The sequence below is a fragment of the Rhinopithecus roxellana genome, chromosome 3, assembly GCF_007565055.1.
Source record: "Rhinopithecus roxellana isolate Shanxi Qingling chromosome 3, ASM756505v1, whole genome shotgun sequence".
Lineage (NCBI taxonomy): Eukaryota > Metazoa > Chordata > Mammalia > Primates > Cercopithecidae > Rhinopithecus > Rhinopithecus roxellana.
The window spans coordinates 168077643-168149731 of record NC_044551.1 but is presented as its reverse complement, the minus strand read 5'-3'; the positions used below and the strand labels follow the sequence as shown (position 1 = coordinate 168149731).

At 46.8% G+C, this 72089-nt stretch overlaps 2 long non-coding RNA genes across 2 annotated transcripts; one reads left to right on the top strand and one right to left on the bottom strand.

The window, feature by feature from the left end:
- Positions 1-16106: 16106 nt before the first annotated feature.
- Positions 16107-32457, bottom strand: LOC115896390. Its single transcript, XR_004056247.1, has 3 exons — positions 32363-32457; positions 20230-20386; positions 16107-16363 (listed from the first exon to the last, which is right to left on the bottom strand). It is a non-coding gene; the product is annotated as an uncharacterized LOC115896390 (long non-coding RNA).
- Positions 31774-48889, top strand: LOC115896389. Its single transcript, XR_004056246.1, has 3 exons — positions 31774-31852; positions 45535-45606; positions 48295-48889. It is a non-coding gene; the product is annotated as an uncharacterized LOC115896389 (long non-coding RNA).
- The last annotated feature ends 23200 nt before the right edge of the window (positions 48890-72089 follow it).

Here is a 72089-nt window from a genome sequence, read left to right as displayed (position 1 = left end):
CTCTGTACGGCACCCTGAGGTAGGTGCTGTCCAGAGCCTAGTCCTACAGAAAGCAGAGGCTCAGAGAGGGTAAATGACATACCCACAGGCACACAGCTCCCAAGTCACAACCAGGTTCTGACCCAGGCAGGTTAGCTCCAGAACCTGGGCTGTCAGTGCCATGGTCTACCTCACCAGTGTATGAGAACAGGGAAATTCACTACCCTCATCTGGACTCAGTTGCTCATCTGCAAAATTCAGTTCAACGTTGTATTCTTTCCTGTTTCATCCAGCCGAAGGGTGTGTGATTTCACGCTTCACAGGAGTGAAGGACTTTTGATGCTCGCCAAAGCATTTCCAAATAGCTTACCCAATGTCATGCCCACAACCCAGGCTTTCCCAAAGCGTCCTTTTGGTAAGGAAACTTCCTGAGCCTCAGGAAGGTGAATACCTGGCCCGAGGTCCCATCCCCCGCTGGGGGGGGCAGTGGGGGCACACTTGAGCAACTGAGTGGCCTCAAGGCCCCGGGATGCGAGAATGACATAGACTTCTTCCAGCCCCCTCTGTCAAGGGACAAGTTAGGCTTGCTCCCCCAGAGAATTACCAACGCTTGCTACCTTCTCTTCTCTCTCCTCTCTTTCATTCAACTTATTAATAATATCAGTGAATATCAATATCACCTACTAGATGCACATCACTGGCCACTGGGGCTGTAGCTCATCTCTGTTTCCATAAACTTGCATTCCAGGGGAGGTGCAAACAGCCTGATGCGGTGGGTGGGCTGGTGGCAGAAATTCAGGGAACTGCAGGGGTGCGTGGGTATGGCCCCTAAGGGTCCAGGAAGGCTTCCTCCCTCAAGGAGGAGGTGATGCCTGAACTGAGACTAGCAGATTCGTAGGAATAAACTAAGCGACAGTCGGGGAGGGTGTCCCTGTGCCGAGGCCCCGAGGTCAGCAAGCCAGGCCATTGGGAGAACTCACCCCACCCACCTATCCGCTCTGGGACTCAACCCTGCACAGCCAGGGCCTCTGGAAGCCCCCGACTCATGTCAGAAGGGAGCTCCTTCCAGCACCTTCGAAGGGCTGGCTGCTGCTGGAACTTCTCTGGGCCCTTCCAGCTTCCCTGCTGCCTGGCCTACCTCTTCCATCTCCAGGGAAGCAGGATTCATTCTAGGCCTGATTTATTAGCCTCATCCTGGAGTCATCCCAGATGCTGTCACTGGTCTCATTTACTGACCTGCCTGAGGGTGGAGGAAGGAAATTCATTAGGCCTGCAGAGCCCATGGCCAGGCCCATCTGTCTGGGCATCTGCCTCCCCTCCCCTCCCGCTCTGTTCTGCTCTCCTCTTCCTTTCTCTCCCCTCCCCTCTTACTCTCCCCCACCACCGGGTCCCCGGCCCACAAAGGAAGGAAGCTCTGTGCCTGAGTCTTTGCTCAGGATTACCAAGGCAGTGACACTACAGAGCCAGGTCCTCAGGGGAGGATCCTGACCAAGGAGGAAGGGAGGCACAGATCTGGAGAAACTCCTCTGCAGCCTCCAGCACTGCACCCTGAGGCTCCCCCAGCCTCCTGCCAGATCCAGGAAACACACATTCTCCATCCAGGGATTTGGAAACCTTTCTCCCAGGTGCACCAGACCTGCCTGTTTTTATGCAAAAGGCGTCTTCCTGGGCAAGTTGTATGGAAATAAGATCTCCTGAAATAGATTGCCACCTTTAAAGCAGAAGGCAAGAGGCAGCCTCCGAGGCATTTTCATTCCCGACACCAGGCCAGCAAGGCGATGTGAGGGCACAGAGGGCTCAATGCTTTTTATTTTCATATGTTTTAAGGATATAAATATATATATATAAACTTATAATTAGCGTATCTGACCCTTGATTACATAAGGTAAACTTGCTTTGAATAAAACTAAGATAGGTACTTATATTTTTAAAAGCAGATCAATTTAAAGAAAAGTGTCAGTATAGTTACAGAAGATATACAGTGGTTGACAAAGACGCTAGACTTTAGGACACATCCCTCTGAAAGAGTAAGTCAGTGAACACATTGCCAAGGTTTAACTTCTTGTGAGATGAAGCAAGCCTTGATTTCAGCAGCGCGTCTCACAGAGGGAAGCTGCAACCCCAGGTACCTTGCCAAGCTGGCACCTGCTCCCCTCAGCCTGCAGAACAGAAGCCATCCAAAACAGATCGCATGTGTGCAGTGACCCCGGAGGTTTAAGCAAACATGGCCTCAGGCCTCGGTAAATGTTTAGCCTTAGTGACTGGCTGGCAGGGGGGTGAGGCCTGAGGCCCTCTGTCCCTGACAGCTGGCACTGTGGGGGCAGGCTGGGGCAGTGAGGGCGGGGAGGGAGGGCCTGGGTCAAGCTCCTCACCCTGTGCTCATCTTTTCTGACCTAAGGAGAGGCTGACACTGTTGAAGGCTGAAAGAACACACAAAGAGCAGTGTTGTTGCAGCTTCTGTGTTGGTAAGAGCCTGGAGTCTGTCTCTCGCTCTATCACACACACACATACACACACGCACGCACACAGAGCAATCACGGCACCCAGCCACCTCTATATACATGCACACGAAGTCACACAGTTCACATAGTCACAGGTATACATTTAAGTACAGACACACTATTCACACACAAATATATATATAGACACACATGTACAGTCCGTCCAAAATATATGTACATAAAAGCACACCATTACACCTTCTTATGTGCACACACACACACCCAGACTCACTTCATACACACATAGATACAACAGCCACAGCTCACCATCACCTACACACACACACACACACACCCAACTCTAATATAATCAGATAGAGATGTGCATGCAGACATATTTGCCTGTATAGTCAAACACATAGGCAAATAGAGAATGAGACGCCACATGAACAAAGGCAAACCTATACACAAAGACACAGAGCACACTTGTGCATATATCTATAGACCCACCGTGGCACCTATGGGTAAGTGCACACAGGCAAACTCACACACACGAGCATGCATAGGCAGAGAATACAAATGTACCCTCCCAGGTGTCATAAAGAACAGCCCAGCTTGGCTTGGGAACGTCACATCAGACATAATAGGATCGGCTGCACCGCACGTTTCCTTGGCTGCCAGCTTCCCAACCACAGAGGATGCCTCACCCACTATGTCAGCTCCCCCCTGCCCCACCTCACGAGAAGCTCAGAAGCTGAGGAGTCACAGGGGGACCTCCCTGCTGTGTCAGAGGTAGATAGGCATGACCAAGATCGCATCCAGGCCGTTCCCACCCACCAAGTCTTTGTCATGAGGTTTGTATCAGACACCCTGTCTGCTGCTACAGCACAGAGCCAGCTGGCCTACAAAGACCATTCGGTGTGGTGAAGTCAAGCAGACCTGAGTCCAAGTGTGGCCTCTGCCCTCCACAGCTGTGGATCGTGAGCAAGTCACTTCACCTCTCTGAGTCTCAGTGTCCTCATCTGTAAAGTGGGTGTAATGATAAAACCTAGCTCAAAGAAGAGTGTGAAGATTAAATTAGTCATGCATGTACGGACCACTTAGCACAGCTCCCGTCATGCCATAAACACTCTATAAATCAGGCACTTGTGAGAAACACAGCACTATTGACATTTTGAGCTGGATAATTTTTCATTGTGGGAAATTAACAGCTTCCCTGGGCCCTACCTGCTAGATGCCATTAGTACCCCCTTCCAAGTTGTGACAACCAAAAGTGTCTCCACACATTGCCAAGTGTTCCTTGCGGGGGGCGCAAAAGCTGCCCCGCTGAGAGCCACTGCTACGCATGTTGACTTTTATTATTGTTGTTGGCGTCATCATTGGTAACACACTGGCTACGAGATGCTCAGAACAAAAAGGGAACCTGAAGCTGGAATGAGGATACACTCCAGGTGGCTCCTGTAGTCATTTCCTGCCTCTCTCCTCCTCCCTCCTCGCTTTCTCCACCTTTGCTCCTGAAGCCACCTCAGGCCACCTCAGGCCAGGCCTGGCCTTGTGAGCCGCTGGAGGGAAGACAGTTGAGGCACCCGCGCATGTTACTGTGGGAGTGGAACTGAAATGGCTTCTCATGGATGGGTATTCTGGCCAGACACAATTCTGCACCTGGAAACTGGGCCTCCTGGGAAGTTAGGATGGACCCCACTTCTGGCAACCTTGGGTGGGGCTGCATGGGGAGGGTGCTGGGGAAATCAGGAGCAAAGAAAGCTCAGGACAGCAAAAGGGCAGAATAAGTGACTTGTTGAAATAACCTGGTCTCATCTATTAAAATACAAAATGCATGTATCTTTTGACAAAGGGATCCCTTACATGGGAATCTGTCCTATAGAATAGCAATCGTTTATAAGATTTGTAAGTACATGGTGTTATTGCTGCACTGTTCATAGTGGCAAAAATCTAAAAGCACCTTTGCATGTCCGTCAGCTGGGGAATAGTTGAATAAATTGCGGGTCGCCCACACAATGGAATATTTTGCACCTGTTAAACAAAGTTTGCTACATATCCAGTTCTCTGGATTAATGTCCAACACATTATTGTTAAATGAGAAAAACAAGATCAGAATACTGTAGGATCTCACTTTTTTTGGTAAAAAATCAACTAAGAAGCCCTATTTTTTATATGTGTCTGAGTATGAGGATGGCTAATATTAGTTGCTGGGAAGACAGGTAGAATGAGATGAATACGGAAAGATTATTTTTCATGTATGTGTGTGTATAAGTGCATAGACCTATGTAATTATCATATGTTTTATGCATTGTTATGAGTGCAAGCTATTTCACTAATTTCTGCAGGGGAATTTAATAAGGAGTTTTTTTTTTTTTCTTTGAAAAAGAGTCTTGCTGTCACCCAGGCTGGAGTGCAGTGGTACAATCTCGGCTCACTGCAACCTCTACCTCCCGGGTTCAAGAGATTCTCGTGCCTCAGCCCGCTGAGTAGCTGGGATTACAGGCACACGCCACCACACCTGGCTAAGTTTTTGTATTTTTCATAGAGACAGGGTTTCACTATGTTGGCCAGGCTGGTCTCGAACTCCTGATCTCAGGTGATCCTCCAGCCTCAGCCTCCCATAGTGCTAGGATTACAGGTGTGAGCAACCGTGCCTGGCCAAGGAGTGTTTTTAAATGAAAAGGAAAGAACTCATTCCTGAACCGATCTCCCACGCTGAGGTTTTAAAGCATGGTGGGTGACTCCTTCATGCGTAAATTTGTTCAGCAATTCTATCTTGAGAATCTGCTATGTGGTGGGCACAGCTCTGGGCACGATTAACACAACAGGTAAAAAGATGCATCCCTACCCCAAAGCACTCATCTTCTGGTGGAAACGCAGAGAACAGAGGAGCACATCCATGTATGAGGCATTGGGAGGTCATGTTTGCAAGAAAAACAGAGCAGGGTGAGGTCCAGCCATGAGTGGTGGCCTGTCTTTTGGACAGGGTGGTCAGAGAAGGTCTTGGGCACAGACCTGAATAGACTGAGGGACAGAGGAGCCTGGGGAAGGAAGATCCAGGGAAGGGTGACCCTGCAGAGGACCTCTGAGGGCGAATGTGCAGAGGCAGAATGTGCCTGAAACGCTGAGCGACCAGGAGGTCAGTGCAGGAGCTGGTGTTATTTCAGTGCAGGAGCTGGTGTTATTTCAGTGCAGGAGCTGGTGTTATTTCAGTGCAGGAGCTGGTGTTATTTTGGCACAGGAAGGACTTTGAATGTCATTCCAGGGGATTTGTCTTAGAAAAGCTGGTTTCATCATTCCTGGACTTGTTCAAGACTATGGTCAGCCCAGGCTGTATCCTGGAGGGTCTGAACAGAGGTTCAGCAGAGGTCCTGGAGGGCTCCAGACAGGAACTGAAGGTGCTGAGCAAGACCCTGATCATTCGTGCGAATGAAAGCCGTAGTGGGGTACCCCAGAGGTTTAAGCAAACATGGTTTAAACCTCTGCAGAAATTAACGAGGTCATGTACACTCATAACAATGCATAAAATATATGATTACATAGACCTATGCACTTATCCACACACATATATGAAAAGTAATCTTTCCGTATTCGTCTCATTCTACCTTTCTTCCCAGTTGGATGTGGCAGAACAGTCACCGCTGGTGGGAGAATCCCTGTGGAGCAAGTCCTTTGGGAACAGTGGGCGTTTCCTAGTTAAGCTGAACACACACACACACTGGGATCTACCACTGCTCTGCTAGGTGTGTCCCCTCCAGGAACTGTAACATTCCAGTGCCAGGAGACACACACAGCCTGCGCACAGCAAGACCATTCACGATAGCAAAAGCGGGAACAGCCCAAATGTCTACAGAGAGTGGAATGTGTGAGAAAACAGGGCTACCTTCCTCCAGGGCAGGACGATGCAGCAGTGACAACGAATAAATGGCTGCTGCAGGCATGGGCGTGGGTGAATCCCAGATCCTCATGTGAATACAGGAAGCAAGTCACAGAGCACAGAGAGTATGATTCCATTTGCACAAAGTCCAAAACCAGGCAAAATAGCTAGACCTTGTTTAGAAATCCATAAATAGGTCATAAAAGTATACAGAGAAACAAGAGAGTAATGAACACAAAATATTTTTAAAAGGTGTTGTAGACGGTAATTTTTTAGGTGAAAATAGTTGATATTTGACTGTATAACTCATTTAAACAGAAGCCAAAAGGTATCAATGTCTTTGACTTACTTTGTTGTTGTTAAGTAGATGATGATGGTGAAATTATCAGTGGATGACATTAATCCTTCTCTCTCCGCCATCTTCCATAGGATTGTAGGTTTAAAGCAAGGGAGTGTTCCATGGGATTTTCCGTGGGATTGTAAGTTTAAAGCAAAAAAGTCAATGCTGATGATGCCTTGAAATAAGCTATACAATTATACCCATTTCAGAGATGAGTAGAATGGGGCTTAAAGAGGTGATGGCACTTACTCAAGATTACCCGGGATTCAAACCCACGCTGGTAGGACTGCAAAGCCAGAAAGAACTTGGCGTATTTGAGGAACTGAAAAGAGGGCAGGGTGGCAGAAGCACAGTGTGTGAGGGATAGCAGAAGGATTTGTAGGTCATGGAGGGAAGCCTGCACATTACTAATGGTGCCCTAGGGAGTCACTGCAGGGTTTTTAAGCACAGGAGGGACAGGGCCAGAGCTGCACTGTATAAAAACTTCTCTAGCTGCTATGTCACAAATAGATTGGAAAGAGGCAAGGGGAAGGAGGAAAGCAGCTGAGCAGTCATGGCCGGGACAGTACAGAGGAGGGAAGATGACACAGCCGTCAGACATTTTGGGGCGAGTCACAGAATTTGGCAATGGACTGAATTTGAGACTTGAGGTAAAAGAAGAGATCAAGAATAACACCAGGTTTTTGACTTCAGCAGTTGAGTAGAAAGAGGCGACATTTGAAATAACTGATGGAACAGCAGTCAGAGGGGACACAGGCCTGGGTGCTCTCAGGGTGGCACATTTTAATGCAAATGGCCTTCTGGTTTCTGTTCCAGTCCCCGCACTTGAGGAAGGAACAGCCACTGAGCTGTATGAACAGCCACCCCTGCCCTCCAACAGAGGCCGTGTTCTTGGCAGGCATCATGCACCTCACTTTTCTCTTGGGGTGAGTTCTTTCCTCTGCTCTTCTGCCAACTGATGCCTAGTGGGACAGTCCAGGCCTGTATGAAGCCTTGGGTGAGACTCCTGCTGCATCTGATGTTGTTAATTCCTCTGGCTTTTTGCTAGGTCCTCTATGCCTCTAGCTTTTACAAGGTCAAAGAGAACCCTAAAAAATCTATACTGGCCCATGAGCTACAAAAAGTAACTGTTTGGATCTCTTAGAAGTTGGGTGGTAGCATGAAGAGCAATGGAACACACTCCCCTTTCCTGGAGCATTACCTGAATTATTTAATAAGCTGCTTTCACTGGAGACAAAACAGTGCCTAAGCCAAAGGACTTTGAAGTCAGACGGGTGTGGGTTGGAATCCAGCCTTTGCCACATCAATAGCTGTGTAATCTTGAGCAAGGGTAACACAGGGTCTGGCAGGTAGGAGGGCCTCAATCAACAGAAGGTGGTAGTGATTTGGGAAAATTGCAAAAGAAGAGAATTTTGGCTGGAAAAGCCAAGATCTTCCCGCCATTGTATAGGTGGAGGAACGGAGGCCTGGAAACATTGCAGGGTTTGCACATTAGAGGTGGAACTCTACCAGGAGTAAATGCCACAACTGACTCCCAGCCCTGTTCTCCCTCCAGACCCCTTGGGGAAAAGCCGCAGACATGAGTGAAGGCAGCAGGACCTGTGTGACGTGTGTTTTCAGTTGATTGCAAGGTTGCTGGGGAGCAGAGGGACCCACTGCAGTGCCACAGGTTGGATGGTTTTGTTTTTTTCACACAGGGTGAAATCTGAACTAGCTGCTACTATTTATGTATCAGGAGGTTTCCTGAAAGAACCAAAATTTCTGAATTTTTTTGAAAACTCAGAAAACATGGTCACCCAGCCCTGTATTCCTACAGGGTGGCAGCAGTGGGAGCTGACCTGCTGCTGTGCCCTTGTGGATCTGTGCTCTCCAGTTTGCCACAGTCCCTCCTTATTGTCTCCTGGATGCTATAGCCTGGTGTCACCTGCAGCTGGCCATGATGCTTGAGCTATTGTGTTTTGAATATGTGGCCCACTTCCCTCATTTGCGTGACCTGCTCTGTCCACAGAGACACGCACTTGTGATTCTGGTGCTACAGTGTCTCCTTAAAAAAAAGTTTTAGAACATAAAGATATGTACATGCTCTAATCCATTGCTATCCTATTAGCTATTGTTGTGGAACCCTGAGTCATTTCTCTCAAAATTCTCCTGGCAAATATGTTCCCTCTGAACTCTTCCTCCCCACATCCATTTGGAAATAGAAACTCCTGCCCACGGCTGTAGTGGTCCCTTTCTCTGCATCCCCCACTATTCCTCTTCTTTTGGATCTTGCCAAGGGTTATGGTCTGCAGTTTTCCATACCTTTTCCTTTCCCCACCCTAACCCCCTCGCCTGCTCACGGCGCCTCTCCCTCCCTCCACATCGTGAAAACCTGGCCCTGTGCTCTGCCTCCCTGCAGCTCTGCATGGCTGGCCCTCCTTTCTGCATCTGGTGGGCAAGAGAAACCCAAAACAGACATTTACAGGGAGCGGGGGATGGGGACAGGTCTGGTTTCTTGAGTTTCTTGGAGCAGGAATGTCAGTCGCTAACCCTGTACCCTTACGATTCGCTCTGGACAGTGGCATAATAAATCTGTACTTGCCTCCTTTTCACTTTCAGAGATGAATAAACAAGAATGTCTTGTCTAAGATGTTTGTGGCCTTGCCTCTTTGACTTCCTATTCTACTGCCCCTATTTAGACCTGCACCACTTGCTAACTTGCCATGGCCTCCCATCCAGCCTTCCTGCTTCCAACTCACCCCCTCCTGTCCCTCTTCCACCCTGCCTCAAGCCTGATCAGACCTCCCCTCTGCGTGAATCCCATCAAGAGCTCCCTATCACTTCAGAGGGAAGCCCAGGCCCTTGCCCAACCAGGCAGGGCTCACCTAACTTCCCAGCCCCATTGCTCATTTCCCCCCGCCAGCACTGGCACTCAGGCCCAGAAGCCAGGAAGCTCTCATCCGGCTTTCCTCCTTGCCCGCATTTTTTTTTTTTTTTTCTCTATCAGAAAAACTTCTCTCATCAGGATGGAGTTGGGGAGGGGGCCACTCCCACCGATCCTTCAGGAATCAGTTTAAACACCACCTCCTCCCCACCCTTTGTCTGACTGCCTGTCTCCACCAAAGCGTTTACATTGTTTTGTTTCTCCTCTGCTCACACCTCTGCTGTGGCCTGCCTGGTTGCACAATTTACAGATCTGTCTCTCCCAGACTCTGAGTCCTCAGACAGAAACCCTCTGGCTCATCTCTGTGTCCTCAGAACATGGCCCAGGATCTGGCATGAGGACAGCCTAATACAAGCTTGAGGAATTGAGTGACGCAGTAGTAAATTTCAGCAAAGACATAGAAAGGTTGTTCATAAAAAACTGTCCTTGGGTTTTTTGAAAATATGTTTCCTGCTTCATAGAAGCAAAGACCATTCTTCAAGAAGATGACCATGGGCCTCTCTCTGCCCTTGTCAGCCACAAGGTCCTCTCTGTTCCTTTCACAGGAATAGGTCCTTCTGTCAAGGGGCACAGCATCCTTACCGCAAGATGTGAGTTACCACTGACCATTTTCTGGGTCTTGATCTTGTGACTCCAAATGGATGGTAAGCTCCTTAAAGGAAAGCCTATGATATTCATTCAACCATCCATCCATCCCTTCATCCACCCAACCATTCATGCATCTGACCATCATCCATCCATCCATCTATCCATCTTCCATCTATCTGTCCACCCATCCTTTCAACCATTTATCCATTCAACCACCCATCTATTCATCCAACCACTTGTCTATTCATCCCTCTGACCATCCAACCATCCATCGATTTTTCCAACTATTTTATCAAGTATCTAAGCTACACCACACACCCTAATGGGTGTTGGAGAGAAAATGGAGAGTAAAATCAGATGGGACCTCTGACCTCAGTGCAGCTAGCTATCAGTCCGGTGGAGGAGACACGTAAACTGACAATTACAAATAAATATAATGTGTCAACTGTGACAAGTGCTGTGAGGGAGAAATCAACAGTTCTGCGAAAGCCTGTGTGGTCCTGGTGTGAGAAGCAGGATGGGCCCAGCATGGCAACAGCAGCAAGACCACAGGGGAGTGTGGTGCAGATGGGCAGGTGTGCAGAGCATGCAGGCCATGTCCGCCAGCCCTCTCTTTGTGCATTAGCAACAGTCAAACGGGGCTTGTGTTTGGGCAGAGTATACCACTGGTCTTGCATCCCAAATGTCTCTTTGTTTACTCATTTATACAAACATGCTCAATAATATGTATGCATTTTTACTGTGATATCATTTTCTTATATAACACGAAGTATCTATTTATATATCATATATGTATATATATTATAATACACAGATGCAAACACACAAGCACACATGCACAGAACTTCTTGACAGTCGGTCCCGCATAAGGTCGTCCACTGAAGTGCAGTCATCATCACCATCATCAGACCTCATGATTATATAACTAGAGCACATTGTATTTTTATATTTTATTATGTATTTAATAATCACATAACTCTGTAGTGAATGCCAATTAATGAAGAGAATTCCATGCCTTCTCTCTGCTCCTCACAACATCCTCCCTAGATAGGTTTTGTTTCCCCATTTCAAAGATGTAGAGACTGAGTCAGGCGCGGTGGCTCATGCCTGTAATCCCAGCACTTTGGCAGGACGAGGCAGGCAGATCACTTGAGGTCAGGGGTTTGAGACCAGCCTGGCCAACATGACAAAACCCTGTCTCCACTAAAAATACCAGAATTAGCTGGGCCTGGTGCACACGCTTGTAATCCCAGCTACTTGGGAGGCTGAGGCAGGAGAATTGCTTGAATCTGGGAGGTGGAGGTTGTAGTGAGCCAAGATCATGCCACTGCACTCTAGCCTTGGTGACAGAGCAAGACTCTGTCACACACACACAAAAAAAGATGTGGACACTGAGGCTCTGAGATATGAAGTCACTTGCCCAGGTCACACAACCAGAAGCTGGGGAAGGCAGCGCTGGAGCTAGGTCTGTGTGATACCTTCTCCACCCATCCTGCCCCCTCTCCAGCATTTTAGGATCCGAAGGGAACTGAGAGAGTGCTCAGACAGCTGGCTGTGTTAGGAGCTACCTGTGGCTGCTGAAGAAGAGTTTGCCTCTATTTAAAGAAAGAGCCATTCAAGGAATGAGGACCATGACCTTGGCTGCACTGACCAGCTGGGCTCTGGGGACTCAGTGAGGCTGCCCAGACACCAACAGGCCCTGCACAATAGATCCACTGACCCAGCGGTCAGAGGTGACCCGAGGGGTCACTGACCCTTGACTAAGGAGGAGGAGCGCAGACCTGCAACCCCCTTTTCCCATGGACCACCCAGGGAGGCTGAGAGGGGACTCTGAGCTCAGATGGACAACCTCAGAGCCACTGGGAATTTGCCTGAGGCCGCTGGGGTCAGGGTTAAATCCATATGCAACCAGCGCGGGCTGCTGTGTATCTGCCATTTTCTAGGCTCTGTCGCATGCATCTTTCTGCCAAATCTCATGGTGATCCTTCAAGAATAGTACTATTAATATCCCCATTGACAGAGGGAGAAAGGGAGACTCAGAGAGGTTAAGTGTCTCATCGAAGCTCACACAGCTTCTAAGCAATAGAACTTTACTCAGTACTCAGTACAGGTTAACATCCATCCATTCACTTATTCCTTCACTCGATAACCATTTGCAGCACAGCTACCATATGTCAGGCTGTGTTCCAGGCACTTAAAATACGCAGATGAGCAAAACAGGCAAAACCCTTCCCTCAGGGCATTACCATTTGAGTGTTACCATGCCAGGGTTGATACAGTTGCTATTGAAACAAACAAAATAAGACCCAGTTCTTGCCTTTGGGGAGTAGGTAGTCTAGTGGAGGAGGCACATATACAGAAAATTTCCAAGTACTGTGGAAATTTTAGGGTACTTTGATAGGGGTTAGCAGAGGGGATGTGAGAATAAAGGGTGGACATCAGGGAAGGCTTCCTGGAAGAGGTTTTGCCTGAAATGAGCCCGGAAGGATCACTTAGGGACGGAAAAGTCATTCCATGTAGAATTCATGGTGGGTGATAGAGCCTCAACCCAGTCTCTTTTACATGCTGAGCACTGAGACCCAGACACAGGTGCTCAGGCCTGACTTATTCTCCCAGGTATAGCTTGAGCAAAGACACCGAAGCAGAAAGCAGATTTTTGGTTCCATGAACTCTACATCTGGCTACATACAAGGGGTGAAGAGAAACAGGGAGAGACATGGTTGAAAAGAACAGGCTTGGACTTTAGGATGCAGGAAAATGAGCGAATGCCATTTATAGTTACAAAGATAACTCTGCCGGGGCGCCAAACAGAGACTGAAATGGAGTGGGTGAGGACAGAGGCTGGGAGAAGATGGCTGCAGAGGTCCCAGCAATGACAGTGGTTGTGGGAAGGGGCAACCCCAAATCTGTTGCTCCCAACTGCAAATCCAGTGCTTTTTTAAAAAAAAAAAATTTTTTTTAAATAATTTATTTTTGAGATGGAGTCTCGCTCTTTCACCCAGGCCGGAGTGCAGTGGCACAATCTTGGCTCATGCCACCTCTGCCTCCCGGGTTCAAGTGATTCTCCTGCCTCAGCATCCCAAGTAGCTGGGATTACAGATGCACGCCACCATGCCTGGCTAATTTTTTATATTTTTGGTAGAGATGGGGTTTCACCATGTTGGCCAGGCTGGTCTCAAACTCCTGACCTCAAGTGATCCGGCCACCTCGGCCTCCCAAAGTGCTGGGATGACAGGTGTGAGCCACCGTGCCCAGCCTTATTTTTTTTTTTTTTCATTTATATTTGCAGAGGCAAAATGATCCTTGGTCATTAAAAAAAAAGGAAATAGAAAGTCAAAACAAAAATGCCTGTATCTGATGGGAAAGATAAGCCCAATGTTCTTTTTTAAAAAACCTTTATTATGAAATATTTCAACTGAACATATGCAGTTTATATTGTTATAAAGCATAACAAGCAATCAAACATCTTTGAACCTACAACTCCATGTCAGAACTAGAACCTGCCAAAGCTGTCGGAGCTGAGGTGAGATGCGCTCTGGTGCCCTTCCCCGACTCCACGCCACCCCCAAGCCCTGACCACCTGACTACCCTGGAATTTCATTTTTGTCTCGCTCCCTTGCTTTGCTTTATGTCTTTACCAAATGTGAATGTGTCCCTAAACAATACAATGCTTGATTTGCTTGTGTTTCAAAGCTTTATTAAAAATATAACTTTGATCCTTCTGCTACTTGCAATTCGAAATTTGATATTATGAGTCTCAGCCTCATCGGTGTTGACGCATGTGGCTGACACTGATTCACTCTCACCAGTACTGTGCTCTGTGGCATGCATGTACCCCTGCTGGTGTATCCATTCTCCTGTTGGTGGGCCTTTGGGTGGTATTAGTTGCTGGTCGTCTCCATGGTGTTGTTCTCTTGCAGGCCTCCAGGACACATGTGCATGAGTTCCTCTAGGAAACCATGGTGTACAACTGCTGGATCGCAGGCCCAGGGTTCTTTCCACTTCTCTATCCTCCCAAGTAGGGTCCAACTGGCCCCAAAACAGCCTTAGTGCTACCATGCTTGGAGCTCTGGGAGGGGCATCCCAGGACAGACAGACTCAGGCCAGCCACCCTGCCCCAGGCATTTCCCAGGACTCATCAGGCACCCAGCGGCCCCTCATCAGTGAGCAATACCAGAAATCTGCCAGCTGGCTACTAACTAGATCACAAGAGAGTATTGCTCTCTCCCTCGGTTCGTTCCATTTCCTCAGCGCTTGGGCCCAGTAAGGCTCTGTTCATAGGCCACAAGACCCAAGGGAGATGAAAATCAGCTCCAGATGCTGAGCTGACTGCACACCAGGCACCGTGCAAAGCACCTTACACATATAACTCACTTAATCCTCATCCCTGACTGCACGAGGTAGGCACTATTATTAACCCCACTTTACAGATAAGAAACGGAGGCACAGGAAGCTGAGAATTTTGCCCAGAACAACACGCACAACTTCAAATCTGGACATCCTGGCTGCTCTGCTCCTACTACTCTGCTACCCCATCTCTCAAGAGGGGAAAACGACTAGCTCCTTGCCCAATCCTGAAGTTGTCAGCATTCTTTTACTTGCAAGGAAAACAAATATAATTTGAATGAATATATGTAGAAAGACAGACTTATTAGCAGACAAAAATAAATAGAGAAAAGACAGATTAGAAGCAGACCTCAGGGCCCACTGGGTCCAGGGAGGCGAAAGCACCTCTCCTTCTCCGTCTTCCTCCTCCGTGTCTCTCTTGGTGCTATCTTCATTCTTTCCTATTGCAAAAGGGCCTCCTCCCCTGGGCAGGTAGGTGGTTGCCTGCAACTCTCACCTCACCTTCTCACAGATATGCCTATTTCTATTTTATAAAAACAAACAAACAAACCAAAAGCCAGAGAAGGATCCTGACAGGCCCAGGAAAGGGAGCTGATTAGCTTAGTCTGGGCCACCTGCGCATTTTTTATGGACTAAATGTTCGTGTGTCTCCAAATTGGTATGTGGAAGCCCTAACCCCCAATGTGACAATATTAAGAAGTGGGGCCTCTGAAAGGTCATTAGGTTTCAGTGAGGTCATGAGGGTGGGGGCATCCATGATGGAATTAGTGCCCTTATGAGAAAAGGAAGAGACACCAGAGTTTTCTCTCCACCATGTGAGGTTACAGCAAGAAGGCAGCTGTCTGCAAGCCTGAAGAGAGCCCTCACCAGGAGCCAAACCGCCAGCACCCTGATCTTGGACTTCCAGAACTGTGAGAAATAAATTCCTGTTCCTGAAGCCACTCAGTCCGTGGGATTCTATTAGCAGTCGGGGCTGACTCGGACACTGTTCCTGGAGCAACACTAGTGGCCTGGGGAAACTGAGTCCTAGGACTGGTGCAGGGAGGCCCATGGGTCCCAGGCTATAGCAGCTGAAGCTGCATTTGTCCCCAGGAAGAGGACATCACAGACACAACACCAGAGGCAGTGGGAGGGGCATGAGAGATTGTGAGCAAGGCAACAGTCTAACAGGGTCCATCTGTGCCCAGGAGTGGAAGAAGCTAAAGGAGCCCTGGCCATGAAGAGAGCCCTTACCAGAAGCCAAACCTGCCAGGACCTTGATCTTGGACGTCCTAGCCTCCTCCCTGGAAACGCATGGCTCTCCCTTCTTGAGGAAGACCTGAGTCTTCACCCAGGATCCAACTAGACCGAAAGGAACTGTCTCTTTAATAGCAGTCCTTCAGCATTCAGAGAAAAGAGATTTCTACCTGGTGTTTTTAACCAACACAGCCTCCTTCTACACCCTAACCCATAGAGGGCCCTGGGACCAGCATAAGGAGTGTGGGTGTTAAGCTGGGACTGCTAGAAGGAGCAGCAGCGCCATGGGAGCAGGGCGGGAGAGTCCCCTTTTGACCTGCTGATTGCAAACACTGCAACCAGGGAGACACTCACTCAGGCCATGCTGGGGAAGCCCAGGGAGGCGCATGTCCTCATTTTGCTAGGGTAATAGGGCTCAGGCACAGGACAGGTGATTTGACATCAGAAAATCCTGCAGGGACTGGCCTGGCCCCTGGATGCACGTCCTCCCCGTCAGACCCACCCCACACTCACCCAGCCCTGGGCTCTGGACACCCCATGGACCCCGTGGCAAAGGCCTGATGTGTCCTCAGTGAATCCAGGTCAGAGAGCGGTCGAGCAGCAACCTGGGGAGCCAAGTGGATGAAAATCTGGACAAGAGAACAAAGCCAACCTGTTGGCCAAGGAAACTCAATCCGATTATGCCCCAGAGCCCCCCGTGGCTGGGAGCAGCCGTGTGACAGAGAAGAAAGGGCGCTTTCATGGACCCGGCCCTGCCTGCTGGCAAATGGGCCCCATGAGTGCCCTGCTCCCTCTCCAGCGGCCCCACGGGATTGTCTGGGTGTGGGGAAGGAACCCCTCCATTGAGTCTCAGAGGAGACAGGATGGGGGAGACAGGCATCAGGATAAGCCTTGTCCAATGACTGCCTTCAAGGTTAAGGCTCTGGAGATTAAAAAAAAAAAAATACTTGTGCGCATTTGTCCTGGAAATTGGCTCATGGACAGATTAAATTTAGGAGTAACTGGGGCAGATACGCAGGGAAGCATGTTTCCTTAATGAGCCTGTCTTTATTTAACTGCTTAATCATTTGCTGGGCCAAAAAATCTGGAGGTGACTCCGAAAGTCACGATGGTTAAGACAGTGACGGACTGAGCCCTTGTCAGGCCATTTCAGGGCCTAGCTCTGGTGACAGCATTCCCTGCTCCTGTCCTTGTCACCCCTGATGGGGCAAGGAGGGACCACACCCACTGCTGGGATAACCCCAGCGTGAGTTATCAGCCACTTGGTTCCAGAACAGTTTTGCTTTGCCATTTCATTGTCCTCAAAGGGAGGCTCCTGGGACGGGCAATGTTGATTTGGAGACAGCTTCCTCTTCTTGCCCTGACATCTCCTTCCTCCAGCCTCCTTCATTCCCTCTACTTCACTTCTCATTCACTCTTTTACTCATTCATTTGTTCAACTAAGTGTTTACACTAACATCCCATGTACTGTGATAAAGCCCAGGAAATACAGTGTGGTGAAGCCCAATGTAGCAGTTGCCCTTGTGAAGCCGCTTACAGTCCCGTGGGGAAGGCCGATTTTAATCAAGTCATTCTGAATTCGATCTTTACAATTGCAGTAAATGCACTGAAGAAAAAGCGAAGAAAACTGGGCCCAGGGTAGAAGGAGGGGGATGATGCGTAGCCGGATCACGGGGCAATTTTAGGGCAGTAAAACTATTCTGCATGGTACCATAATGATGGGTATGGAGACAACGCATTTGCCAAAACCCATAGAACTGTCTAACACAGAGAAGGAACCGTAAAGTAAGCTATGAACTGGAGCTAATAATAGTGTATCAATATGGGTTCACCCATTGTAACCAATGTGCCACACCAATGCAAGAGGTTAGCAATGGGGCAGACAACTGGGAGAGTGGGTGGAGGGGATATACTGAAAGTTTCTGTATTTTCTGCAAACCTAAAACTTCTCTAAAAAATAAAGTCTATTTTTTTAAAACAGTGAAGAGAGCTATGAGACAATATTAAGAAACTTATCTACACTTGGGGGTCTGCAGAGGTGCTACTTGAAAGTGGACTCTGGTTGACCTTCATCTGGCCATGGCTGCAGGGTCTGCCTGCAGGTCTCCTTTCTTCTGCAGGGTGCAGGGACCCACTGTTTAGCGAGTGCCTGTCACCTGCAGCTCATCCCTGGGCACTGCCCACCTGTTCCATTTGTGATGGGGGGGTGATCTTCCGGGGGTGTACTAGAACTAAGATAAGGAAGGCGAGGGGAAGGAAAAGGGTATAGCTCGGAGCAACAGAGCCAACATCATAACATAATTTTACATTTTTGGAAGACAAAAAAACCCTTTCATTTCATAATACAAATTGTGGGAAAGCTGGACGACGTGTTCTTGGCTGGTGGATGTGCATGAAATACTTATCAGTGGGGCGGTATAGAGGTGGAGTCTTCCACAAGGAAGGCAGAGATTTTTGTGTTTAGCAAAAGGGACACAGGCTAGAAAAGTCTGGAAACATTGTACCATCTCATGTGAACTCACTGCCACACGGTGAGCAAGATAATAGAGTCCTTGCTTTCCGGAAGGGTCAACCCAGACTCAAAAAGTTTATGTCACATGCTCATGTCACACAGCTAATAAATTGCAGGGGCAGAATTGGAACTCCAGTTAGACACACAAATGCAATAGCCATCACTGCTAACAGGGTCATGCAGAGGGCTCTAGTGGACATTAGGGGCATTCTTTGGGGGACTTAAATTCATGGACAGAATGTCAACTGGGGATTGGGCTCTGGGCTCGTCACCCTCTGCCTTGATAGCATGTGTGGGACAATGGCAGGGAGTCTCCGTGGCAGATAGTCCTTCAGGAGAGAGAGGAACCTGTGATCTTGATGCGGTTTAGAAGCTAGAGGCACCAGCCTAGGAAGTAGAGTAAAAGCCTCATTCGTCTGGACATCACTAATGCTGTGGGACACTGTTACCCTGATCTGGCCTGAGCTGAGGTCCAGGCTGCTCCTAGGTGCTAAGAAAGGGTTATAGAGCAAGTAATAGAATAAAATGGGTGAGAGAACACCTAACCAATTTCAGCTGACTCTGCAAGTGTTTTGGATATTTGTTTCTAAAAGAAAACTAGGTGTGATCAGACATGGTGGCTCACACCTGTAATCCTAGCACTTTGGGAGGCTGAGGTTGGAGGATGGCTTGAGGTCAGGATTTCAGTGAGCATGATCACACCACTGCACTCTAGCCTTAGTGACAGAGCAAGCCCCTGTCTCAACAGTCAATCAATCCATCAGTGTAGGAGCTAATAAAATCATGTAGTGGATGATTTCAAATGCATGTTCCCCTCCTTCTCTAAAAAGCAGATCCAAGAGGACTTCCAATACACTATGTGTCATTAGCAGTGTTAGGACATGAAAACAATAAGCATGGCAAAACCTACTTGGTGCAGTCCCATTGGGCTCTTTGCCATGGTGGACATGTCCCCATCTGCACTATCCAACACAGTAGCCACTCTCCACATGTGGCTATCGAACACCTGTGATGTGGCTACTATGCAAAAGGAACTGTGCTTAATTTAACTTAATTATCTGTTGAAAGTAAATAGTCACATGTCTCAACTGGCTACTGCTTCAGACAACACAGACTTAGATGGTTCCTGGAAGTGGTGCGACTTCTCTCCCTATTTAGTTCAAGTTCTTACACTGAAGGCTGCAGTCTAGCAGCAGCTGGCCTCCATGGGATAGCCCACTGTCCCAGAGGCTTGCATGCTTCCTGAATTGGCACAAAAGCCTGGGAGGGAGGCCCATGAGAATTCTGTGGCCCAGAAAGGAAAGGGACTCACTCAAGGTCTCGCAGCTCTGAGGGGACAGAATGGGACTCAGATCTGAGGACCCTGAGGCCCGTGTTTTCACCTATGTCCTTGTGCTCCAAGCTATGTGGCAGAAGAGGCGTTTATTTCTCCAGGTCAGCAGGCAAGACTGGCTGGCTAAGGATGGCCCTTCTGGCTACTGTGAGCTATAAGAAATAAACATTTGCTACCAACAAACAAATATAAATACATACGTATGTACCTGCACACATGTGTGTGTGCGTGTGTGTGTGTATCAAGCACCAGGCCCTGGGGCCACCACACTGCAGAGAATAGTCAGGCTCCCTCCTGCCCCCTCTGGAGCTTCCAGCCCAGTGAGAACATCACAGACACCCAGCTGCCTCAGCTGTGAGGATGGGGCTTTGGAGACAAGGGGACAAGCCAGGAGTCCTTGAGCTCCTAGTATCTGATTCTCAAAAGACACTCTGCACTTAAAAAAAAATGAAAAACAGAAGAAAAGAAAAGAGTTTCAACTGACAAATAGGCTTGGGAATCACTGAAAACAATATTTCTCCTCCAGGAGTCTGACAAATGCTCCTTAGCATCTTAAAGAAAGGGACAGGGAGGAGAGAGGCAGTCAGAGGAGTGAACAGAGGCCTGGATTTAGCCTGTGTCACTCCAAGTCCTTGCTCTGTCCCACTTACCAGTTGGGTGACTTTTGGCAGGAGCCTCTCCAAGATTAAGTCTGTGGATCTGTGAAACAGGAATGAAGGGAGTACTACGTCTTTTATACGCCAGGGCATGGGTCTGCACCCCGTCTTGGGTGATGTTCAGTGAATTACCGAGTTTCTTTTCTTTCACCTGGTTGGGAAGTGAAGGGCAAGGAGGGGAGGGGAATAAAGGGAAGCTGAACAATGGTTATCTGTCTGGCCAGCTGGGGCAGGCCTTGACCATTAGGCAATGGTCTACTCTAATTAGCAGTCACCTGCCTCCCTGCGGAGCATGCAGCATCCTGGACAGTGGAACTGAGCAAAGCCCGTGCACTCGGCCCCGAGCCTCCCAGTTCTTCACTTGCCCAGGGTTCTATTCCAGCCTGGTTTCCTTGCCTGCAAGCACAGGAAGACCTGGCCTGCTGGCTTCACAGCGAGACCTGGCCTGCCCTGCACGTCCACACAACAGGAGCCCACCATGACCAAAGCCATGCTGGCCACACCAAGTCCTGCAGGAGAATGTGAGCAACCTCCCGGGGCCATGAGGCAACCCGTTAGGAACGAGTGTTGACACACCCTCCAATTTTTAGGAGCAAGTGTTGACACACCCTCCAATTTTCTGGCGGAGGCAAAACTAAAATGTAATACCACCTCCCTGAGGCCACATCTTTGGATGGTAAATCAGGAAACCTGGGCTGAATTCTGGTTTTGCGAACTTTCTGCTGTGGACACAGTCACCTTCTTTCACATCCTATGTCCTAGCTAAAAGACACTAGGAAAGCGACTTCACCTCTCCAAGCTTCCTTTTCCTCATTAGAAAACTGAAAGTGAAAATACCTACCTCTCCTATTTGGGCAGTATTGGGTTTACAGTAAGGATCGGCTAGGCTGGTGGTCTTCGAAGCAGCACCAGCATCACTTGGGAACTTGTTAGAAATGCAAATTCCTGGGTCCCACCTCAGACCTGCTGAATCAGTAACTCTGGGGGTGGGACCCAGCAATTTATGCTTTAATGAGACCACCAGGGATTTCTGACACTTGCTCAAGCTTGCCAAGCACTGCATTAAGTGGCAGCTATCTGGGGGTTGTTGATACTCTCAAAAAACCCTGCAAGCTGAGTCTGACTATAGCAAGGCTTGTGGTCAGACAAGGGAGAAGTGCTGTTATTTCCACTTTTCACCAGTGGTCTCAGGCAAGCTGGTCAGACAAGGGAGAAGTGCTGTTATTTCCACTTTTCACCAGTGGCCTCAGGCAAGCTGGTTGGTCTCTCTGAGTCTCAGCTTTCTCATCTTTCAAATGGGAATAATACTTGACTGGCAGATTGCCCTAAAGCACCTCAGCTTACGTAAAGCCCTGATCTGGGGCTGGAACATTTGAATTGCTTGCTAAGTAGAAGTTACTATTATTGCTGTTGTGGTTATTGTTTTCTTCTTAAACCATCAGATGCCAGAGATTTTTGTTTCTAAAAATGGTCGAGTTTCTCTGGCATAAATCTCTGCTCATACTGCCATCGTACCCCAAAGAAAGTCCCTAAAAGGACTGGTAAGGCAATGGCCAAAAGGCCCTCTGCTGCCCATCAGATGGTAGGCTTTCCAAGTTTGAATAAGGCAGAGGATTTCAATTACCCAGGATTACAAAGGAGGGCCTCGGATGCACCATATGGTCCGGGCCTGGCTGCCCATCGTCCTGCATGATCGGAGACTCTCGTGTGAGATATTAACATAATATCCCTTCCAAAAGCGATTACAGAGTCGCAGGCAGCAGAACGTCATTTGGTGGCCGTGGCCCGCTCTCATCAGCAGCGATGACTAAACAAGCTAATCAAATCAGCACAAATTTGCACACGAGCCCAGCAGCTGGTCCTGGATATCGTTTTGGTGAAGGCATAATGGGCTCCCGGTGGGCAGCCAGGCCAGCCTGCAGGGTGAGGGCGGCAGTGCCCACAGGCAGCCACAGCCAGGGGCCCAGAAGGTATGGAGGCTGTGGGAGCAAACAGCAAACAGGGAGAGGAGAGGCAGGGAAGACACCTGTCCATTCGTCACTCCAGTCCCAGTATGTGTATATGTGTGCGCATGTGTGTGTGTGCGTGTGTGTGTGTGTGTGCGTGCGTGTGTGTGTGTGTGTGAGGCCGCCCCATGCACCTCACATAACTTCCTGAGAACGCTGGCTCCAGAGCTGCTTTGGTTCAAGCCTCAGTTCTGTATTTTACTGTGTGTCCTTGAGTAAGATACTGAACATCTCTGAGCTCAGTGTCCTCATTCATAAAAATGGGGATCGTGTTTGATCTTAATTATTGAGGCTGCTCTGAGGATTCAATAAAATAATATAAATAAAGTCCATCGCACAGTGTCTGATACAAGGAGTATTCAGTGAATGGCAATTGTTACAACTATTATTATTATTCAACAGTCTTCACCATGGACCTTCCATGGGCCAGGCCCCAGGTCCTGGGAATGTCAAATAAGCAAGGCCCTGTATTTGCCTCAAGGAGTGCATAATAAAATGGAGCAATGGACCCGTAACCAGATAGTCACGCCATCCTGTGGGAAGTGCTGTGGGAGCCTCAGGGGGCTGAGAGCAAAGTGGGGGTGCCTCCACCCTGGGGCCCCAGGAAATGGTGCTAGAGGAAGTGAGGCTACAGGTGAGTTCTGGACACTGAGTTAACTTTCCATAGCAGCCTGGCCAGGAAGTGGGAGTCCCCTGAGAGGGCAGACAGGTGCCTGCTGTGAGGGATGGAAACTGGGGGCGTTTACCTTCCTGCTCACACGCCAGCAGCCATCTGCCCAAAGACTGAGGGCTTCTCAAGTTTGAGGCAAGATCAGAACTTCCAGCAATGTCAGAGGAGGCTAGGATAAAGAGGACACATTTCCAGGTGTGTAAATGACAGAGGGTGCAGAGGGAGGCATTGCAGGTCCTCAGGAACAAAAAGGTAGTAGGCAAGGTGCCCACTGGCAGCCTGGAGGACTGGCTTCCTGCACGTGTCTGGACAACCCCGCCCTGTCTCTACACTCCATTTGCAGAGTGGCGGGCCGGCAGGCTCAACGCCTCCCACCTGCACTGACTGTCCTTCTATTCCACAGCACTGCCACAGCCTAGGAAGCCTGCAGCATTCATGACTTAATACTTATCTCCCAAACAGCAACCTCTTAAAACTTAGATCACTCACCTAAAGGAGGTCTTTATAATGTTGCTGTCATTAACGAGCAGGGACCATTTGCCACTGATAGAAGGTAACAGTAGAAATAAAATGAAAACTGAATGAGCAAGGCTGCATCCTTTAGTTATATGCTGTTCCTGCCTGAACACTTGGAGGCGCAGGTGGGAGGTGACCGGCGAGTGTTAGGGGAAGTGTTAAAGAAACTCCAGCACCCAGGTGAGACCCTTCTCCCTGTGTGATCACAGGCTTGAAGGAGAACTGAAGAGAGACTGCAATCCTCACTGGTCAACATGTTATTTAGAACCAGGTGCACCACCTCCCTGTCCTTGCAGACCCCAAGTAATCACCCCCATCTACTGCCCCCTACACGCACACTTTGGGAAATGCTGGCCCCAATAATCTGGATAAGCTATACGCCCTTCAATGCTATGCATTCATCAACTCTTTGGAATAGGTACGAGTGACTGGATGTGAACCACCAGGTCACTGCACCTGTCCTCCTCTCTGAGCCCCTCCCTAGTCCCACCCAATGAATGCAGACCTGGTGCCACTCCTGGGAGGTGCTGAGCCCAGCCATGGGACCCTGGTATGGTTCCATAGATGGCAGTGCTCAGTGAGGTCTCCTCAGATTCTTGGCTGAAGGCATCTCAGGAAGGCCATCCCATGACCCTCTCATGGTCCCACATCAGGGATACCTGTTTTCATGGCCTCCCTTCACCCACCAGCCCAGCTCCAACCCTACCTGCATCTCCAGCCCTGTGACTTTACCCCTCACCCCCAGAAAGGAGGCAAAACTCACAGAAGGCCAAGGCTGCCGTGACCACCCGGCTCCACCTGGGTGCCTCTTCCAACTCCCCAGCTGCTTCCCTTTTCTCCAAAGACCTGGCTTCAAACTCTACCTCTGCCACTTGCCTGCTGGGATCTTGGACCACTCACTTTACCTCTCTGAAGCTCAGTCTCCTCATCTGCATCCTCGTCTCATCAGCTACAATGTAACTGATCTCAGGAGTTTTTATTTTTTGAGAATCAAGTGAAATGATGTAGGCAAACTCACTGAAACGCTGTTCAAGGGACTGAACAAATGAATGAGTGAATAATTGAGTGAATGAATGAATGAACTTAGGAGGCTTCTAGTAGATGAAGAACTGGATGCAAAGTCTAGAGACCAGGGTTCAAGTCCCCGTCCAGAACTTTTCCTCCCTGAGTTTTAGTTTCCCTAACTGCCAGCAAAAAGATTAAATTTATATGACCACAGAGATGGTTTCCAACTTTAAATGCTAAACTACGATTCAGGGTATGAGACCAGCAAGCGTACTTCTGCAAGCCCTTGCACAAAACCCAAAGTACAGGCTACACCTATAATTTCTCCAAAGCTGGGAGGCATAGGCAGGAAGGAGGTCGGCTGAAGAGGCAAGGCCAGATGAAAAAGCAGTCTCTCTTTTGCAGCAGAGTTGGCAAATGTTTAACAGCACAGGTCAAAATCACAGCCCTGCCATTTCCTAGCTGTGCAATTATCTTAGGAAAGTAATATGAATTGTGGGCCTCAGTTTTCCTCATCAGGATAATGGGCATAATTTTACCATCCTCTCTGGCACGTTATGAGGATGGAAAGAGTGTTGACTCTTACTACTTGCTCATTCTTGCTACATACATATAGCAAACTCTCAACAAATGGTAATATGCTTACTTTTTACATTTTAAATGACTATTATCCTGTTATAAGCAACAACCTTCACATTGAACACAAGGGTCTAAAACTAAAGGCAGGAAGGGCCCTTTAGTGATAACAAAGGAGTTTTGAGGTGCTCTGTTCTTCCACATCCTCCCCCCACACACACCTGGCCACCTGACTCAGCCAAACCTGCATGGGCCCAGAGGGATGGCAGAGGCGACCCTGCTGAGAGAGGAGCCCGGTCTTAAGGATGGACGGTGGCTCTGTCCGGCTCCTGCCCCTTCTCAGTCTAGCTGAGCACACTCTGCCCTGGGCCCCTGGAGGCTGGTGTGGAGACCCCCAGCCCTCACCCTTCACACACTCACATCCCTGACTCCTCTCAGGCCCATGTCACAATCTCAATAAACAGAAATGAAACACACGCAGGCAGATGTGTGTGTTGGTGAGCGCACAGCGGGCTGAGAGATTACCAAAGCCGGAGGGAAGATGAGACCCCAAGTCTGAATCCTGCTGCCACCAACTCTGCAGCCAGTACAAATGACTCCACCCCTCCGGGCCTCAATTTCCTCCTCTGTAAGTGAGGAAATGTTGTGAGGATGAAGTTAAAAACCATGCAGGGAGCCCAATTAGCACAGAGTCCAGGTCACAGTTCACACTCCATCAATCCCGTCTTTTTAAAAACATTTTTAGGCCGGGCGCGGTGGCTCATGCCTGTAATCCCAGCACTTTGGGAGGCCGAGGCAGGCAGATCACGAGGTCAGGAGATCAATACCATCCTAGCTAAAACGGTGAAACCCTGTCTCTACTAAAAATAATTTTTAAAAAAAAGTTAGCCAAGCGTGGTGGCAGGCGCCTATAGTCCCAGCTACTCGGGAGGCTGAGGCAGGAGAATGGCATGAACCTGGGAGGCGGAGCTTGCAGTGAGCCAAGATCGCACCACTGCACTCCAGCCTGGGCGACAGAGTGAGACTCCGTCTCAAAAAAAAAAAAAAAAAAAACCTTTTTAAGGGATCACAGGTATATTTCCCTTCCCTACTTCACAGGTGGAAACCTGGGGTTAGTAAAGGTGAAATCAGGAAGGAAACATCGGCTCTTAGCAACAGCTCCCTTGCTTTTTGAGCGAGGAAGCACTACAACAACGTGTGAAATGGGCTTAACGCAGGACCTCTTCACCCTGGCTGCACATTCGAGTCACCTGGGAAGGTTTGGAAAACCCAGTGTGGGGGCCACACCCCTGGCCAGCTATTTCAGACCCCCTGGGGTGGCAGGGGTGGAGGAGTATGTCCGGCTCCCCAGGGACTTTCAGTGTGGAACCAGGCTTGAGAACCGAAGGCTTAGATCCAAAGGACGAATCTGGGTTCAGACCAGACCAGCCCAGGTTGAATCCTGGCTCTATTCCTTATCAGTGTGGCCCTGTAAAAGTCACTCAATGCACTCGAGTCTTGGTGTTTTAATTTGTGCAAAAAAATGGGAATGATATAGAGATTCAGTGAGACAGCCAGTGAAAGCATGAGGCCAGGCATACATTAAGCACTCAATAAATGAGAGCCTGCTACCATATGGGGCCTTCCAACCAATTTATACATACAACAAATAGGACATTTAGTGAAGGCAAATTCAGCCACAAACCATTACAAGACCATTACATTTACCTATGTATTTATTTATATTTGTTTGTTGATGTTTGTTAAGCCCTACTTTGTTGTATTAATAGAAAAAAATGTAAGACTGCCAGGTATATCTGCATTACAAATATCTATCCTGAAGTTATTCAAAATAGCACCTTTTGCTAGTAGACATGACTGCCTCTGGCTTGGTTCCCCATTATCGAAAGGGACATCTAGCCGGGCATGGTGGCTCACACTTGTAGTACCAGCACTTTGGGAGTCCAAGGCAGGCAGATCACCAGAGGTTGGGAGTTTGAGACCAGCCTGACCAACATGGAGAAACCCTGTCTCTACTAAATATACAAAATTAGTGGGATGTGGTGGTGTACACCTGTAATCCCAGCTACTTGGGAGGCTGGGGCAAGAGAAGTGCTTGAACCAAGGAGGCAGAAGTTGTGGTGAGCCGAGATTGTGCCATTCCACCCCAGACTGATCAACAAGAGTGAAACTCCGTCTCGAAAGAAAGAGAGAGAGAGAAAGAAAGAAAGAAAGAAAGAAAGAAAGAAAGAAAGAAAGAAAGAAAGAAAGAAAGAAAGAAAGAAAGAAAGAAAGAAAGAAAGAAAGAAAGAAGGAAAGAAGGAAGAAGGAAAGAAGGAAAGAAGGAAAGAAGGAAAGAAGGAAAGAAGGAAAGAAGGAAAGAAGGAAGGAAGGAAGGAAGGAAGGAAGGAAAGAAAGAAAGAAAGAAAGAAAGAAAGAAAGAAAGAAAGAAAGAAAGAAAGAAAGAAAGAAAGAAAGAACGAACAGAGGGAGGGAGGGAGGGAAGGAAGGGAGGGAGGGAGGGAGGGAGGGAGGGAGGGACATCTCTTTGAGGTATGTAGTGGGGCTAGGTGCTAATGAAGTCAAGCGGGCCTGATCCCCTGTGACAGCTGCTCCTTCCCATGTTCTCAGATGCGCCCTCACACCCACCAGCCATTTGCCTGGTATTGGGAGAAGCTGCTTTGGGACCCTGCAAACCTGTCCTGGTTACAGAGACAATCACAGCTCACTGGCCACCAATGCCTGGTGCAGGGAGGCTGGCAGAATGTTCCAGAAAGGACAGTGCATGGAGGAGGACTCAGGAGAGCCAGATTCCAGGCTTGCCACTGGCAAAGCTCACTGGCTATGTGGCTCAAGCAGCTCCTTCTGCCTCTCTGAGCCTCAGTGTCCTCTCTCTGTAAAATGGGGATAGCCAAGGCTGCCTGCCTACTCCACTCAGTCCTCATGTGGTTTCAGGGTGAAAAGGGTGGAGGGCACTGGATTTGTTTGCTGTGTCTACTGTGACAAACTACCACAAACTGGGTAGCTTCAAACAACCATTTATTATCGAAGCATTCCAGAGACCAGAAGTCCAAAGTCAAAGTGTGGGTGGGGCTGCACTCCCTTTGCAGACTCCAGGGGAAAATCCTTCCTTCTCCTCCAGCTTCTGGTGCTTGTTGGCATTCCTTGGCTTGTGGCTGCATCTCTCCAATCCCTGTCTCCAGTCATTATCTCTGCTTCTCCTGTCAGGCTTCTCCTCTCTGTGTCTATTATAAGGACACTTGTCATTGGATTTAGGGACCACATGGATAATCCAGGATGATTGTATCTCAAGATCCTTAACTTAATTACATCTGCAAAGACCCCCTTTCCAAATAAGGTCATATCCACGCGTTGCTGAGATCTGGATGTGGGCATATCTTTTTTTCCAGTGGCGGGGAGCAGTGTCAACACTCAGCCCACTGCAAGCAGCTCGTAAGTCACTTTAGTGAACTTGAGCTGCATCCTATTGCTAGGGGCAGTAGATTTGAGAGTGCATGCCAGCCCAATGGGTTGGTGACGGTGTCCTGGAGAATAAGAGCACATGATAAAGGAACACCTACAACCTGCCAGGCAGTGCACTGAGTACTTTGACAATTTATCTCATTTTATCTTCACAGCAAGATACATTTATCTTCCCCTTCCTCAGATGGGGAACCTACCTGAGGCTCAGAAGCATGAAGTGACTTGGCCGAGGTCACTCTCATAGTAAGAAGTGGAGCTGGCATTTGAACCCAGGCAGGCTGTGATTTCACAGGCCATGCTCATAACCACTGCTAGCCAGTGGCTCCCACAGAAACGAGCAGGCCTGAGGTTGGCAGGGAAAGAGGCCACAACAAAGGGCCACATGTGGCAGGAGGCCTCGTAGGTCACATTCGTGCATAGTTACAATAATAATGATAACTAATGTTAATAATCACAATAATAATCACAGCTAATGATGATGACATTAACATTACATGTGGTGGTGTGATCATGGGAGCTTCCTACAGCCAGACACCGTGCTGCGTACTTTTAATGTATTATCTCACTTAATCTCACTAGCATTCTGTGAAGAGGAAACTACTATTATCCCCATATACAGGCTGGCCCAAAAATCCATGGTTTGTAATATGACAACCCACAAAAACAAAGAACTCACAGGGAGAAGAGAACAGGGTGGAGAAGCCACAAAGCTGGGGCAAATTACTAACAAGAACTGTGTCTCAGAAGGTCCTGGTTTTCAGCTTGGCCCTTGCCCCCTCACTGAGTAGGACTCCAGTACCCTGCTGTCTGCATCTCACTTCCAAAGAGGGCTCAAGGAAGCCCAAGTCCAATCTTCCCAGAATCGAGCATGTCATCTCCCTCCCCAAGACACCCCAACTGCAGCAATCCTTGTCCATCAGGCACCCAGGCCAGAAGCTCTGGCTCCCCCTCCCTCCCCAATGGTCCCCATCAAGTAGGCAACATCCTGCTGATTTTAACTCCTGCGTAGCCCTCAAATGCACAGCCGCCTCCCATTCCTGCACAATGCCCCAGTGCAGGCCTTCACCACCTTGTTCCTGGGCCACTGCCCAGGTCTGCCCTGACTGCTTTCTGGACTTCTGATACTTTTCCAACTCCCCACTCAATAAATCCATTCCCCTCTCAATAGCTGGTGTGAATTCAGGAAAACTGAGTTCCAGCCATGTCATCCTCATACTGATGACCCTTCCAGGCCTGCAGGACCTAGTTCAAACTCTTTAATTGCATGTGCAGTACATGCCATTATCACCTGCCACTTCCTCCCTTTTCAGCCTTATCTTCCACCCCTCCTTCAATCATGACTCTCAACTCCCCAGCACTGACCTGGTTGTAGCTCCCCATCTACAATGTGCTGTTTGCACCTCAGGGCCTTTGCACAGGCAGGTCTCCCTGAAGAAATGCCATTCCCACCTTCCTGGTCTCTCTGTCCCATTTTCCAGCTTGCATACTCTGAGGGTAGGGACTGTGTCTGTCTTGTTCACGGTTTTATCCATAGTCTCAGCATAAAGCCTGGGTCATAGGAGGGAATCTTCTTTTTTTCTTTCTTTTTTCTTTTTTCTGTTGTTGTTGTTTTGAGACGGAGGCTTAGGCTGTCACCCAGGCTGGAGTAAAGCGGGGTGATGTTGGCTCACTGCAACCTCCATCTCCTGGGTTCAGGCAATTCTTCTGCCTCAGCTTCCCGAGTAGCTGGGACTACAGGCGTGCACCACCATGCCCAGCTAATTTTTGTATTTTTACTAGAGACAAGGTTTCACCATGTTTGGCCAGGCTGGTCTCGAACTCCTGACCTCAAGTGATCCACCTGCCTTGGCCTCCCAAAGTGCTGGGATTACAGGTGGGAGCCACAGTGCCTGGCCTTGTGGGTTTTTGTTTTTTTTTTTTTTTTAATGTTTTAATTAATTGCCAATATTTCAATGTTGGGTGATTTCATAAAAATTCAACTTCAGGCTTCCCTTGAAGATATTGGGATCTGGCAACCCTGAGCCTGGTCCCTGAATGACAAGAATGGGCTGGGGTGGAGTAGCTGCTGCCCCTTCCACCAGGTCACTGGCTGTCCAGTCCTCACTGGCCCACCCAGCCCACTTCATTCATCTTTGTCACCTGCCTGGCCCCTGTGGTGTTGGAATTTTCAGGTGTCAGACACATCGAATTTAGCTATGAAATCCTTCACTTAGGCACGTGCTTATTTGGTCTCGGATATATGGCATGCCAAATAAGCCGACACTTACATCAAATTAAACCTGCTTTTCTTAGCAAAGAAAGAAACAAGATCGGTCACAAAGAGTCATTTATGCCCATGAGATTTTAAAAAGCACAAGCCGTCCAAAGTCAGCACAGTCATCCTCATAATGAGGACAGAGGGACGGGCTCTCCAAAGCAGCACTTCTCCAACTTGAATGTGTGCAGGAGTCACCTGGGGCGTCTGCTAAACTGCAGGTGCTCATGCAGTGGCTCTGGGACAGGGTGTGAGACCACGTTTCTTACCAGCTCCCAGGGGAGGACAATACTGCTGGTCCCTAGACACACCTTCAGTAGCAAGGCTCTGTGACACCCCTGCAACAAGCTAGAGAGTCCTAACCCCCAGATAGCTCGGCCATCTCCCGGAGGCAGTGCCACCACCCCTCCTGCCGGGACAGAATGTGTTCCAGGTCATTCAGGTATTCCTGGAATCCACCTCTGGTGTCACCACTGGTGCTGAAGGTAGGGAGCCCTTTGCTTGGAATACCCAGTTGCTTCACTTTGGTCCAGGACAGGGAAACATGGGAAGCAAGGGACACACAGCAAGAGGAGTGGGGTGACAGCGGGGGTGAGGGTAGGGTGGGATGGGGTGGGGTGGGGCGAGAGTTGTGTGAGAATGGGTGGGGTGGCAGGACCCAGCTATTTATGCCTTTACAGGTGCCTTTCCCATTCCCCACTCCCTACCACCCTCGAGTCCCAAAGTGGTTTGTCTCACGGGGTCTAACATGCTCCCAGAGGGACCAGAAGACCCAGGTTCGAATCAACCTTAGTCACAAACCCCAAATTGCAAGTGTGTTGTTTTGAGCAGCCTTCACAGGCAAGCTCATGTTCCCGGCCTGCATATTATTTTTCCAGGCGGCAGGAGGGAAACCCTTTGCCCTCCCACGTCGGGGATCTCAGAGGAAGCAGAAAGAAACTGACACAGGCAGAATGGGTCCCAGGGGCTTCTCACCCTGAGCCTGTAAACAGGAAGTGCAGCTACACTCTCAGGAACACCCTGGTGTTTGCCGGTTTGTTTTGCAGCCCTTGGGCCCATTCAGATAAACAGGGGAGAGGACTGTCAGAAACTCACCGAGCCCTTCACGGCACTCCCTATCTCCGCAAGGTTTGGTGATACCAAGGCTGCTGGCCAAAGATTTGCATGGGGGGAGGGATGGGGCCCGTGCTATCGGCTGCAGGGAGGGTCCCACCTTCCCCAAATTCACCTTCTGTCATGCCCTAAAAGAAATATTTCTCGGGGCCATCAAGGGTGGAGAAGCCAACCTGTCCCTGGTGGTTGCAGCTGGCGTAAAGCTGGCTGCAGCAGCGGGCAGGAGGAAACAGGAGACGAGGTGCCAGGCCCGTATCAGGCTGCCTGCTTTCATTATTGTCCTATGTTTTCAAAGTACCAGCTCTGGAGTGGGCAGGGGAGGGTAGAGTTTTGGGACTTGTTCGGCCTAGGTATACACAAACAGCAGCAGACAAAATGTCCTTTATCAGCTATTTCCCAGGAAACAGGGAGAAAATTCTTCTCAGAGCCAGATGATTAAAGAAGCGGCTCACCCTTCTGGGAGACAGCCTTCTCTTTTTCCCTCTCCCCTTTGCGGAACACTAAGTCACTGTTCCAGATACCCACCAGGAAGGTCCCTGTTGGAGGGGAGGCAGCCACAGGGCTGGAGGAGGAGGTCAGCTGCTAAGGGGACCAGCTCACTGCCAGCCAGGGCACAGAAATTCTTTCCCAGGAAAGGGGATGTTATGTAGCCTGCTGGGTAAACTGGAAATTATTAACCACGGGATGAGTAGAATCAAAAGGTTTTGAAAACTGGTGTTTGGCTTTACTGGGAGCTGCAAGCACGCTAGGGAAAAAAATATTACAAACCTATTTGGAATTTTTTTCCCCTGAACCAGGAAGAAGCGTTTCTAATAATTCTGTCAAGTAAAGCTCTCCAGTGTTCTTTCCTGCTGGTATGTCAAGGGTGGTTTTATTTCTTCACACAGATGGCCAAGGAAACAATGTATTTTTCTTTTCTTTCTTCCTGGTATTTTTCCCCCCAAAAGAATTTGAGTCTTTCTAAGCTGGCCATTTCTTATTTTTTTCCTCTCTATTTCTGATTTAGATAAAATGGTGACTTCAAAGGGACTTTGAGACCACTTACATCACAGTAGAGTTTGAGGTTCCCTCTCATCATAAAAATAATAGGTGCCACCTCCCGCCAGGGTCAGTGAGTATCTGGGTCTGCGTGGGTGCCTCCCAGCAGGGCTTCTCCATGATGTGTGTGCAGACCACTTACGGATCATTAGAAGAGCCTGACTCAGCAGTTCAGGGCCCTCGGGGTCGGCATTTCTGACCATTCCCATGGGATGCCCATGCTGTTGGTTTCTGGACAACTCATTGAGAAGGAAGGCTTCTTCCCCCAATCTCATCTAATCGACCCTCATCTCTCGTTGACAGGATTTAATTTATTTTAAAAAGCTGAGGGATTTTCCCTTTGAAAGAGAGGCAGACAGGCCTTAAGCAATCTTTTTATTATTATTATTATTTTTTTTTTTATGAGACAGAGTTTTGCCCTTATCGCCCAGGCTGGAGTGCAATGGTGCAATCTTGGCTCACTGCAACCTCTGCATCCCGGGTTCAAGAGATTCTCCTGCCTCAGCCTCCTGAGTAGCTGGGATTGCAGGCGTGTGCAACCACGCCCAGCTAATTTTTGTATTTTTAGTGAAGACAGGGTTTCACCATGTTGGCCAGGCTGGTCTCAAACTCCTGACCTCAAGTGATCCACCCATCTCAGCCTCCCAAAGTGCTGGGATTACAGACGTGAGCCACTGTGCCTGGCCAGCCTAAGCAATATTTAATCTGCCTTTGGAACAGGCGGTGCTGACATGGCAAGGTGAGCAGATGTAAGTAAGATACCTGTGGGTACAACAAACTCAGGCTTGAGACGTCCTCCCTGAGCTGTGAAAGAGGGGCGTATAGACTTTGGGTTTTGGAGGCAGAAAGGTAAAAGTTCAAATCCCAGCTCTGCTACTTACTAGCTGGATGGCCCTGGGTAAGTCACGTCACCTCTCTGAGCCTTAGTAAATGGGGCTATAAAATGGGGGTAAACTCTACCCCCGAGGGTTATGGTACAGAGCAAATGAGAAAACACACATAGAACACCTTGCATCTGCCCAGCACCTCATGTCTGCATAATAAATGGTAGCTTTTCATTTACCCAGCAAAGTCAGTGCACACCTGCTAATTTCCTGGTGTGTTCTACTTACTAGACATATAAAGGGAAAAAACAGATATGATGATCAGAATAATGCACCCCAGAGATGTCCATGTCTTAATCCCTGGAATTAGTGAATATGTAACCTTACATGGCAAAAGGGATTGTGAGATGCAATTAAGGCTAAGGACTTTGGAATAGGGAGATTATTCTGGATTATGTAAGTGGGTCCAGTGTAATCATGTGGGGATGAAGGCAAAGAAACTTTCCCGGCTATGGTCAGAGAGAGATGCAATGGCTTCCAAGAAGGAGCAAAAAGCCACAAGCTAAGGAATGTAGGTAGCCTCTCGAAGCTGACAAAAGAAGAAAACATAGATTCTCCCCTAGAGCTTCCAGGAAGGAATGCAGCTTAGACCTGCGTTGCACTTCTGACCTACAGAACTATAAGATAATATATCTCTATTATTTTGGCTGGGGGCGCGGTGGTGCATGCCTGTAATCCCAGCACTTTGGGAGGCCAAGGTAGGTGGATTACCTGAGGTCGGGAGTTTGAGACCAGCCTGACCAACGTAGAGAAACCCTGTCTCTACTAAAAATACAAACAATTAGCTGGGCATGATGACATATGCCCGTAATCCCAGCTACTCGGGAGGCTGAGGTAGGAGAATCGCTTGAACCCGGGAGGTAGAGAGGTTGCAGTGAGCCAAGATTGTGCCATCGCACTCTAGCCTGAGCAACAAAAGTGAAACTCCATTTCAAAAAAAAAATTTATATATATATGTATTGTTTCAAGCCACAAAATTTGCATTAATTTGTTACAGCAGCAACAGAAAACGTCCAACTGAAACGATTTCTGCTCTCACGAAACTCTAACGTGGACAGATGCAATAATTGGGTAAATGAATAAGTGAGCAAGGAAAGATTGAGTTACACTCCATGAACACATGCAGTGATGAGACAGAAAATGAGTTTGGGGGAATGGGTGCCCAAAAAGTCCTCTCTGAAGAGCTGGTGTTTCCGCCAAACCTCAATAACAAGCAAGAACAAGGCAGGAAGAAAACAGACCCACGCAGAGGGCTTGGCAAGTGCAGGGCCAGTAGTAGAAACAAGCTGGGTGTGTTTTCCCGTGGAATGGTGGCCAGTGACAGGGGAGTGGCCTGTGAAGTTGGAAAGGCCTGTGATGGACCAGACCAGGAAGGAGCTGGATTCTAAGTGTGATTTCTATTCTTCTGGTGTATCACCGAGCATATTCTGTATGTCAGAGAAAGTCACCGAGACTTGGCAGAGAGCCAGAGACGTGGCATATTGGTTTGCTTGAGTGCTTTGCTATAACAAAGCGCCCTAGACTGGGTGGCTTAAACAACAGAAATGTATTGGGATTTTTATCTCAATACATTTTATTCCAAATGTAATATCAAGGTATCCACAGTGTTGGTTTCTCCTGAGGCTTCGCTTTGGCTTGTAGATGGATGGCTGTCTTCTTCTGGTGTCTTTATGTGCTCTTCCTTCTGTGCGCGTCTGTCCCAATCTCCTCCTCTTATAGAGACATCACTCGTGACTGGGTGTGGTGGCTCACGCCTATGATCCCAACACATTGAGAGGCCAAGGTGAGATAATTGCTTGAGCCCAGCAGTTAAAGACCAGCATGGGCAACATAAAGAGAACTCATCCCTATAAAAAATAAAAAATAAAAAGTAGCTGGGTGCGGTGGCATGCACCTGTAGTCCCAGCTACTCCAGAGGCTGAGGTGGGAGAATCGCTTGAGCCTGGGAAGTGGAGGCTGCAGTGAGCCGTGATTACACCACTGCACTCCAGCCTGGGTGACAGAGTGAGACCCTGTCTCAAAAATAAAACAAAACAAAACAAAACACAAAAAACAAAAAAAATCGGTTATGTTGGTCATTAGGGCTCACCCATATGACCCCATTTTACCTTAATCACCTCGATAAAGGCCTTATCTCCAAATACAGTCCCATTCTGAGACACTAGGGGTTGGGTCTTGAACATGTGAATTTGGGGAAGATACAATTCAGTCCATAACATCTGGAAATGTTGGTTCCTAATGATGGTGGTGATTGCATTGCTAAGACCCGTCTTTAGAAAACTGTTTGAAGGAATCCGCTTCACAAACCACTTGATTGGAGTGGAGGAGGCCTCCCAGAGAGCAGAGATTTGGATGTTCTTTTGAGAAGATGGTGTTTTGTTAAGCACAGAACCGAGCAACAAGGAGCCTGGGGGTGTGCCAGGCTGGGGCACAGTGTAATTGTTCTACAGAGGAAGGGAGAGAGGAGCCACCAAGGTTGTGCACTGTGATATCCAGAGCTGCTCAGTGGAAAGGAGAAATGAGAAGTGGCCTGGTTAATGGCAATCTTTAAGCAACATACTGTGCTATAAGAGCTTCTCTTCTTGCTTCCTCATGAGACCATCAGTAAATTCCACATTCTGTAAGCAAACTATTTGGAAAAGCTCAAAGGGGAGGATGGGGAGATCCTGATGTACAGTTTACATTTACAATGCTGTACACAGTATAGAATACGGACATATTGTGTCCAGAGTTGGTTCCTGCCGGTGGGTTCGTAGTCTCACTGACTTCAAGAATGAAGCCACGGACCTTTGCAGTCAGTGTTACAGCTCTTAAAGGTGGCACAGACCCAAACAGTGAGTAGCAGCAAGATTTATTATGAAAACTGAAAGAACAAGGATTCCACAATGTGGAAGGGGACCTGAGCAGGTTGCCACTGCTGGCTGGGGGGTGGCCAGCTTTCATCGCTTATTTGTCTCCTCCCATGTTCTGTTTCTGTCCTATCAGAATGCCCTTTTTTCAATCCTCCCTGCAATTGGCTACTTTTAGGATCCTGCTGATCAGTGCATTTTACAGAGCACTGATTAGTGCATTTTACAGAGCGCTGATTGGTGCGTTTTACAGAGCACTGATTGGTGCATTTTACAATCCTCTTGCTAGCTACAGAGTGCTCGCTGATTGGTGCGTTTTTTACAGAGCACTTATTGGTGCATTTTACAATCCCCTTGCTAGCTACAGAGTACTGATTGGTGCGTTTTACAATCCTAGCTACAGAGTGCTGATTGGTGCATTTTACAATCCTCTTGTAAGACAGAAAAGTTCTCCAAGTCCCCACTTGACCCAGAAAGTCTAGCTGGCTTCACCTCTCAATATTATGTAGGACCTCATAACATTTGTATAGTGTATTACAGTGGGTTTCAAACTTTTAGTAACAGAACATTTGGTCCACATTAAATCTTATGCCAACTTAAGTAGAGCAGCTGCCCCTCCTCCCCCATCAAGACTTTTCTGAATTTACTGAGGCTTCAAAGGCACAGTTTCAAATGACTGGAGCACTGAATATTTCTATAATTTCATAAGCAGTAAAGGGACCCTGGATGAGAGTGGCATGGGGCCTCTCCAGAATCACTCCTGATTCCACTTCAAACACTGTGTCCAGTCCCCAAACTGTTCCCATTAGAAGAGCAGGGGACACATGCACTTTGAAAACCATCAATATATTGTGTTTCTAAATAAAAACCCGGCTGGGCACAGTGGCTCATGCCTGTAATCCCAGCACTTTGGGAGGCCAAGGCGGGCAGATCGCCTGAGGTCAGGAGTTTGAGACCAGCCTGGCCAACATTGCGAAACTCTGTCTCTACTAAAAATACAAAAATTAACTGGGCATTGTGGTGCATGCCTACAATGCCAGCAACTCGGGAGGCTGAAGCAGGAGAATCACTTGAACCTGGGAGGCAAAGTTTGCAGTGAGCCAAGATTGTGCCAATGCACTCCAGCCTGGGTGACAGAGTGAGACTCCATCTCAAAAAAGAAGAAAAAGAAAAAGAAAAGTATACAGTGATTAAATAAAAACCCTGTCGCAAAGAGGATTGGGGAATGTCCAGTGTCCTCAAGCTTGAGTCAGGTTGAGACATGGTATGTCCCTGTGGCAGGCAGCCTAAATCCTGCCTGGCTCTAGCATCTGCTGTCATCTTGAAGTTCAACTGAGTAAGAATAATACTGCAACTTTTGGGCTATTTTTCCAAAAGTTGGAAAATGTTGGCATTACTGAATCCACCCTGGCTAAAGTTAAGAGAAACTGTGTCCCAGCTTGCCTGGCCCAGTCACCTGGAAACAGGATGCTGTCTGGCTAATGGTGCCAAATCCATGGTGTAATCTAGCCCTTTGTGAGAATTTAGAGTGACTCTCTCACAAAGTGCTTTTCACGGTTCATCTAGTTAGTGGGGATCTAGCTATTAGCTATTCACCCCTTGCTAGAAATATACAATATGACATTGAGTATAAAGTCCATGACGAAGAAGAAAGGCCCATGTCCGTGGCTAGAACAAAATGAGTTAATCCACCAAAATTTCTTTCAGGGAATGCACTTTAGGAGTTAGAACAAATATTTGGGGAGCAAGTGGGTAGGGGTATGGATGGCCAGGGCTGCTACTATACGACTTCAGAATATACTGTCTCTTGGAGTTGTACAACTCGGGGGTACTGGGAGACCCTGATGGCATACATCGATAACAAATGTGGCCCCTACATTGCATTCTGGCAAAGTCAGCCCTGTTTCCTAGTGGGCCCAGTCTTGGAGAAATCCCAATAATTTACTTAAGTAAAAACCCGGCTGGGCACAGTGGCTCATGCCTGTAATCCCAGTAGTTTGGGAGGCCGAGGCAGGCGGATCGCCTGAGGTCAGGAGTTTGAGACCAGACTGGCCAACATGGAGAAACTCCATCTCTACGAAAAATACAAAAATTAGCTGGGCGTGGAGGTGCACGCCTGTAGTCCCAGCAACTCGGGAGGTACTGGGAGACCAATTATTGTACTGATCATTATCAGGACAATATCAAATCAGTATCAGTACCTTGTAGGGAGCAGTATTTCTTTGCACAACTCAAGGGAAGAAGGGCGGAGAGAAGAACACTATTTGGTGGTTGCATTTAAGATTTTGATGTGAACTATAGGATCAGACCCCACCCTGTGATCACAGAGATCTTCTGAAAAATCTACAGGTGTACAGGAATGCTTTTTTTTTTTTTGGTGAGTAGCAACGGGGAGGCTGGGTTCTGAGTCCAGACTGAACCTGTATCAGGGAGGAGGGACATCTGGTTTACAACAGTGATGACTCTTTTTCATTCATTTATTGAGCACCTACTGTATATAGGCAGTGATGCAGGAACAGGGAGCATACATGTTCTAAATAGACAAGTACACACTTGTTGTGTGTGATAAAATACACATAACTTAAAAGTTACCATCTTAACTGTTTTTAAGTGTACAGTTCAGTGGCATTAAATATGTTCATATTGTTGTGCAACCATCCCCATTGTTCATCTCCAGAACATTCTCATCTTGCAAAACTGAAACTCTACCCATTAAACAAAAACTCCCCCTTGCTCTCCCCCCTCGCAACCACCATTCTGTTTCCTGTCTCCTTGAATTTGACTGCTCTAGGAGCCTCATTTAAGTGGAATCATACAGTCTCTGTCCTTTTGTATCTGGCTGATTTCACTTAACATAACATCCTCAAGGTTCATCCATGTTGGAGGAATGTGAATCTGAACATGGATCTGAACACAGATGATCAGAATTTCCTTGCTTTCAAAGGCTGAAGAAAATTCCCTTGAATGGATAGACCCCATTTCATTTATGCATTCATCTGTCCATGGATGCTTGGGTTGTTTCTACCTGTTGGTTGTTGTGAATAATGCTGCTGTGATCACGGGTGTATCCAAATTATCTCTCCAAGACCCTGCTTTCAATTCTTTTGTCTATAAACTGGAAATGCAATTGCTGAATCACATGGTAATTCTGTTTAAATTGCTGAGGAATGGCAAGATTGTTTTCCACAGTGGCTGTACCACTTTATATTCCCACCAATAGTGCACATGGGTTCCAATCTCTCCACATCCTTTATTTATTTATTTATTTATTTATTTATTTATTTATTATTTGTTTTTGAGACAGAGTCTCACTCTGTCACCCAGGCTGGAGTGGAGCGGCGCGATCTCGGCTCACTGCAAACTCCACCTCCCAGGTTCACACCATTCTCCTGCCTCAGCCTCCCGAGTAGCTGGGACTACAGGCACCTGCTACCACACCTGGCTAGTTTTTTTTTTTTTTTTTTTAGTAGAGATGGGGCTTCACTGTGTTAGCCAGGATGGTCTCCATCTCCTGACCTCGTGATCTGCCCATCTCAGCCTCCCAAAGTGCTGGGATTATAGGCATGAGCCACCGCGCCCAGCTCTCCACATCCTTTTTAATGCTTTTTAAACAATAGTAGCCATCCTAATGAACAGAGTTTTGATTTGCATTTCTCTAAGGATTAATGATGTTGAGCATGTTTTCCTGAGCTTGGTGGCCATTTGTTTATCTTTTCTGGAGAATTGTCTATTCAAGGCCTTTCCCCTTTTTTAATTTGGGTTGTTTGAGGGTCTTTGTTGTTGTTGAGTTGACAAGTTTGCATTTTTGAGTCCTTGTAAGACCTATTTAATTTTTCTGGCCTTTGACTACCAAGATTCTAAGACAACCCTCATTGACAAAATAAATAGTCTATGACAAAGACTTCCACACGTCACAAAACGAGTCGTAGTTCTAAATCTTCCAGACTTACCGTGCTTAGACCCAGTTCGGAACAACTTTCAGCTTCTGAGAAGAAATTGGGACTATCTAAAGCCCAAGCATACGGCTTACATTCCTCTCATCTAACCAGTTCTCATCTGGGTAGCCTTCATTTAGCCTTCATTTTGCAGGGGGTGGAAATACCCTTTACCCAGTTCCAAAACTGCAGCTGCTGATGTGTGAAAAAAAAACCCAAAGTCACATGTCCCACAAGCAGCTGCCTTTTGACTTGAGTGTTTCTACATAGGAACACTTTTCCTTGAAAACAAGGAAGACTGCATGATAAGTATTGAGAAAAATTTCTCTCTTCTGATACCCCAAAGCAAAATTGAATTGGTACAGGATTTAGGTTGTTTATTCTTAAGAATATGCTTTTTCTCACTTTAATACTTGCAAAGTTGAGTCTACAGGGCAGTTACACAATAGTATACCTAAATGTGTATTTTTAGCCCCAAGACATTGGTATGTTCCTGACTTTGTACAAGGCCTGCACACTGTCTTCTGACCTGTATGCACAGTGTATTGTAGAATGCATGTTGTGTCGTATACTGTGCAGTGCATTAAACAGTTGATCATCAGGACCACAGTGAGCCTGACTATGTGCCAGTCATGTTGCTAAGTATTTTATGTGTATTGTGAGTAGTAACCAGGAAGAATCAGAAGCAGAAATCCCAACTCTGACTATTACTAGCCTTGAGATACTACCAAGCTATTGAAGTCTCAGTTTCTTTATCTGAAAAATGGAAATAATTTTGAGAGGTGAACCAGCTGGATTTCTGGGTCAGGTGGGGACTTGAAGAACTTTTCTGTCTTACAAGAGGTTTGTAAAATGCACCAATGAGTGCTTTGTAAAAACGCACCAATCAGCGTTCTGTGGCTAGCTAGAGGTTTGTAAAATGCACCAATCGGCACTCTGTAAAAATGCACCAATCAGCTTTCTGTGGCTAGCTAGAAGTTTGTAAAATGGACCAATCAGCACCCTGTAAAATGAACCAATCAGTGCTCTGTAAAATGGACTAATCAGCAGGACATGAGTGGGGACAAATAAGGGAATAAAAGCTGGCCACCCCAGCCAGCAGTGGCAACCTGCTGGGGTACTCTTCCATCCTCTGGAAATTTTGTTCTTTTGCTCTTCACAATAAATCTTGCTGCTGCTTAATCTTTGGGTCTACACCACCTTTAAGAGCTGTAACACTCACCATGAGAGTCTGTGGCTTCATTCTTGAAGTCAGCGAGACCACGAACCCACTGAAGGAACAAACTCCGGACACAATATTATCATCTTTCCTCAATTCTAAGATGCATAATTTTTCACATTTTAGCAGATCTGGAACCAGAGCATGTCACACAATCAAAAGAGTTTTAGATTCAATAAAAAATAGTATAAGCTCTTCAAGATGTTGTCATGAAAATTAAAGGAGATCCCACTTATAAAATGTGGAGCATTGGCTCTGAGGCATGGTAGTCCTGAAATGCATATCAGCAAATACAACTTAATCTGTGTCTCCCGCTCCAGGCACCCCCATAGCTGTCGAATGGACATCTCAACCTGCCCCAAGCAGGACCCTGATTTCTGTGCCCCACTTCTACCCTTGCCCAGTTTTTCCCTTCCTAGTGTACAGCTCTACCTTACACCAGTTGCTCCAGGCCAAATATCTAGGAGTCCTCTCTGAGTCCTCTTTCCTCATTCTGAGATAAAATTCATCCCAAACCCTGTCAGCACCATCTTCAAAATCTATCCAGAACCTGACCACTTCTCACCACTCCCACGACTACCAGAGGCACCATCACCCGTTACCCTTCTCATGACATCAGTCTCTTCACTCAGCTCCCATGAATGCCCCTCCTCTCCTGGCTGTACCCCTCCCCTTTTAGATACTCCATCCACACAGCAGGCAGAAGGATCCTTTAAAACCCAAGTACCTCACCTCCTCACTACCCTCTCATAGCCTCTATCCCACTGACAACACCATCCTCATCTCCCTGCCTGCAGAGTGCTACATGACCTGGTGTTATGAATTGAATTGTGTCCCACCAAAGTCATATGTTGAGGCCTTACTTCCAAGGTGACTATATTTGGAGATAGGGCCTTTAAGGAGATAATTAAGGTTAAATGAGGTCATGAGGTGGGTCCCTAATCTGATGGGATTGGTGTTCTTATAAGAAGAGGTGGCGGCTGGACATGGTGACTCACACCTGTAATTCCAGCACTTTGGGAGGTCAAGGTAGGAGGATCACTTGAGGCCTGGATTTCAAGACCACCCTGGGAAACATAGCAAGACCTGGTATTTACAAAAAAGAAAGAAAGAAAGGAATCAAATTACAAATTAAAATAAAAACAAGAAGAAGAAATAGCAAAACACTCTCCTCCTGCTTGTACAGAGGAAAAGTCATATGAGAACACAGCTAGAAGGTGGCTGTCTGCAAGCTGAGGAGAGAGACCTCACCAGAAACCAAACCCCACCAGCACCTTGATCTTGGATTTCAAGTCTCCAGAACTGTGAGAAAACAAGTATCTGTTGTTTAAGCCATGCAGTCTGCAGTAGTCTGTTGTGGCAGTCTGCACTGACTAACACATGGCCCTTCCTGACCTCACTTGCCCTTCCGAAGACTCTTTTCCTCCAGCAAAGTGTTCCTCTGAACACACACACACACTGGCCTCATTGCTGTTGCGTGAAGCTGCTAAGCTCATGCCGGCCTTATAGCATTTGTAATTGCTGTTTCCTCTGCCTGGAATGTTCTTCTCTCTGGTTTTTGCTGAGCTCACTCCCTCACCACCTTCAGGTTTCTACTTGGTGTCACCTAAGAAGGCATCTCTATTCATCCTAAGTAAGACTTTCCTTTCTGGATCACCTTCCACCCCCAATCTTGTTTTATTTTTCTCCACAACACTGACATAATAATATATACTCATTTGCTTATTGTCTCTCTCTCTGTGACCAGACTAAAAGCTCCTTCCAGAATAAAAGCTCCAAGATGATCGGTCTCAGATCTGTCCTTGAGAAAATCAGAGATTGATCATCTTGCTCCCTGCTGCATCTCAGCACCCAAACAATACCTGGCATATAGTAGGATTGCAACATATGTATGTTGAATGACTAAGTGAATGAATTAGTATGTATTGTGCTTGCTTTATAGACATATGAGTATATGTATGTATGTATACATACATGTAACATGTGTATGTATTTACACACATATATTCATCTATATATTTGTATCTATATCATCATCTGCACCTACCTATAAAGCAGGACATGTTCATTTGTAAAGCGGATACAGACCAATAATTTACTTCTGATTCTATATGGATGGAGGAATTCTAGTGGCAAAATAATGTGTTTGAAAACCAAAAGCCCAAGGTCACACAGTTGCTGGTCCATCAGAGGCCAATTTCATTATCACACTAGATTGGCTCTTGAAAATCTCACTATAAATTATAGGAAGAAAGAAATTCAAATGAAAGAATAGTAGAGCTACGGGGTTATTTGAGGTTCTCTAGTTCAGAGTCAACAAAAAGTGTGCTACTCCTCTCCCATCTCACACCCTTGGCAGACATCACTAATGAATTATGGCACTTTCCACCATTGAACTTCTTTAGCATAATGCCTCAGGGAGACTTAGCTGCTCAAATGAAGTGATTTGTCATCCCAAATCTAGCCCACCCTAATCAGTTTTTGGATTGAGTCTGAGGCCCAGAGAGGAGCATTCATTTGTCCCACATTGCACAGCATGCCAGAGCCAAGGCCTGGGTCACCCAAAGCTGACCTTACTTGTGTTCCTATGGTCCAACATTAAGCTGGAAGGGAACTTAGAGGTCATCTTCAATATAAAATCACATAGGAGGTTATTATTTCTAAATGATCTTTCATTACTTCTGATTACTTCTAAAAATTTTAATCACTTGCAGCCAAAAGTTAAGTTACCAGTAAAATGAGCTACAGGAATCAGACCAACTCCTGCTGCCAGCAAGATGCTAAATAGAACCAATTGTACTCAAGAGACCAAGAAGAAATTCCTGCCTTTTGAGATCAAGGAAAGTAAAAGACAGTTCAGCAAAAATAGAGACTGAGAAGCTTGATTGGTGAAAAGCGAGGGCAGATCAACACGTTTTTCAAACCCGTGCAGGCTGTAGAAGACACTATCACCTTCCTCCCAAGAGCCATCCTCCACTTTTATCTCCACTAACAGAAACCCAGTTGTATTCTGATCTTCACCCCTCAGGCAAGGTTAACTATTCCCAGCTCAAGACTAAATCCCAGTTGCCCAAGCCAAACATGCAGTCTCATTCCTCCTGACAATGATGAATACAAAACTGCGTGTGACCTGATTCTGACCACGGTCCTGCTACAGGACTCTGGGAAAAACCCTCACTCTTAAAATGAGAAACACAAGAAAAGCCAGCCTCTTTTTGCCTTTGGACGTTGGTGCATTTGAGTGTGATGGCTGGGCTATGGCAACCATCTTGGCAGCATGAGGAGAACAACTTGAGGCAGGACTGACAGGCCCAAGACCCCAGAAAGGAAGGACAGTAGAAGAAACCTGGATGCTTGGAAATGTAGAGAACCATGAAGTTAACCAGGGGACACCCTGCCTTGGGTCATAGAGCTTTCTTCTTGTTTAAACCATTTAGCATTGGGGTTTCTCTTACCTGCTACCTAAAGGATACCAACTGGTACATGAGATACCTCCTATTTCTTCCTAAAGGCTGAAACAGACCTAGTCAAAGCTCCAGGCCTTTCCCAACTCCCAGGCATTGCATGCTCACTTTTCCAGTTGTCTAAGGACAGAACAGACCCTTATATCTGAGGGTACCTGGGGGAGCTCCACTATGACCCACATGTATTCCTCATGCCTGAAATACCATCCTTAGTGAGGTATTGTTCTGTTTTGATATGCAAATAGTCCTGGGGTAGATTAAGTCCCCCAAGTGAGAAAGAACTAATTGTATCTCTTTCTTCTTCCCAGAAATTTGGCAGACTGTTATTACAGGAGAAACAGATGCCAAGATGGGAGTTAATGCACAGGCGTTTCATGAAGGTAAATGCCTGTGAGAGAAAATGGGTGGAAGGGAGGGTAGCGAGAGCAGTCAGGCCATGTGATGCAAGACCCTGAGTGGAGGACAGAGGGAAGGAAGATTGGGTAGAAGTATTTTAGGTAGTTGTGCCAACTTGATAGGCTTGGCAGCGCCTTCCTTGAGCCAAGGTCTAGTAACAGAGGAGCTCTGTGTCTGCCAGTGATAGCTCCCTTCAATTCCTGCCAGGCAGTCCTGGGTAGGAGCAGCCTCTGGGAGGTGTGGCCTCTGCGCAGACACAGCTGGAAAAAACAGGCTCCTGGGGCAGAGGGGAAGGAGACTTGGGGTAGAAGACACCCCCGCAGGGGGTCATGTCTGTGTGATGGTCACACTCTGTTCCATCCAGGCACTCACTCAGTAAACCTCTTTCAGTGAAGTCAGCTCAGACCACCAGTTCTTCACATGGTGGTCATGTCAACGGCTGCCGTTGCTGACGAATGGAAACTAGAGAAGGGGCTAGGTCACTTGAGAACATTAATGTGTCATGGCCAGGTTGGCACAGGAGAAAGCTGAGCTCACGAGGCGGAGGCTCCAGGAGCCACATATGCCTGGGGATGAGTGCTACTCTGGACTTCACAGGCCATGCAGTTTGGGGCAGTTTGAGGCCATTTTCTCTGGTTCTCACTGGCCAGGAAGAACCCCACCCGACCTCTGAGTCACTCATTGTAAGCCTGGCTGCTGCATCAGAGATTCAAAACACTGGGCCTTAAATGAGAGTGCAGTTGCCTTCTTACATATTAGCGCAGGTGCAGGTTTGGGACGGGGACCCAGGCTCCTGCCCTCTTGTTGCTCTGCCCTCCCCAGAGTGCTGCAAAAGAATACCGTCTGCAGAAAAATATTGATGAGATGATGCCTTGGCAGCCCATGTATGTGCCAGGCACGGTTCTCAATACTTTATAAGTATCAAGCCTTTAACCCTCAAAATCTCTCAGAGTAGATAATATCCTAATTTTACAGAAAGTGAAGCCAAAAACGTCGAGTTGCCAGTTCCACAATCTATGCTGGCAACAACCATGCCTGCTAGCCAGAAGGAAGAGGGGGCTGTGCAGAGAAATGGAGCCCTCTTTCCCTTTAAGGACTGAGACAGATACCATGAGTCAGGTGGCCACTCTTGGTTTCCAGGGTGGCTCAGAGATGTAGTCTTTAGCTGGTCAGGCATGTGCAAAGTGCCCAGTTAAATTACTACTCTGCCTGGAATGGCTCTTCCAATCATTTACACCATCATTCATGATTTACCAGGCCATGATTTAGGCTAACATTATCCAAGATTCAGTTCACCTGCACTGGGAAGATACTCCCAACTCCACCCCTGGCTGGGTTAAATGCCCCACTTAGGGCTTCCATTAGCCCCTGGGATGCCTTCTATGTCACTCTTACCATATGTTATTAGAAGATCCTCTCTGGTCCCGATAGGCCTACAGACATGGTTTGTTTGGTCCACACTGTGTTTAAAGAAAAAAAAAAATTGAAAAAAAGCCCCCCCCACATCCCTCCCCCACATTCCAAACATATGGCTTCCCCTTAAAATCACAAGGCGCAACAATAATGGACAGTCAACTGAGACTGAGTAGCTCCCCAATCCCTGTACAGAGGACACATGCACTTTGTTCTCAGTCCCCACCGCTCCCAAATGTCCCACACCCTGCCTAATTCATTCATTCATGTTGCCTGCCTGGCCCCTGTAGGTAGTAGCCATTGCAACTCCACTGGACCATGGGTTTTTGGGGGGTAAAGTGTGCTTCAGCTGGATGCGCCTTGCACTTGGCACACAGCAGGTGCTATGAAATGTTTGTGGAGTGTGTGAATAGGTTCGCTGAAACTTTCAGGATTAAATTGCATTGCAGCACAGACACACATTCCACCCACACCCTTCCCAACCGTCACCCCAAAGAAATCTATATTTAATTGGTTTGCAAAATCAGAGCCTCCAAGCAACTTCACACTAGAGATCCTTTCTAAACAGCAGAAATGCGACAGCTTAGCCCTGCGTGCTCCAGCCTATTCATAGCTCGGGTGTGTTTCCTGGGCAGCTGCATTGTTCTTAGCGGGAGAGCAGCAGAGGCAACCTTCTAAGTCCAACTCCCGCTCTGCCTCTCCCAACCCTCCCTCATGCCCTTCCCCACTTCTCTTTCTCTGTCCAGCTCGCCTGCCCGCTGCCTATTCTGCTGGATGGTTATTTATTTATTGTCAGCACTAATCAGAGGGTGGGGAGGGGAAATAGGAGCTCTTGCCAATGTGAAAGTCCTTCCCCAGGGTCCCCAGGGAGAATCCTGTGCAGTGTATGGCGCCAGAGGTCACTGTCACCTTGGCCTTGAGGTGGCCTGTTTACCAAAGTGAAATGAAGATATCAGTCAGATGTCAGGTAAATGCTAATGGCCAGCTCCTGGGCAGAGAATTGGTACAGGATTGGCCAGGCTGGGTGAACCCTTCCTTTCCAATTCTGCAGCACAAAAGCCCCAGTGACTTAGCAACTCCGATAAGAGGTCAATGGGCAAATGTCAGTCCTTGACTGAATGCGCCTCTTGGCCTGGTTTCAGGAGCTTCAGGGCTGCCTCCCTGCATTTCCCTCGGCTCTCCTCACTCCTATTCAACTGGAGGAAGGTGAAGCATTTGCTGGAAAGCCCTCCCATCCACCCTTTCCCTATCTCTGGCAGGAAAGAAAGCCTATCCCTCGTGTCCCAAGGTCCGAAAGCACAATGAAAACCGGCATCATTATCCTCCAGCCGTGAATGGGAAAAGCGGGATGTTGACTATGGGTCGTCACCTAGGAGGACGGATGAGACTGGATTCGGTCGCAGAAAAGAACAGGAAACAGTCGCTGCCTTGTTTATCACTGTGTGGTAGATAGCACCCCGGGGCCACCTCTCCACGCAGGGAGTTGGCACTGGGCACAGTGAGGGTCTCACACCTCTGCTGGTTCTCACCAACAGGAAGGTCTGCCACATCGACATCTTCAAGCAGCCCCTCCCCAAGCCCCTCCATGTCACTTCATCTTTATCCTCATTTAGGCTTTTCAGCAAACTCTCCTGCTCCTCAGTCAGCCCTCTTTTATACTTCTTTAGACTTTTTCTCTGCATCCTCCTGCCCCTGCCACCGTAACAATGGAAAGAACTGTCAAATCTTCTCAAATACATTTTTCTGCATTTTTTTTTTTTTGCTTCTTCTCATATTTAACCTTGGTGATATTTTAATTTTTTTCAGCTTGTGAAAGATTGGAAATCAGAAAGAATGTAAGAAGTTTGTGTAGTATACAACACCACGTGCAATAAAATGGGCACAATTTGTCTCCCTTTTGTACCATGTAGCTACTGATCACTTTGGACTGCTGTGAAACATATAGGACATCAGTATGTAACATATTAGCTGTAGAGCTGTATGTTGATTTCTATAGACAGCGAGGCATCTGACCTTTGGTCTGGAATGCATCTTGAAAATGGGACGTGGATTGTATTACTTTGTCTTGCTGCACAGTTGTTCACCACAAGCTGTCACAGGTGCCCCTCACAGCCTTTTTGGTACTCCAGTGGGGGCCTGCTCTGATTAGACACTGGGCTCAAGGCCATTCTCGCTGGCTTGTTATTGCAGGGCTGTGAATGCTCGTGAAATCAGACTCTTACACACACGTGAGTTCTGGGGTCTGGTTAGTAAATCATACCTTCAAGTAAACTGCCATAGCCTCCACCATATTCAGAATAAGCAAAACCCTAGAAACATTGACTTGAAGAAGGATGTCCTGTCCCTTTGGTGACAAGTTGCCTTGTCACTGAAAGATAAAATGGCTTCATTTGCCCATTTGCCGCAGTAGTTCTGATGATCAACCCTACTTCCTGTCTTGTGCTCCCTTCAACGGATTCTCCATGCAGAAAGCAGAATGATCCTCTTAAAATACAAATCAGGTCAGCTGTCTCTCCCCTGCTTCCAAAAATTCTGCAAAATATTTAGCATCTCAGCCAAACTCCTTCCTACGATAGTGCCTATCACTCTGACTTCATCTCATGGCATCTTCTCCCCTCACTCGTCACACTTGAACCACATTGGCTTCCTCACTGTTCCAAAGACATGCCAGGCTCACTTTCTGCTCAGTGGGGTTGTAGTTGCTGTTCTTTCTGCGTAGGATGCTCTTCCCTCAGATTTCTGCATGGCTGGTTCTTTCTCATCAGGTCTCACCTCAAACGTCACCTCCTCTGAGAAGCCCTCTGATCTTCTCTCACATCGCTGTCTCATTTTCATCCCATCCCTTATCACTACCCAATATCTTTCTGTTCATTTCATCATGTACTTCCCCTACCACCCGCTGCTGTGAGAAGATAAGCTCCATGAGAGCAGCAGCACGGTCTGGGGTCACATAGATGGGATCCTCCAAGTCCAGATTCATCTCCAGGCAGCTTCCAGTCCAGAGTTCTAGGCACAGCACGAGCCAGCTTCTTGAACAAGTGTTGGCATTTCTTTCTCAGTGGATTTGGAAATCAGATGTCAGCCCCCAACCTTGTGACTCAGCCGGCAGCATGTGAGAAGGCTGGCTTGGGGACACAAAGTCCTTCAGTCTCTAGAGAGATAGCAGCCCTCCTGGGAACCGGGCCACAGATAAAGGCTGAGCATGAAGCCCGGACACTGGCCTACCACTGGAAACTGACTCTCTGCTGGACCATGCCAACTCTTGACATTTCCCAAACCAAGCAATGGCCCGGTCTTTTGAAAGACAGTATCGCCTAGCTATGGAATTACCATGCAGATAGAGCTTGGGGGATGAAATTAAATTTCCCTTTACAGAACAAAGACAAACGCACTCCTCTTGCCCATCCTAGGAGAGCTGGGCCGGGAGCGCCTGCCTCTGTGCCAGGATTCAAAGCCCACGGGCTCTCCTGCTTGCTTCAGCAGTTCCTGGCAAGTGCAACGGAGTTATCCCGCTTTAAAATCTAATTGCCTGCCCACAGGTCGTGAATCCCATCTCCAAAGGCAAGAAAAAAAAAAAAAAAGAAAGAAAAAATTAAAAAAAAAAAAAAAGTTGGTGAGGGCGTGAGGGGCCGGGATTCTCACAGATTCGGCCCAGATGAGCCCATTTAAGCTTCTGACATTATGCCTTTTGGGGAGGCCAATTCAAAATAAAACCAGCCCAAGAAGCTCCTGTTTAAAACAGAAAGATCCATAAATGCAGCTTCTGTCAGTAATGAGAAAATGGAAATCACAAGCAAAACCAGAAAACTCATTCCCCCAGAATCTTAATGATCTCCAGAATAATTGTGCTGGTCTCTCAAATCACGAAGTGGATGGTGCCAGCCCTGGGTTTTCACATGAGGGTCAGATGGGTTCATGTTTTTTTAATTGGGCTCATTTCTAAGCAGTGTGCTTGTCATGATGCCTTAATCCCTTCCCTGTGCCCCAGCAAAAATGCTTTCTCTCTCCTTGTCTCCCTCAAACAAATGCAGCTTCTCAACAGGGAAATGAGCTTCCCTGTCTTGCAAACAGATTTCTTATCATATGACTGATCCACTGTGGGTGAACTTGCATTTCTCTTGCATAAGAAAGCAATTTCCTGAAGAGAAAAAGGGGGGAAAATCAAACCGCTTACCTCTCCTTGTTTTCCATATTAACATCCTTAGCTGAAGCTCCTGAAGACAATGGGAAAGAAACGACTTTATTTCAGAGGATGAATATCAATCTTTCAGATAGCAGTGGGATGTTCAGGGCTCTTTAAGAGGCCGCCAGGTTTTCCTGCATTTGTTTTATTTGGCAGGACTCACGAGAAGGAACAAATTCTTTGACAGCTTCAAAGGTTCTCCAGACAAACTGCTACCTTCTGATAAAATCTCCTAGCAGGCTAAAGTTCAACAATGACGAACAAATTAGAAAATTCTGCCATTATAGTGGAATATAAATTGGCAGGTTCATTTAGGATGCTTAAAACAAAGAAAGAGATCTTAAAAGTAATAAAAAATAATAATGAGCTTTGGGATTTAAAACGAAAGAAAGAAAGGGTAATTTCTCAAGTGTGCACAGAGGTGTGAAAAGTGACAGCAGCCATCAGTTAAATAAAGAAGCACTAGTGATTTGGCAGACAGTAACCATAGCACACAGTCTCAGGGGGGCCTCAGACCTGTCTTGGCCATTTCACTTCTCTTGTAGGGTCTGACTTTCAGCTTCATTGCACCAAGAGAGGGTAGTGAGCCCAGCACAGGCCCAGCATGAGGATCAGCCCTGAGAGTGGGCTGGGGGTGGGGTCAGAAAAAGAGGAAAGAGGGAGGGAAGGAAAAGGGAAGGAAGAAACTACTATTTTACTTACCTTGGCTGATTCAATTTGAGAAATGCTTATTGTGCACCCACTATGTGCCTGCTGAGGCCAGGAGCCAGGAGACAATGGGGAGCAAAGCAAGAACCCAGCTCAGCCCTTTTGGAGCTCCTGGAGATGATGACTTTAACCACATGCTATGGTTTGAGTGTGTCCCCTCTGAAACTCATGTTGAAATCTGATCCCTAATATGTCAGTGTTGGGAGGAAGGCCCTAGTAGGAGGTATTTGGGTCATGGGACACCACTGTCATGAATAGATTAATGCTGTCTCTCAGGAGGGAATTCTAACTCTTGTGGGAATGAATTAGTTCCCAAAAAAGAGGGTTTTTTAAAGTGAGCCCAGACTCTCATGCATGTCTTTTTGCACATGCCTTCTTACTTTTCTGCTTCTCCACCACTGTGTGACCCAGCATGATGCCCTCACTTGAAGTGGAGTATATACCAGTGCCATGCTCTTGGACTTTCCAGCCACCAGAATCATGAGCCAAGTAAACTTCTTTTCCTTATAAATTATCCAGCCTCAGATATTTTGTTACAGAAACACTAAACAGACAAAAGCACTAGACAAACACACAAATAAATGTAAGGTGGTCATCTTGCTGAGTGCTACCAGGGAGTGTGTGAGCACATGGTTCTGTGCACAGGAATAACCAGGAGAAAAGACTAAGTGTGGTGGTCAAGACAGCATCCCTGGAGCACAGGGAGGATAGAGCCAAACATTCATTATGTTTGAGTGCTCTTCTATGCCAGGTCCTGGCTAAGTATTTTGTAATCATCATCTTATTCACTCCTTGCATTAGCCCAATGGAACAAATGATCTTATGACCCCATTACAGATGAGTACCTCAGGCTCAAAGAGGTAATATTGCTTGCTTGAAGTCACAGAGCTGGTTACATGGAGGACTCAGACTCAAAGGCAGGCATCCCTGTCTCAGAGCCCAGGGTTCTGACCACCACAGCATACGCTGCCCTCCCAGGAGGGGTTGGTATGGCAAGACCAGCCTTCCATCTCTGAACCTCCCTGCCCCTGCCTCCTCTCTCAGGCAGCCACACACATGCACACACTCACACTTACACATGCTCTTACACACTTTTTCACAAACCCTCACACTCTCTCCCACTCACAATACTCTCAATCACTTACACTCACACACTCTTTCTCACACACACTTCCTGCCCCCCTGTTCCCAGAAGCCAAGGTGACTGCCCCTGAGCCTGCTGTAAGCCTTACCACCTCCTTCCCTCCCAGTGGCAATGCTTCTTCCAGCCTAGTGTGGTTCAGGTTGCAAGCAAAGCGAGGTGTGGGCTCCCATCAGAAATACAGCTGAGTAGCCCAGAGGAGAGGGAAACTGACCCAGACCTTGGAGCATGAACAGGCGCTTGTCCAGAAAGCTGAGAATGGCTTTCCAGGCAGAGAATGCTGCCCATGGAAAAGTATCTGGGAGATGCGGATGCTGTCTGTGCTGGCTCAGATGCACCCCTGCCCTCCACAGCACCCCCTCAATAGCTACTTCCCCTGCAGGGTTCCCCACTTCAGCAGAGGCACCACCAGCCACCCCACAGCACACAAACCATGGACATGGGCAGCCCCCTGGCAGCTGCTCACTTACTAACCAGACTGTCACCAACTCCTCCTAAACACAGTCTGAGTCTGCCCATGTCTCTGCCACCCCCTCCTTCTAGCACCCATCCTCTCCCCCCAGACGACTGTCAACCTCCTAACAATTCCCCACCCCACAAGGTACACCCATCACCCTTCAACATGCTGTCACAGAGCAGACAGGGTGGCCTTCCATTCGGCAAATAGGACTACAGGGCCCCCTGTCTAAAACTAGTCCCTGGGGTTCAGTTCCAACAGCTGCCCTCACAACCCCCTTCTCCCCGGACTAGGTCAGATGCCCTGGTTTACTCTCCATGATGTACGGTTCTTTTCCTCTCTAACGTTTGGCAATGTTCTCACCTAAGCACTTAAATGTTTGTGAGTATTTGGTTTCGAACTTGGAGCTACAGGAGGGCAGACACTGCCTCCACCCTTTCCTAAGTTCCCTGCACATAGCAGGCCTGCAAGAAGTCTTTGTGAGTGTGTGGATGGATGTTGACGCCCTTGGAGTTGTGATGGAGATGGGGCCTGGAGCAGGTGGAGGGGGAAGAGACAGATTCCTGGAGAGTCTCCATCGCTGTTTGCTAAGGCATGGGAAGGGGGGACATGAGGGATGGCATTGGCAGCTCCCTGGGACTGGTGTGGTGGCTTGCCCTTCCCTGGACACAGCCAGCTGGCTTTGGGCTCACTACAAGGCCCCCCTCTCTCCCCAGCAGGTTTGAGTTGCTGGTGAAATAAGTGGCTCAAGAGAAGGTATGATGTTTGAGAGATTCTGGCATCTGCTACCAAGAGCCTACCACCTACAACCAGGCGGTACCTCTGTGCTGCTCACGTGCTGAGCTGCCCAAGGATGCTCAAGTCTCAGGGGAGCCCTGGACACTGGCAAGGAGGCCAGCACTTTCCTGGGTCTCTGGAAGGCCCAGGGAGACAGCTAGGGAAGATGCCTCAGAGGGGGGCATACCTTCCAGGCATGGGAAAGACAGTAAGTAGCACTGTACAACACCCATAGCATTTCTGCAGCCACCACAGAAGTGCAATGTTGGTTTCTAACATTTAAAAATCAGAACACCACAGCAAAGTCTAAATTTCTGGCTTCTCTTGAAAAACTGGAAGATTCCAGCCAGGTGTGGTGGCTCACACCTATAATCCCAGCACTTGGGAGGCTGAGGTGGGCAGATCGCTTAAGCTCAGAAGTTGGAGACTAGCCTGGGCAATGTGGTGAAACCCTGTCTCTCTACAAAAAAATACAAAAATTAGCTAAATGTGGGAGCTCATGCCTGTGGTCTCAACTACTTGGGAGGCTGAGGCAGGTGGATCATGGCTGCAGTGAGCCATGATGGTGCCACTGTACTTCAGCCCAGGCAACAGCAACAGAGCAAGACTTTGTCTCAAAAAAAGAAAAGAAAAGAAAAGAGTTTTAGAAATGTTTTCCAGTTCTGTGAAGAATGATGGTGGTTGTCAGTAAGGTCATTTTCACAATATTAATCCTACCCACCCATGAGCATGGGATGGCATCTAAGATTTTTTTCAGCAGTGCTTTGTATTTTTTTTTTTTTCTAGAAGTCTTTCACCTCCTTGGTTAGGTATATTTCTAAGTCTTTTATTTTTTATTTATTTATTTATTGTAGCTATTGTAAAAGGAGTTGAGTTCTTGATTTGATTTTCAGAGTAACCACTGTTGGTGCACTGGACAGCTACTGATTTGTGTACATTAATTTTGTGTCCTGAAACTTTACTGAATTCTTTTATCAGTTCTGGGAGCTTTCTGGAGGCATCTTTAGGGTTTTCTAGCTATACAGTCATATCATCAGCACACAGCGACGGTTTGACTTTGTCTTTACCGATTTGGATGCCTTTATTTCTTTTTCTTGTCTAATTGCTTTGGCTAGGATTTCCACTACTATGTTGAATAGAAGTGGTGAGAGTGGACATCCTTGTCTTGTTCCAGTTCTCAGATGGAATGCTTTCAGCTTTCCCTCATTCAGTATCATGTTGACTGTGGGTTAGATGGTTTTTATTACATTAAGCTATGTCCCTCATATGCAGATTTTGGTGAGAGTTTTAATCATAAAGGGATACTGGATTTATCCAGAATCGACAATGAACTCAAACAAATTAGCGAGGATAAATCAAACAATCCCATCAAAAAGTGGGCTAAGGACATGAATAGACAATTCTCGAAAGAGGATATACAAATGGCCAACAAACACGGAACACCACTAATGAGAAGGGAAATGCAAATCTAAACCACAATGCGATACCACTTTACTTCTGCAAGAATGGTCATAATCAAAAAAATCAAAAAATAATACATGTTGGTAGGGATGCGGTAAAAAGGGAATGCTTCTACGCTGCTGGTAGAAATGCAAACTAATACAACCACTATGGAAAACAGTATGGAGATCCCTTGAAAAACTAAAAGTAGAACTACCATTTGATTCAGCAATCTCACTACCAAGTATCTACCCAGAGGAAAAGAAGTCATTATACAAAAAGATGCTTGCACAAGTGTGTTTATAGCAGGACAATTCACAAGTGTAAAAACGTGGAACTAACCCAAATGCTCATCAATGAGTGGATAAAGAAATTGTGATATATATATATATATATATCTCACATATATATCGATATTTGTGTGATATATATGTAATGTGATATATATTCCATCATATGTATACATATATACTATATATGCATATATATGAGATGGAATACTCAGCCATAAAAAGGAATGAAATAATGGCATTTGCAGCATCCTGGATGGGATTGGAGACGAAGTTATTCTAAGTGAAGTAACTCCAAAAGGGAAAACCAAACATTGTATGTTCTCACTTATAAGTGGGAGCTGAAGCTATGAGGATGCAAAGGCATAAGAATGACACAGTGGATTTTGGGAACTCAGTGGGAAAGGGTGGGAAGCGGGTGAGGGATAAAAGACTACAAATCAGGTTCAGTGTATACTGTTTGGGTGATGGGTGCACCAAAATCTCACCAATCACCACTAAAGGACTTACTCATGTAACCAACTGCCACCTGTTCCCCAAAAACCTATGGAAATAAAAAAAAATAAAGAAAAGAAAAGAAGAAAAGGAAAGGAAAGGGAAAAAAAGCTAGAAGATCCCTTCCCACATGTCATCGGTTGCCCAGAGTAGGTACTCTTGCCCCTGTTCGTGAGGTGGGACGTGAGCCCTGCAGCCCTGTTCAATGCCCACCACTCACCACTCTCTGTTGATTTACACTCTTTCTATGTCTCCCTGGCCCCTGTAGACTCCTGGTCAGCATCTGCAAGAGGCAGACAGTTATCCAACTGGGTGATCACATCTGGGCTGGAAGATGCCGAGGGAAAACCCAGAGAGCTTGCGAAGCCACAGTGAGGGCTCCTCACTCGCTGGCCTAATGGGGTTGAGCTCCCTCCTCATGCTGGTGTAAGGACAGGAAGCTGCCTCTCTCCCTCTCTGGCCCAGCTCTCCCCACTTGCCCTGGGGCAGTCTCTCCCCAGGTGGCAGCCCCCCCGGAAGCTGCAGGCCCACAGCTTGCCGATGTGATCAGCCCCAGGGAAGAGAAGCCCTCTTTCTCTGATTCCAGCAGTTCTTCAACTGACCCTGGGGCTCAAATGCTGATTTGAGTCATGTGTTCACTCCGGAATCACTGTGGCCTGGAGAAGAGTCAGCCCCACGCAGACCAATAGAGTGAACTGGAGAGGGGTGCTTCCCACAGGAACAAGTTTCTAGAATAAGAGCATTTGGATGCTCTCCAGGCACACACAGTTGATGTTCGCCAACCCCTTAGAAGTACATCTCTACAATTGCTTCCTTTACTCTGCAAGTGCCCGTGCCTAGCTCAGCTCTGCAAACCCAGAGCCCTGCAGATGTTAGGCCACTCCTGTGGGGCATGACTTAATGTCGTTTAAAACTATAGATTTAAAGAAGAGCATTATGCCTTACACAACAGCTTACGGAATTAAGCTGTCTTAATGGACACTGTCTCTGCTAGGAGAGACCCTGACATATGTGTGTTTTCAAAGTGTGGTGTCTATTCATCTTCCGCTTCTAAACAGACGAAAGCTCCCTGAGGGCAAGCCTGGCTTTTCTTTGTTCAGTGTCATCTGCACTCTGCCACAGCACTAAGCACCTGGCCGCCCAATCACTCTGGGTTCATCAACTTTTAGAGAATGCCGTGGGAACAGTATGGACTTACGAGTCAGACAGACTTGGTGGAAATTGTGGTAAAGAAAACTTAGGTCCTGTCTCTTAACAGCTGTCCCTTAATCAGGGTGTAAGTGAGGGTTCAATGAGGGAAGAGGCCACTAGAATGAGTGGAAAAAGGGACTTGTTATTGGAATTTGACCTTTCACAGTGTGGAAGAAGGAAGGTCTAAATTACAGAGTGGATGGTCCGAGGGGACAAGGGCCAGTCGATCTGGACACCACGTGGGGAAGTTGATGGAGGAGGATCCAGGAAGCTTCTGCCCCCAAGCATCTGGGCTGGACACGGGGCAGAAGGAGGCAAAGGCCCATGGAAACCCACTGGTGTTTCTGCATCCCGCTGCCACCACATCCAACGAGGCTGGCCTGAGAGTGAAGGCTGCTGCTCCCCCACCGCTGGATTCTCATGCCTCATTTGGCCAGCTCAGACCCAGAGCTGTATTGGGGAATGGGATTCTGGACAACACAGCTCCAAACTGTCCACGTCAACACAGCACAACCACCACAGCCAAGTGTTAGGCCCTTCTGAGCCTCGGTTTCCTCATCCATGAAATGGGGGTGTGAATGCTTGGTGCGGGACCCAGCTGATACCTGGCACTCAATGATTATTTCCTAACCTGTGCCAGAACCTTTGTTACTTGTACAAACTTTTGGCCCTTTCCTCTTACCACGGCAATGCCTTTAAGAATTTCTGTCCCCGAAGCCCACGGCAGTGGCCACTGAGGGCAACCATGACTTAATTTAGATCTGAAGTTTTAAACAACATTAAGCGATGCCCCACAGGCTGGCCTAATGTCTGTGATGCTCTGGCTTTTTGCAGAACCAGGTTCCTCTGGTCAATGGGCCCATTTGGAGCTCACTTCATTTCCCAGCAGGCCTGTTTTTGGGGTCATCTTGTTATGAGGATGGGACAGGTAGCAGCCTTCCAGGTGTAGTCACCGTTTGCACTCGGGGAGAGCCTCCACTACCTTGGGGAACCCTGACTCCACAGCTTCTAGCTACAATTTGCCTCCCCGAAGGGTAACCAAATGAACACCTTGCCACGAGGCAACATCCATTCTGTGATTTCAGCAAGCGACTCTCTCGGGCTTATGGAGCTGGCCCTTTAAGGCCAATAGGCTGCCTCCTGGGTGGGGTGGATGGAGGGGGCAGGGAAGAGGAAGAGACTTCTCTGCTGCCTGGGAGAAGGAGCAGAAGCCGTTGTGATGCCATGGCAACGCTGAACACTTCAAAATGGATTTGTCCAATTTGCAGGTTAATAATCAGGGAAACAGAAGGGCAACTTTCTGTGAGCTGCTCATGGATCCCTGAAGGCTGGTGCGGAAGAGAAATGGGCTAGGTGGGTTGAGGCCTGGTGAAAGGCTCCCATCCACTGGCAGATGGGGAGACTGAAGGTCAGTGAGAGGACCGGACCAGCCCAAAGTCACCCAGTATGTCAGCAGTAGCTCCAGTAACCAGGTCAATGGTTCCTTTGTTCATTCAACAACAAATATTTACTGAGTGCCTACTATGTACCAGGCACTATTCTACCGGCTAGGGGTAAACAGTGAAGGGTTAACTGGTGTTAGAGCAAACTTACAACCTGAACATTAATTTCAGGAATTACTGCGAACACCCATGAAGGCTTTACTCAGTGCCAAGCTCAGTGCCAGCGAATGCAGTGCACCTTCCACTACATACTCCATGAGACCCCTGCAGCAGACACTGTTCTTATTCCCTTTGTATTCATGGAAAAACTGAGGCCCAAGGAGGATCAGGTGCTTGCCAAGGTCACACGCTGAGTCCCTCCGAATCAAAGGGCAATAAGGTGCCTTCATCATTCTGCCACATCTCTGCCCCCACACTGGGCTAGAGTGACTGAACTTGGGGTAGAGAGAACCTGGGAAAGTAAACCCCGTGGTGCTGGATCCCTGAGGGCTCTGAGAGAGGTGAAGTTGGCAAAGAGTGCTGGAAACACAGGACCCCAGGGCAACAGGCCTCACTGCCGCAAAACCCACTCAGGTCATTCATATAGTGGGATGCAGGCGAGCTCTGTAGTAAGAAAGATCTAGGTTAAAGGTGAGTGACGTGACCCCTGAGCCTCAGTTTTCCTGTCTGTACAATGGGGACAATATAGTGGTGTGAGATGCAGAGGATCAGTGCCCATGAAGGTGCCTGGTTCAGTGATGGCTGACAGTTAGCAGTCACTGACTGGAAGCTTGAAGACATCATGTGTAAAAGGGCACAGAGGCTTGGCAGGACCTGTTCCACAGGTACTCTCTGTTCTGACTTGCTGGTGTGTCCCATTAGACACCCCCTTCCTTCTCCTGAAAAAGCAGGGGTGGCTGACTGTTCCAAGGAGTCAAATACAGCCCTGGCCAGGGGGTAGGACTTAGGAAATGTACAGAATGAAATGTACACAATGACCACAGCACTTATTCCCATCACAGTGACCTTTCCAGACTGAGCCACTGATTGGTGACACCTCACTTCTGGTGGCCTCTACAGTTTACCCGCTACTGTCACATATGTTTGTTCACTAATCCCAGGACCTGAGTTTTAGAGCTGAAAGATCCTGGGGCGAGGGAGGGTGGCAATGCGTCATCTCACTTGGTAGTTACCAAGCCTGGGTGTGCACCAGATTCACCTGGGAGCTTTTTAGACATGAACGTGAGAACAGTTTTCTTTCGTGTGCACACTGTAGAACTTTCCAGCCATACCAAATAGGATTCAGTAAGTAGTCCCCCTGGTATGTTCCCCAGAAGCAGCCACTGTTTCTTTCTTACTGTTGAGGGGGCAATCCATGTATATGTAGGGGAATACATTCAATGCAAGCACGGACAGCCCCTGAACATGCCTTCTGTTCCCTGTTCTCATTTATCAGTGCATCTCAGTTGTATATATCAATATATCAGAACATGAAGATCCAACTGGTTTCTTCTTAATGCTGCACAGTATTCCTTTGCTCAGCATTGGTCCCTCATTGATGGACATGAATGGACTTTCCAATTCTATGCTGATAGGGTTTGGCTGTGTCCCCACCCAAATCTCATCTTGAACTGTAGCTCCCATAATTCCACCATGTTGTAGGAGGGACCTGGTGGGAGATAATTGAATCATGATGGCAATTTCCCCCATACTATTCTCGTGGTAATGAATAAGTCTCACGTGATCTGATGGTTTTATAAGGGCAAATCCCTTTCACTTGTCTCTCATTCTGTCTCTTGACGGCTGCCATTAAGATGTGCCTTTCGCCTTCCTCCATGATTGTGAGGCTTCCCCAGCCATATGGAACTGTGAATCCATTAAACCTCTTTTTCTTTGTAATTTACCCATTTTCAGGTATGTCTTTATCAGCAGCATGGAAATGGACTAATACATATGCTAAGTCAAACAAGACAGCAGTAAGCTTCCTAGTACATACATTCCTTTATGCACAAAACTTAGCGTAATTTTGTGTGTGTGCTAAAGGATACTGTATTAGGGAAGCTTAAGGTGACAGATTCCTGGGCCCTCTCAAAGACATTCTGATTCCATTGGCCTGGGGTGATGCCCAGGAATCTGAATTTTGTAAAGCACTCACATAATTTAGATGGGCCTCCATGCCTGGAATCTCCTGGCTCATCTAGTAAAAGGGAAGTGCAGCTCCTACAAAGCTGAGTGGACTATGCCAGGCTCCTGACTCCTGGGTCCAGCCCAGTCCATGACAGCATCTGGAGAAGGCTCTTTGTGGCCACCACCAGTGCCCCTACATGTGTGCCTGGCTCCTGCCAAGGAACCATGATCACTAGCCAAGTGGCCCTGGAGCCTGGCTAATCATGTCCCTTTCCACTTCATGTAATGTTATTGTTTTTAATAACACACAAGAAGTCAGTAAGAGTGGCTACCTCTGGGGAGAAGAACTGGGCACGTGAGAATGGGGGTAAGGGAGAAGACTTTTCCATGATGAACATGGGCAAAAAAAAGAAAATAAAATAAGAAAATAAAAACCTGCTGCATAAAAAATATAAATAACAATAGAATCACTGGGTCTAGCTCATTCTCTAACCACATGATATTGAGCAAGTCACGCACACTCTCTGAGCCTCAGCTGGGAGCGGCTACGACATTGGAAGCTTCCAGCAAGTGCTGAATGAGTGAATGGAGGTGAGACCCTGGGTGGAGCCCTCAAAAGCCACGCCAGCTGCAGCCCGAGGCAGAGGGAAGCTGGCAAGACTTTTCCCATTGTGCAAAAGGGCAGAACACAGAGAAACAAAGGCCAACTTGAGGATGGCCATAAAGTGAGGAAGACAGGGAGGAGGCCTCTCTGAGGGCCTCTGTAGCTGCTAGAAACCTGCCTCTGTCTGCCTGGGGAGGTCTCCGCCTTGGGGCCTAGACCTGGTGAGTAAAGTCATTCCGTGGGATGTTTTCTGCTCTCTCACCTTGGCCTGGGATGGCACCATCAGGTGCCTTGTGGGCAGAGAATGTGAGTGTCTCAGGGGCCTGCCAGGCAGAGCCAGCCCAAGCCCCAGGTGGGACTGGAACCGGGGGCATCTGCCCATGGTCGGCCAGGCCTGGGAAAAGAGGAACCGCCTGCCTCTCAATGCTGACTTTCTCCAACTGCCCTCCCCTGGGAAGCAGGGATGACAAAAGCAAAGAGAAGACGAGCAAAAGCCCGCTGGGAGGTGGAAGATGGGCCAGGAATCCCCAGTGAATTATCTTAACAATGGCAAAACATTGGAACATTTTGCAACCTTTTATGGAATTTATAGTGAAACAAAAATTGCTTTTGTTCTATCAGAACAAAGACTGATGGGTACGTTTCCCCTGTTGGGGCCATAAACTGGGATGGTTCTCTTGAAGGAAAGTAAAACAGTGAGGTTCTTTGGGTCAGATTTGGCATGTAGATGTCTTCCCCAACCCCCTTCCTCTCAATTCAGACTAACTGGGGACTTAGAATACTCAGTGCTTTTGAAATATTGAAGGATTTGGTAGCCTTGGGCCAACCTACAACCTTGTCAGCCCAAGGCAGGGCCTTGGGAGTGGCTGCCTTGTGCACCTGTTGTGTGCCAGGTCTTACACTAGGCTCTGGGAAGATGGAATTGGTTTTAACCATCGTGGAATTCACAGTTCTGGAAACTAGCAAGTAAAGCAGGAATTACAACACAACACGGTAACTGTTTTGCAAAAGGAATGCCCTGGAACTGACACTTGGACCCACGCTGGGCCAGCAAGAATTAGCCTGGGAGATCCACTGGCCCTACTGGGAAATAAAATTTCTTTCTCACAGGGGAGTTGGGCTGGCAGCAGGATGCTTGGAGCTGCTGAAGGCAGGCTTGCCATCATGCGGGATCTACCAGTGCCCATCTTGTCACGGCTGGGGAGGGCTTGCCTGCAGATGAAACCAACACAGAAGAAGGCAGAGCGAGATGGAGGTGAGACTCCTGATAACACCTTTGGGGCCTCTGAGTCCAACTGTGCCTAGACTTTGCCTTTGGACTTTTTGGTTCTATGTGTCAAGCAGATTTGTTTTTTCCTGGAGTAATTTAGGTTAAAGTTTCCCTTGCTTCTTGGGTTTCCCTTGCTTCTTACCAAAAGGAATCGTGACCCCCAGTTCTTAAGGAACTCATAATCTAATAGAGAGGACTCACGTGCAAGCAAACAATAATGCTTCAATGTTGTAAGGACTGTAAGGAAGAAATGTGCATGCAGTATTATGAAGAAAGGGTTTGGGTTAATTTTCTTGGATGCAGGAAAAGAAGTTCTAGCATGTTTCCCCCACATACCTACCACAGAGCTGGTCACGCCAACAGATGATCTGTGTGTATGAGTGGAAGAAAAGACAGAGTCTTATGACAAAGCTAGTAGAGACCAGGCGATCCCATGTGAAATCATATCCCCTTCCTAACTTTCTAAATTCAGGGCTTTAGAATTGGCTGCCCTGGTGTCCATGTGACAGTAACAGAATCTCCTTAGCAGAAGCAGAGTCTTTTAATAGACCTCCAGAGGTTAATGGGCCTGACATATCTTTGACATTTATTGGATTTTACGAGCTAGTGGATCTGACTCAGAAAGCCGATCAGATGTTCCAAATCGATGGCCCCTTTGGGGTGCTGTCTTCGCACAGAGCCATAATGAGGTGACCTTGGATGCCTGAGTCCGGAAAGAACAGAAAGAGGATGTCAGAATCGTAGAAATTGCTAAACTGATCAAGGCCTACACAGTGCCCTCGGGCTCACTCCTGGCCCCGAGATGCTTTGCCCACGGATTCTGTGACTGTACGTTCCTCTTGCCTCACCCTGCCCGAACAGTTACAATCATTAGTCTCTGAGAAAAAAAAAAAAAAAAAAAAAAATTCTTCCCTTATTCAACACATATTCATGGAAAAGCTTCATCATAATGTCACTTAATAAATGAACATTTCCTGGCACAGGGGACTCCAGGAAGATTGCAGGATGTCCCTTGTCCTCTACCAGCTTAGAATCTTGCAGGGGAGACTTCAAGACGCCCAAATCCTATTAGTGCCCCATGATGGGGCTGGCAGAGAGAACCATAAAAAGAACACAGGCAGTGGAATTGAAAGCAAGCTTGCCCTCTGGATGTTAGGGAAGCTTCCTAAAGTAGGGGGCATTTTTGTTGAGTTCTGAAAGTCAAGTAGAAGCTGTTCAGACAGGGGAGAAGAAAAATGACATCTAGGTGGGAGGAAGGGTATACGACACATACAAAAGTGTAGAGATGCAGAGATGTTGTTATTGGAAGATGCAGAGTAAATGTCACAGAAGACAAATATAAGTGCTGGAAAGAAGAGAAAAAGATACTCTCATACATTGCTACCAGGGGTGGGAATTTACTATGGAGCTTTTTGGGAAAGTGATTTGGCAGTATCTGTTCACTTTTAAAATACACATGACACTTAACCCAGAAATTCCACCTTTGTTTGTTTGTTTGTTTGTTTGTTTGAGAAAGAGTCTCACTCTGTTGCCTGAACTGGAGTGCAGTGGCGTGATCTCAGCTCACTGCAACCTCTGCCTCCCGGGTTCAAGTGATTCTCCTGCCTCAGCCTCCCGAGTAGCTGGGATTACAGGTGCCCACCACCAGGCCCAGCTAAATTTTTGTATTTTTAGTAGAGACGGAGTTTCACCATGTTGACCAGGCTGGTCTTGAATTCTTGACCTCAAGTGATCCCCCAGCCTAGGCCTCCCAAAGTGCTAGGATTACAGGCGTGAACCACCATGCCTGGCCCAGAAATCCTGCCTTTGGAGCTCAAGCCTGTAGGTATTAAAAACAAAAACAAGAAGCACTAGTATCAAAAGCTTATATTATACTTAAGCTGATATTTATTGTAGCATTGTTCACTGTGGGAGGATAAAAAAAAACACCTGAAGATCTGCTGACAAGGGATTGGTTAAATAAAATGAGGCATGTTCATAGCTTGGAATTCCATGGAGCTATTAAAAAGGCAGAGAAAGAAGTCTCTCTAGCCACTGGTCTATAAGAATAAGTCTGGTACACCGTGGAAGCTCTCTTCTTCAACATAATGGGGAGAAGAGTCAATTAAAAGTCATAAAAAAGACACATTGCTTTAAAGCTTAAAAACCTCTGAATCATTTGCCATTCTTTGGATGTAAGGTCCAAGTCTTTTTACTGGACATTGTCTGCTAATTGGTATTCCATGTTACTTTTCTTGCACAAACCATTTCTATAATACATAATCTACAATTTTCAGTTCTGTTTTCTTTAAAGTGGAGTGAGAATTTAAAGGCAGTGGTAAAGAAATCTGACTATAGAACACCACTAGATTTTTATGATATCCCCGCTTGTGTTAAATTGTGAAATATTGCCACAACTTCCTCCCACATCAGTAGGCATAAGCTTTTGTGATGTGGCATTGCTGCTCCTCCTATCAAGAGGTGAAGCCTATTTTCCATCCCTTAAAGTGAGGATGACCTTGTGACATGCTTTGGCCAACAGAAAGTGATGTCAGGCTACAGCTTAAGAGTCCTTGCTCTTTTCTGGTTTGGGCCCTGTTGGATTGCTGCCCCAATGCCACCATGTGAGGAAGCCCAGCTAGTTCAGGATAAAAGGCAATGTGAGGGCTCAGTGGACGGCCAGCACCAACGGCCAGACAGATGGAGAAGATCATCTCGGACTTTCCAGCCCACTCAGCTCCAGCTCAATGCAGCCCTGTGAGAGAGTCCAGGCAAAACCAGCAGCCCATGAAATCATGAGAAATAACAGACCATTATTGTTCCAAGCCACTATGTTTTGGGGTGGTTTGTTATACAGCAAAAGGTAACTGATATATCCCAGATCTTTATTGTCATCTGGGTAGCAAATGTTTTTAGAAAGCAACATTGAGCAAATCTTTCTGGGGCATTTAACTTGATTTTCATAGAAAAGTGATGGTCTTCTTTTTCTGCTCTAATTGCACTGATTTATAAAGCATTTGATGAAAGTATAGAATTACAGTTATAAATAGGGTGGTATAAACAGGCTTAAGGACCAATACAGCCTGACTCTGATGAGCCCAGAAGTCACCTGATGGGAGCAGAAGGATGCAAACATACCAGAAAGCAGCCTACTGGCCAAAGCTTGTCAGCACCATGGGTGTCCAGGAGCATCAGAGGAATGGAGAGCACTGGGGAATCCAGCAACTCTCTGTAATAGAGGTTGGTGAAGAGAGCTTTTATCCTGTTGTTAAGAAAGAAAAGTAGCTACAGAGAAATTCACATGGTAGGATCCAATTGTAGGAAAACAAAACCAACATATCTGTTCATGTTAGTATGACAACACAGAGAATGATCTAGAAGGATACATGCCAGACTTGTCATGGCTACCTCAGGGGCTAAGAGTGGGAATAAAGAGGGAAAGGAGACATGGGGGAAAAGCACTGTAGCAAAATGGAAAATGTACATGGCATACAAGTAAAAACAAATAGACGGTTCATAAATAAAAACACACTAGTACTAAGTACTGCTATCAACAAGCACAACTTAAATATGAACACTGAAGGGAAATGGACGAATGAAAGATGATGGGATAGTAGGCAGTTCTGAGCTTGAATTTTCTTTATCTAGTAGTTTTTGTAATAAAGAGCAGAGGAAAATAACTATACTCTCAGGTATATGCCATAGTATCTTGTGATTTTTATGCCAACGACATATTATTAAAATCCACCAAAAATAATTTCCCTCTGCCCTATATCTGCATATTCATTTGTTGGTATATTTTCTATAATATTTAGCACTTTCTAACTGGCTTTATTTGCATATGTTTTTATATTTTGTTATTTGATTACAAGGTACTTGAAGGTATAGAATGGTGCCTTACATAACTGGGAATCTTCAAAGTGCCCTGTTTAAAATAGGCGATCAATAAATGTTTCTTAGAAGAAAGGGGAAAGAAAGCCTCACTCTGATGGCAGTTGACTAGGGAAGAGATCCAGGAGGTAGCCAATTCGATCTCTGGAAGAGCTCAGAGTGAGAGCGTTGGTCAGGGAACAGCAAATGACAACAGAGCCAGACTCTCACCTGCTTTTTAAGCGATGAGGAAATAAATTTTCTCACACAGCCTGATGTCCGGAGGCAGGGGAGCTGCAGTTCCCAGCAAATCACCCAGATTCAAAGTGCCCAGAGAAGATGAGAAATGGTTTCTTTCCATGTTATTTTCTTAGAAATACGGAAACCTGGTGGAGACTCATAGGAAAATGGTGTATGGGAGGCAACGCTAACTAGCAGCTTCCATTTGGATGGACAGAGCAGCATGTGGAAACTCACATTGTGAACTTTCGCTCTAAGAACTACCGCAGGAACATACCAGGAAGGCCGAGAGAATGAGAATCCACAGACTCTTTAAAGGAGGTGGATTGCTGCTGTGGGCTGTGTGGGACAGCCAAGGAACTGAGAGTCTGCTTGCTTTCTCAGCTGGGAGGCTTGTAGCCTGGGGCAAGTTCTCAGCCCTATTCACCTGCTGCCTGTAAATAAATTCTGTGCTGTTGGGGGTGCATGGTGAGAGTGGCCTTTCAGGTTGTGGGCTGCATGGGAAGTGGGTGAGGCCCATAGCTGCCAGCTTTCCCCTAATTTCCTGGCAACCTGTGTGACACAGCAGAAGCAGACATAATCCCCTAGGAACATAAATCCACTGGCCTGGGAATCACACCCCCGGGAATCACACCCCTATGCCCCACAGCAGCTGCAGCAAGCCTGGCCCTATGAGAGGCTGAGCTCAGACATGCCTGACTCCTTCCTCACTTGGTGGTCTTTCTCTACCTGCCCTGGTAGCTAAAGACAAAGGACATATTCTCTTGGGAGCTCTACGGCCCCGCCCACTACCCGACCTGAGGGCGATCTTGTATCTTTCCTATACTGCTGCAGCTGATGCACTCTTGAAAGTGCCACCTCCTGGCTGGTGGCCAACCAACACAAAACCAGCGCACTTAACAAAAATACAACCCAGGACCCTCAGAGTCGACTTCACTCCCCTGCTACCTCCACTGGAGCAGGTCCTGCTATCCACAGCCAAGAGACCTGAAGACGGTTCACATCACAGGACTCTGTGCAAACACCCCCGGTACCAGCCCAGAGCCTGGTGGCTCTGCTGGGTGGTTAGATCCAGAAGAGAAATAACACTCATTGCATTTCAGCTCTCAGGGAGCCCTATCCTTGGGAGAAGAGGAGAACACCACATCAAGGGAGCACCCCATGGGACAAAAGAATCTGAACAGCAGCTCTTGAGTCCCAGATCTTTCCTTTGACATAGTCTACCCAAATAAGGAGGAACCAGAAAAACAATTCTGGTCATATGACAAAGCACTCCCAAAAGATCACACTAGCTCACTAGCAATGGATCCAAACTAAGACAAAATCTCTGATTTGCCAGAAAAAGAATTCAGAAGGTCTACTATCAAGCTAACCAAGGAGGCACCAGAGAAAGGTGAAGTCCAACTTAAATAATAATAATAAAAAAGATACAGGATATGAATTGAAACATCTCCAGTGAAAGAGATAGCATAAATTTTAAAAATTCACAACCTCTGGAAACAAAAAACACACTTAGAGAAATGAGAAATGCACTGGAGAGTCGCAGCAATAGAATTGAACAAGTAGAAGAAAGAACTTCAGAGCTTGAAGGCAAGGTTTTCAAATTAACCCAATCCAACAAAGGAAAACGAATTTTAAAAAATGAACAAAGCCTCCAAGAAATTTGGGATTATGTCAAAATGACTAAGCCTAAGAATAATTCGTGTTCCCAAGGAAGAAGAGAAATCTAAAAGTTTAGAAAACGTATTAGAGGGAATAAGAGAAGAAAACTTTCCCAGCTCTGCTAGAGATTCAGACATCCCAATACAAGAAGCTCAAAGAACACCTGGGAAATTCATCATAAAAAGATCATTACTGGCCGGGCGCGGTGGCTCAAGTCTGTAATCCCAGCACTTTGGGAGGCCGAGACGGGTGGATCACGAGGTCAGGAGATCGAGACCATCCTGGCTAACATGGTGAAACCCCATCTCTACTAAAAAATACAAAAAACTAGCTGGGTGAAGTGGCGGGCGCCTGTAGTCCCAGCTACTCAGGAGGCTGAGGCAGGAGAATGGCATGAACCCAGGAGGCGGAGCTTGCAGTGAGCCGAGATCCGGCCACTGCACTCCAGCCTGGGCGACAGAGTGAGACTCCGTCTCAAAAAAAAAAAAAAAAAGATCATTACCTTGGCACATAGTTATCAGATTATCTAAAGTCAAGGCAAACAAAAGAATCTTAAGAGCTATGAGATGAAAGCATCAGGTAACCTATAAAGGAAAACCTATCAGATTAACAGCAGATTTCACAGCAAAAACCGTACAAGCTAGAATGGGATTGGGGTTCTATATTTACCCTCCTTAAACAAAACAATTATTAGCCAAGAATTTTGTATCCAGCAAAACTAGGCTTCATAAATGAAGGAAAGATACAGTCTTTTTCAGACAAACAAACACTGAGAGAATTTGCCACTACCAAGCCAACACTATAAGAAATGCTAAAAGGAGCTCTAAATCTTGAAAAAAAATCCATGAAACACACAAAAATAGAATGCCCTAAGGCATAAATCTCACAGGATCTATTAAAACACACACACACACATACACACATACACACTGAAAAAAAAAAAAAACACACAAGGCATTCAGGTAACAAATACCACAATGAATAGAATAGTACCTCGCATCTCAATTCTAACATTGAATGTAAATGGCCTAGATGTTCCACTTAAAAGATACAGAATGGCAGAATGGGTAAGACTTCATCAACCAAGTATCTACTGTCTTCAAGAGACTCACCAGACACATAAGGACTCATGTAAACTTAAGGCAAATGGGTGAAAAAAGATATTCCATGCAAATGGAGACCAGAAGTGAGCAGGAGTAGCTATTCTTATATCAGACAAAACAGACTTTAAAGTAACAACAGTTAAAAAAAAAAAGACAAAGGGGGACATTATATAATGATACAAGAACTAGTCCAACAGGAAAATATCACAATCCTAAATATGTATTCACCTAACACTGGAGCTTCCAAATTTATAAAACAATTACTACTAGACCTAAGAAATGGGATAGATGGCAACACAATAATGGTGGGGGACTTCAGTACTCCACTGACAGAACTAGACAGATCATCAAGACAGAAAGTAAACCAAGAAATAATGGACATAAGCTATACCCTAGAACAAATGGACTTAATAGATATTTACAAAACATTCTACCCTACAACCACAGAGTATACATTCTGTTCATCAGCACATAGAACATTCTCCAAGATTGACCATATGACAGGCCACAAAACAAGTCTCAACAAATTTAAGAAAATTGAATTTATATCAAGTGCACTCTCAGACCACAGTGGAATAAAATTGAAAATCAACTCCAAAAGGAACACTCAAAACCACGCAAATACATGGAAATTAAATAACTTGTTCTTGAATGATCGTTGGGTCAGCAATGAAATCAAGATGGAAATTTAAAAATTATTTGAACTGAACAATAATAGTAACACAGCCTATCAAAACTTCTGAGATACAGTAAAAGCAGTGCTAAGAAGAAAGTTCATAGCATTAAATGCCTGCATCAAAAAGTCCAAAAGAGCATAAATAGGCAATTTAAGGTAACACCCCAAGGAGCTAGATAAATAAAAATAAACCAAGCCAAAACCCAGCAGAAGAAAATAAATAAGCAAGATCAGAGCAGAATTAAATAAAATTGAAACCAAAAAATACAAAAGATAAATGAAGCAAAAAGCGTGTTCTTTGAAAAGATAAATAAAATTGATAAACCATGAAACTAACCAAGAAAAGAAGATAGAAGATCTAAATAAGCTCAGTTATAAATGAAACGGGAGAGATTACAACTGATACCACAGAAATACAGAAGATCATCCAAGGCTACTATAAACACCTTCAGTTGCATAAACTAGGAAACCTAGAAGAGAAGAATACATTCCTGGAAATATACCACCCTCCTAGATTAAACCAGGAAGAAATAGAAACTCTGAACAGACCAATAACAAGCAGCAAAATTAAAATGGTAATTAAAAAGCTACCAACAACAACAACAAAAATCCAGGACCAGACAGATTCACAGCTGAATTCTATCAGACATTCAAAGAAGGACTGGTACCCATTCTATTGACAGTATTCCAAAACATAGAGAAAGAGGAACCCCTTTCTAAGTTATTCTATGAAACCAGTATCACCAAAAACAGGAAAGGACATAATAAAACAAACAAACAAACAAACTGCAGACCAATATCCCTGATGAACACAGATGCAAAATCCTAAATCCAAAAAATCCACTAAATCCTAGCTAACTGAATCCAACAGTGTATCAAAAAGATAATCCACCATGATCAAGTGGGTTTCATACCAGGGATGCAGAGATGATTTAACATACACAAGTCAGTAAATGTGATATACCACAAAAACAGAATTAAAAACAAAATTCACATGATCATCTCCATAGATGCAGAAAAAGCATTTGACAAAATCCAGCTTTCCATTTATACATCCAGCAAAGGACTAATATCCAGAATCTATAAAGAACTCAAGCAAATCAACAAGAACAAAAAAAAGCAATCTTGTCAAAAAGTGGAATATGGACATAGACAATTCTCAAAAGAAGATCTACAAATGGCTAACAAGTATATGGAAAAATGCCTAACATCACTAATAATCAGGGAAATGCAAATCAAAACCACCGTGAGGTGCCACCTTACTCCTGCAAGAATGGAATAATGAAAAAATAATACATGTTGGCTTGGATGTGGTAAAAAGGGAACACTTTTACATTGTTGGTGGGAATGTAAACTAGTACAACTACTATGGAAAACAGTGTGGAGATTCCTTAAAGAACTAAAAGTAGATCTACTGTTT